Genomic DNA, 72,089 nt, shown 5'->3' with positions numbered 1-72,089 from the left:
GTTTGAATGTTGGTCTGGGGTGTGGGTGTATGCTTGTACGTGTGGGCTTTAGCATTATATTCTTATAATATTAACGTCAGAGAGTTTCAGCACATCTATGAATGTAAAAGTGTGTTTGGCTTTATCCTCATAGTTCTTTCTGTGAAAGTGTTTGTCAGTGTGTGTTCTTAGAAACCTTGGCATTCTCCTCATAGTTGCGTAGTTCCAGTAGCAGGTTCTGCCTCCGCTGACTCAGCTCTCGGATCAGATCCTGCTCCACACTGGAGTCCATCAGGTTCCCCTTCATCTCCTTACTGGCAGGCAGGTAGCCACGCACTGACAACCAGCACACAACACATTGGATGTCACTTACTGAAAACATACACACAAATAAACAATATTCAATAGCTATGGTATTCCACATGTCTTTACCTTCTCCCTCCACAGAGGTACAGATGAGCTGTATCTGTCCATCCATGCGATAGTCCCCTTCCACCACTCCAGCCACAGAGGACGAGAAGTTGTCTTTGAAGATGACTTCACCTGTTCGATCGCTCCGTGCATCAATCTGTAAATGATGGTGAAGTCAAGGGGACTTACAACATTCCTTACACTTGGAGGAAAGGCTGGTGCCAAGTGCCAACCAGTTCCAGACAATGTGACAAAGTGAAGGATTAGAGAACTTTGGAAGACTCTCCTTGATTGGTGCTGTACTCATTAAAAAAAAAATTGGTGCTAAATTGATTAACGACTGACACATCAAGGTGGTTTACCTTTCCATTGGACCAGCCTGTGATGAGTTCTACAACACCGTCAGCGTTAAGGTCAAATGCATGGATGCTCATTGCATGGTTCTTAGACTGCAGGGAGAAGGGGGAACCTTTACTGGCACATCTTTAAACACAAAGCTAGTGCAAATGTAATATGCTTTGTGTAAAGTGACAGGGATGCATTTAGACAGAAAACGACCTAATATTCAGCCAATTCAAAACTTGTAGTACCTTGATTCTCCAGTAGCGGGCAGTGCGGTCATATACACCCACAGTGCCGTTGGCCAGAGCATAACCAAACCTGCTGCCATGCATATGACAGAGGGAGGTAACCGTCTAAATGACACAAAGAGAGAGCAATCAGCACACATCGTCTCTTTGCTGACACACAATGTACTATAAACATCAAGATCATTACACATAATCAAATAGCATTAGAAACAACATGGCCTCATGTAAGATGAGCAATACCTCATTTTCAGGAATCTCAGACACAAGTTCGTCTTCTTTGAATACCCTAATGTCAAAGTCCTCTGATCCGACAAGAAGCTGTAAAGACCAGACAAAAAAAACACAGTATATTACCCATTTTAGGATCTAGTATAGGCCTATCTATTTAGTAACACAACATCTGAAATTGTTGAGTTTTATATTGCAAAGTATTTGCTTTCATCTTTGGATAAAAAATGAAATGCAACACCTCATTTTTTCCATCACCAGTAAAATCACAGAGCACCAATGATCGCACATTATCCCCTGTGACCTGAAAATTAACCCATAGAAACAGACATCAACAGTTATCACTTTTCTATTGCGTAAAAGTATTTTTATTTCAATTTCATTTTTGCACAACAGTTCACATAATCAAGAGAGTAAGAGGAATGCGAGCCATACCGTCCAGAACTGGTCATTCCCCTCATAGTCAAATCCTTGCAAAGCGCAGTTTCCTCCGATGATGGCGAGGGGGGACTCAATGTTCCCTAATTTCCCTAAAACAATAGCATTGGCCCCATCTGTCACCTATAGAGAATATGATGTGAAAAAGGACATTACATCTTCATTTGCAACTTTGTATTCAGTTAATGATTCAGCAGGCAGATAGCTTATGTAATACTGCTGCTACAACAGAATCATAAGGTTGTATTGATATGTTATAACATTGTGTCCAGTCCTTTGTACTGTCCTTGGCTCACCTCTCTGTAGAAGATGTCAGCATTGTCGTGTACGTCATAAGCCAGCAGGTTTGTCTGGGTGCCCACGAGGAGCGTGTCTCCAGTGGTGTTGGGTCCTAGTGTGCCAGCTGTCAGGCAGCTCACAGCCTGGTTGATATTGAGCAGAGAGATGTCCGAATCCTGGGCACTCTGACTCAGACGGTGGGCTGCCTGACGCTGGCCACGTGTGTGAGGGTTATGGATGAACACCTGATGGAAGAGAGAAGATTGAATAACTTCACTGTAGTGCTATACTTCAATGCATACTTCATGCATACATGTAAATGGAGAAACTATCAAAGAGAACTGAGTGAGGCCATACCTTCCCTGCTTGTGTGGCTGCAGTGAGGCATGGGTGGATCCCATCAAACTTGCCCATTGTAACCATGCGAGGGTTGATTTTATGGTTCAGCTTGAGGGTGAATATAGGCACCAACATGGTGGCACAATCCTACAACAATAATAACCAATCATGGTACATATGGTGTGTGTGTGTGTATGTGTTCTGCTGGTTGCTTGTTTTGAGATGAATATGAAATCGAATCATTACTGCTGGAGAAACAAGGATGGTGTATCCCTCTTTCAATCTAGCAGATACTTACAAACTACCCTAATGTTATAAACAGCTTACTCGTCACCCACTGGGTGTCCCGTTACCTAGCAACACTGGGCAGCTTGTCAAAGCTTTTCATCTAGCTAATCCCTGTAGTTTGCTCTCTAGTTAGCTTTGTTCATTGGCTCCTCATTATCTTCAAAAATGGCCAACATTAGATAAACAGATAACTACAAAGATAGCATAGCTATGACCAATTAAAATAATGTTAGTACTCGAGTGCAACATTTCAGTAATTCACTTTTCTAATCATGAAGAAATCCACGACTGGCACAAGACAGTCAGATTGATTGTAACTCATCACAGCTATCTACGTTAACGTTAGCTTACTAGCTAGCATGCTATCCACCATTTCCAGCTGCAACAAGACACGATATTTTTCAACAACATAAAAAGCATTGCATTTTACGCATATGAATGGAACATGTGATAATGTGAGATGATATCTTACCGAAGTCCTCGATGTTTAGCTGTCTTTAACTGTCAATGTTTATGGGTTAGCTAGCTACAAGCATGCTATGCTAACGTCCGAATACAAGGCAACAAGATGCTTTCCCTCTTGCAAATGACGTAACTTGTCACTCAAAACTTCTGAAGTTGCTGAGGGGGTTCGATTAATCTCGCCCGGGCGCTCGTGTAAGCGTGTTTTACACCGCTTGAAAGTTGGTAGCAACCGGGCTGCCTCCCGCACATGAGCCAGGTGCCACGCATAAACACTGAGGGGGTTCGATTAATCTCACCGGGGAGCCCGTGTATGCGTGTTCTGCACCGGATGAACGTTGATTGCGTTCGTTTTGGAACCGTGCCGCGTTCAACGAATCACATAATCGGAAATTTCCGCGTTTCCTAATTCCGATTAGGATATGAACGCAGTGATGTGAACGTGAAGTCAGCTCAAAACAAAGTGATTTAGGAGCACGTGGAGTAAATTTCTTGTTCAAATTCATGATGATTGAAAGTGTTATAGCCTATATGCATATCTAATCTAGGACTACTTGCATGTTTCACATGCAAAAGTGATTGCTTTTGAGCTTTATTCCCAATTAAAACGAGTTAGAAAATTCAAACATTTATTTCATGGGAAAACGATGTTGTAGGCTTCTGAACGATACACCATGATGCCTTGTTGACAAAATGACAGAGCAAGGAGCAGATTACTGTTCGATTTGATAAAGGCGCTCCTCCCTCCCCGCTTTCGCCTGATGACGTGATGGGCCTTCGCCCGGTTCAACCTTGGCCAGCATAAAATAACTCCCTCACTTTATCGCGAGCACAACACTACACAGTACAAAGTGCTTTGAAGTAATCGTTGAATAAACAGGCTTCATTCAATGTTTCAAAAATAAGTAAAAAAAGGTTTTATTTATTTTTACTCCAAAAAATAAGTTCCTCACCGGGAAAAAATGTATTATATTCCATTATATTATATGTTTCTGTATTGACTATGATTCATATTATGGTAAAGTACATGCTTAACTTTAACAAAAGTTAATATATCTTAATTTTATATGATGAAATATGAAATCTTTTTTTATGATAGACTATCCTTGTTGTAGGCCAATGACAGTTCTGGTAACATCACTGTTTTCATTACGGTCGTTTGTAATTAATTGTAGCTGGTACTGTCAGTGACTATTTGTATAACATTGCACAGTGTTTGTGGTATGACACAGCTCAATTACTCAGGCAGGAGATTCTGGAAAAATACTAACACTCAGTCGACGAGCGCAAAGTGATTCATTCTCATTCGAATGTTGCTCACGACCGCTGCCCGTGTGCAAATAAGGGGAGCATGGACATGGAAGGTTTCAACACAGCACCAATGACAGCAAATTCCCCCGGAAAAGTGACAAAATAACAATTGCTCAACTGTTGTGTACCGTGTGCACTGCGCACAATAACGATGACTGTCCAGTCGAAAACCAGTCAACAATGTAGTGATTTATAGCCTAAATCGTCGTTTAAATCTATTTGTCATAAACACTATACATTAAAATTCTTCCCGACAAGTTTACATCTAGAATTACATTTTTCTCATTCTAATCTATAGCCTAGTAGTCCTAGATTAGATATGCCTATAGGCTATAACACTTTAAATCATCATGAATTTGAACAATAAATTTAGTGTGCCTGTAAAATAACAATATCTGGTAACTAAACGTTAACGAAAGTCCAGACCCAGTGGGTTATTTGAAGGCATTCATAAATAAATAAAATTCCTAATAAATCTTAGCATAGTAACATAATGGGTAGCCATATTTGAATGAATCAATTGTCAACATGGTAATTAGGCTATGTAGGCTATTGAAACAATAGGCTACTATTCCCTTGATGGGAATGTTTTCGCAGTAGATAATACACCGTGTGCAAGCTAGCCTATTAATGATCTGTCTGCGTGAACGCGCTACTCTGTTTTGCACACGGCACCTGTCTGCCCCGGACGATATAAAGTCGAAGTCTCGCTAGCTAGAAATTAAAAGCCGACAACACACCACTGACACCCAGCAAAACTACTACGATCCATTCGGATAAAGAAGGGAGCTCAAAAACTGGAAAATGGATCCTTGTGAATGCTCCAAAAGTAAGTTATCATGTACATTGATCAATTTATCAAGAATATAGGCTATGGATACGCCTTAAGCGTATTTATTTCGAAAATCTTAACAGGTTAATAACCAACTACCTAACTCAACTGTTTATTTGTAGCTGGATCTTGCAACTGCGGTGGATCCTGCAAGTGCTCCAACTGCGCATGCACCAGTTGTAAGAAAGCAAGTAAGTGGTTCTGTTCTAAATCCAACTAGTGTTATTAGGCCAATAGTCTTTTTCTTATCGCTGGTGGCACTTTTTAAAGCCCCATGATTAGCCTAATTAACCTCAATTGCCTCATTAGTAGGCTACGCAATAGTCTTTGGTCATCACTAATCGATTATTTTTCGGCCCATCAGGTTGCTGCGACTGCTGTCCCTCCGGCTGCAGCAAGTGTGCCTCAGGCTGCGTGTGCAAGGGCAAGACTTGTGATACCAGCTGTTGTCAGTGAGGCCTGTGTATGACATCACAATGCAGTCCATTCCCTATGACTGAAGTTGTACCATCTTGAGCATAGATTTTGTACATTGTCAAATGTAAGGCAATAAATTGCATCTAACTTATTCAAGTTTCTTTGACTTACTTGGGTTACTGGAGTTGTTGGGCTATGGGACATAAATAAGAGGTCAATCATGTCTGCTCCAAAAAGAGCAATTGCTCGCTTCTGGGAAACCAGTTTTTCATTTTACTAAAATGTTTAAGTTGAGGCGCAAGATCGATCACCTTAACCAGCCAGCACAGCAGGTGGTGTGAGCTGACGACTACAAAGCGCAAGGTCTTGTTGGAAAATGGGGCATGATCGCTGAGTGTTATAGTCCTTGGTGGAACCAGAACTCTTTGACATGAAAAAGCATTGCGGTAGCTATTGCTAAAGAATATCAAGATGCCGCAGCGCTATTCCAAGTGGGATGCACTGAGGGGTTTGTGCTGACTGTGACAGCCAGGTAAATGGTGTCCTTGACTGCAAGAACAAGATGTCAAGTGGCGTATAAGGAGATGTATACCTAAAATACGGAGGGTGAGGTAGGTCGGAAGGGGGTGAGCTTGAGTCAGTTAAATGGGGGAGAGGGTTTGTTAAAGAATTGTAGAAAGTGTGAAATGGAAGTATTGGAGGTGATCTCAGGTCAGGATGTTTTTTTTTGTTGAATAAGTGGACCCTTACCCTTGGGCTGATCTATTTGTGGTTTCAGTGTGGGTGTAAAGCGTTTGGTGCTATGATTTGGTGTGGGTAACCAGAAGTGGTCTTGTGATTGTTTCTGCTGGTCAGAAGGAGCAGGCGCTCCAAATGGGTGCAAGAGATATGAATTGTTTCAAGAAAGGTGCGCCATTGAAAGGAGTGATTACTGGAGTAGCTGTGAAAGTTAACCAACCGAAGGGAAGATTCCCGGTGTTTGGTGCGACGTGAAACGAGTTCTGTTCTTTTGCGTTTTGATATTGAGTCTTTGCCCGACAACATGATGTTAGAATGTTATCCTGTACGAGCTTTTGCGCCGAATACATTACGTTACAGGTGTCAAGCTTATGGGCATGTGGCAGAAGTGTGCTTAAGGGGAGACAAATGTGTAGCATTGGGGAAAGGAGTGGTAGGTGTTAATTGTAGGGGTGGGGAAATGGGGATCRGAAATGTCCGGTGAGAGGCAGGTTGAGGTTTCCAGGGTTAGAGTAGTGCAGAAGTTGTCATATGCTGAGGAAGATGGGTCAAGGGGGAGGGATCCTGAGAGGAGTGGTGTGTAGTAGATCTGTACCAGTACAGAGCGATAGGACAAGTGATGTTTCAGTAAGATTAGATTTATAGCAATGGTTATCAATTGTACTGCAGGGATGGAACATAAGGTGCAGAAAATTGAGGTTGTGGTGGCAGCTGCAGAGGTATTTTGGTGTGCAAGCTCTTGACGTCAGAATTACAGGATGTGTTAAGTGGTAGTGTCCCATCCTTTCAAATCAAATTTTATTGGTCACATACGTGTTTAGCAGATGTTATTGCGGGTGTAACGAAATGCTTGTGCGTCAAGCTCCGACAGGGCAGTAATATCTAACCAGTAAGATCTAACAGTTTCACAACATATACCCAAAATACACGTACATCTAAGGAATGGATTAAGAATATATTTATTGTATTTAACCTTTAACTACGCAAGTCAGTTGAGAACAAGTTTTTATTCACAATGACGGCCTAGGAACAGTGGGRTAACTGTCTTGTTCAGGGGCAGAACGACAGATTTTTACCTCGTCAGCTCGGGGATTCGATCTAGCAATCGTTTGCTAGATCGTTTGCTAGATCCAACTCTCTAAACACTAGGCTACCTGCCGCCCCTATACATATATACGTGCAGTGAAAAAGTATTTGCCCCCTTCCTGATTTCAATTTCTTTTGTACATTTGTCACACTTAAATGTTTCAGATCAAACAAATGTAAATATTACACAAAGATAACCCAAGTAAACACAAAATGCAGTTTAAGTGAATTTATTAAGGGAAAAATGCTATCTGAACCTTCATGGCCCTATGTGAAAAAGTAATTGCCCCCTAAACTTAACTCATTGTGCCACCCTCAGCAGCAACAACTGCAATCAAGCATTTGCGATTACTGGCAATGAGTCTTTCACATCGCTGTGGAGGAATTTTGGCCCACTCTTTGCAGAATTGTTTTAATTCAGCCACATTGGAGGGTTTTTGAGCATGAACCGCCTTTAAGGTCACACCACAGCATCTCAATCAGATTCAAGTCCGGACTTTGACTAGGCCACTCAAACCTTCATTTGTTTTTTTTAAAGCCATTCAGAGGTGGACTTGCTGGCGTGTTGTGGATCATTGTCCTGCTGCAGAACCCAAGTGCGCTTGAGGTCACGAACAGATGGCCGGACTTTCTCCTTCAGGATTTTTTGATAGAGAGCAGAATTCATGGTTCCATCAATCACAGCAAGTCGTCCAGGTCCTGATGCAACAAAGCAGCCCCAGACCATCACACTACCACCACCCTATTTGACTGTTGGTATGTTCTTTTTCTGAAATGCTGTGTTAATGTTACGCCAGATGTAACGAGACGCAAACCTTCCAAAAAGTTAAACTTTTGTCTCGTCAGTCCACAGAATATTTTCCCAAAAGTCTTGGGGATCATCAAGATGTTTTTTGCCAAAAGTGAGACGAGCCTTTGTTCTTTTTGGTCAGCAGTGGTTTTCGCCTTGGAACTCTGCCATGGATGCCATTTTTGCCCAGTCTCTTTCTTATGGTTGAGTCATGAACACTGACCATAAGTGAGGCCTGCCGTTCTTTAGATGTTGTTGTGGGTTCTTTTGTGACCTCTTGGAWGAGTCGTCGCTGCGCTCTTGGGGTAATTTTGGTAGGCCGGCCACTCCTGGGAAGGTTCACCACTGTACCAAATTTTCTCCATTTGTGGATAATGGCTCTCACCGTGGTTCGCTGGAGTCCCAAAGCTTTAGAAATGGCTTTGTAACCCTTTCCAGACTGATAGATGTCAATTATTTGCTTCTCATCTGTTCCTGAATTTCTTTGGATTGCGGCATGATGTCTTGCTTTTTGAGATATTTTGGCCTACTTCACTTTGTCAGACAGGTTCTATTTAAGTGATTATTTGATTCAACAGGTCTGGCAGTAATCAGGCCTGGGTGTGGCTAGGGAAATTGAACTCAGCTTTCCAAAAAATGTGATTAACCACAGTAAATTCATGATTTAACAAGGGGGGAAATTACTTTGTCACATAGGGCCATGATGGTTCGGATAGCTGTTTCCCCTTAAATAAAATTATCACTTAACTGCATTTTGTGTTTACTTGGGTTATCTTTGTGTAATATTAAAATGTTTGATCTGAGACATTTAAGTGTGACGTGCAAAAAAAAAAAAACGAAATCAGGAAGGGGGCAAATACTTTTTCACAGCACTGTATATGTCAGAGCGGCATTGGACTAAGACTCAATGGCATAGTATAGAGTACAGTATATACATATGAGATGGGTGATGCAATATTTACAAACAAGTAAAGTGACTAAGATACCATAGAATAGTATAGAGTACAGTTTACACATGAGATGAGTAATGCAAGATAGGAGACATTATTAAAGTGCCTAGTGTTTAATTAACTTAAAGTGGCTAGTGATTCCTAATCTATGTCTATAGGCAGCAGCCTCTGATGTGCTGGAGATGGCTGTTTAATATACTACAGTGGTGTAGTATAGAATACACTATATACATATGTAACAGCATAGCTTCCCTCCCTCTCCTCGCCCCTACCTGGGCTCGACCCAGGGACCCTCTGCACACAACTGACACCCACYAAGCATCATTACCAATCGCTCCACAAAAGCCGCGGCCCTTGCAGAGCAAGGGGAACAACTACTTCAAGGTCTCAGAGTGACTGATGTCACCGATGGAAACGCTATCAGCGCGCACACCGCTAACTAGCTAGCCATTTTACATAGGTTACACATATGAATTGGGTAATGCAATATGTAAACACAATGTAAAAGTGACTAAGATACTGTATAATAGTGTGGAGTGCAGTTTATACATATGAGATGAGTAATCCTAGATACGGAACATTAAAGTGGCTAGTGATCCATTTCTAAAAGTGATCAGTGATTCCTAATCTGTCTACAGGCAGCCGCCTCTGATGTACTAATGATGGCTGTTTAGCAGTCGGATGGCCTTGAGGAAGAAGCTGTTTTTTACTCTCTCGGTCCCAGCTTTGATGCACCTGTACTGACCTCGCCTTCTGGATGATAGCGGGGTGAACAGGCAATGGCTCGGGTGGTTGATGTCCTTGATGATCTTTTTGGCCTTCCTATGGCATCGGGTGCTGTAGGTGTCCAGGAGGGTGGGAAGTTTGCCCTCAGTGATGCGTTGGGCAGACCGCAGCACCCTCTGGAGAGCTTTGTGGTTATGGGCGGTGCAGTTGCCCTACCAGGCAGTGATACAGCCTGACAGGATGCTCTCAATTGTGCATCTGTAAAAGTTTGTGAGGGTTTTAGGTGTTAAGACAAATTTCTTTAGACTCCTGAGATTTAGCCTTCTTCACCACATGGTCTGTGTGGGTGGACCATTTCAGTTTGTCAGTGATGTGTACGCCGAGGAACTTGAAGCTTCCACCTTCTCCACTGCGGTCCCATCGATGTGGATAGGGTGGTGCTCCCTCTGCTGTTTCCTGAAGTCCATGATCATCTCTTTAGTTTTCTTGATGTTGAGTGAGAGGTTATTTTCCTGGCACCACACTCCCAGAGCCCTCACCTCCTCCCTGTAGGCTGTCTCATCGTTGTTGGTAATCAAGCCTACTACTGTTGTGTCGTCTGCAAACGTGATGATTGTGTTGTAAGCGTCCTTGGCCACACAGTCATGGGGAACAGGGAGTACAGGAGGAGCTGAGCACGCACCCTTGTGGGGCCCCAGTGTTGAGGATCAGCGAAGAGGTGTTTCCTACCTTCACCACCTGGGGGAGACCCGTCAGGAAGTCCAGGACCCAGTTGCACAGGGCGGGGTGCAGACCCAGGGTCTCGAGCTTGATGATGAGCTTGGAGGGTACTATGGTGTTGAATGCTGAGCTATAGTCAATGCTGAGCTATAGTCTTACATAACCCCCTCTTGTTCAGATGGGACAGGGCAGTGTGCAGTGTGGTGGCGATTGCATTGTCTGTGGATCTATTGGGGCGGTAAGCAAATTGAAGTGGGTCTAGGGTGGCAGGTAAGGTGGAGGTGATATGATCCTTGACTAGTCTCTCAAAGCACTTCATGATGATAGAGTTGAGTGCTATGGGGCGATAGTCATTTAGTTCAATTACATTTGCTTTCTTAGGTATAGGGACAATGGTGGCCATCTTGAAGCATGTGGGGACAACAGACTGGGATAGGGAGAGATTGAATATATCTGTGAACACACCAGCCAGCCTGCGCATGCTCTGAGGACGCAGCTAGAGATACCATCAGGGCTGGCAGCCTTGCGAGGGTTAACACACTTAAATGTCTTACGTCGGTCACGGAGAAGTCCTTGATAGCAGGCCGCGTCGGTGGCACTGTATTATCCTCAAAACGAGCGAAGAAGGTGTTCAGCCTGTCCGTGAGCAAGACGGTGTCCGCGACATGGCTGGTTTTCCTTTTATAATCCATGATTGTCTGTAGACCCTGCCACATACGTCTTGTGTCTGAGCCATTGAACTGAGACTCAACTTTGTCCCTATACCGATGTTTAGCCTGCTTGATTGCTTTGCGGAGGGAATAACTATACTGTTTGTATTCTTCCATATTTTATATTTATTTTCTAACCTTTATTTAACTAGGCAAGTCAGTTAAGAACAAATTCTTACTTACAATGACGGCCTAGGAACAGTGGGTTAACTGCCTTGTTCAGGGGCAGAACGACAGATCTTTACCTTGTCAGCTCGGGGATTCGATCTATCAACCTTTCGGTTACTGGCCCAACGCTCTAACCACTAGGCTACCTGCCGCCCCAGTCTTCTTGCCCTGGTTAAATGTGGTGGTTCGCGTTTTCAGTTTTGCGCGAATGCTCCCATCTATCCACGGTTTCTGGGTGGGGTAGGTTTTAATAGTCACAGTGGGTACAACATCTCCTATGCACTTCCTGATAAACTCATTCACAGTATCGGTATATGTGTCAATATTATTTTCTGAAGCTACTCTGAACATATCCCAGTCCACGTGATCAAAACATTCTTGAAGCATGGATTCCGATTGGTCAGACCAGTGTTGAAATAGTCCTCACCACGGGTGCTTCCTGTTTGAGTGTCTGCCTATAGGAGGGGAGGAGCAAGATGGAATCGTGGTCCGATTTGCTGAATGGAGGGCCGTATATGCATTCTGGAAGGTGGTATAGCAATGGTCGAGGGTTCTAGCAGCGCGAGTACAACAATCAATATGTTGATAGAATTTCGGGAGCCTTTTCCTCAAATTTGCTTTGTTAAAATCCCCAGCTACAATAAATGCAGCCTCATGATACAGTGGGGCAAAAAAGTATTTAGTCAGCCACCAATTGTGCAAGTTCTCCCACTTAAAAGATGAGAGAGGCCTGTAATTTTCATCATAGGTACACTTCAACTATGACAGACAAAATGAGAAAGAAAAAAAATCCATAAAATCACATTGTAGGATTTTTAATGAATTTATTTGCAAATTATGGTGGAAAATAAGTATTTGGTCAATAACAAAAGTTTATCTCAATAACTTTGTTATATACCCTTTGTTGACAATGACAGAGGTCAAATGTTTTCTGTAAGTCTTCACAAGGTTTTCACACACTGTTGCTGGTATTTTGGCCAATTCCTCCATGCAGATCTCCTCTAGAGCAGTGATGTTTTGGGGCTGTTGCTGTACTTTTAAATTAACACCAATTTTTTTAAGGACAACAACGACTATTCAACTCACCTCCAAAGATTTTCATAACCGAGGGGTTGAGAATATGAGACTCTTTGGAGACTGGCTAGGCCACTCCAGGACCTTGAAATGCTTCATACGAAGCCACTCCTTCGTTGCCGGGAACGCAGTGTGTTGGATCATTGTCATGCTGAAAGACCCAGCCACGTTTCATCTTCAAATGCCCTTCTGATGGAAGAGAGGTTTTCACTCAAAATCTCACGATACGTGGCCCCATTCATTCTGACCTTTACACGGATCAGTCGTCCTGCGTCCCTATGCAGAAAAACAGCCCCAAAGCAATGATGTTTCCACCCCCATGCTTCACACGTAGGTATGGTGTTCTTTGGATGCAACTCAGCATTCTTTGTCCTCCAAACACGACGAGTTGAGTTTTTACCAAAAAGTTCTATATTTGGTTTCATCTGACCATATGACATTCTCCCAATCTTCTTCTGGATCATCACAAATGCTCTCTAGCAAACTTCAAGACGGGCCTGGACAATGTACTGGCTTAAGCAGGGGGACCGTCTGGCACTGCAGGATTTGAGTCCCTGGCGGCGTAGTGTGTTACTGATGGTAGGCTTTGTTACATTTACATTTAAGTCATTTAGCAGACGCTCTTATCCAGAGCGACTTACAAATTGGTGCATTCACTTACTTTGGTCCCAGCTCTCTGCAGGTCATTCACTAGTTCCCCCGTGTGGTTCTGGGATTTTTGCTCACCGTTCTTGTGATCATTTTGACCCACGGGGTGAGATCTTGCGTGGAGCGCCAGATCGAGGGAAATTATCAGTGGTCTTGTATGTCTTCCATTTCCTAATAATTTCACCCACAGTTTGATTTCTTCAAACCAAGCTGCTTACCTATTGAGATTTAGTCTTCCCAGCCTGGTGCAGGTCTACAAATTTTTGTTTCTGGTGTCTTTGACAGCTCTTTGGTCTGGCCATAGTGGAGTTTGGAGTGTGTGACTGTTTGAGGTTGTGGACAGGTGTCTTAATACTGATAACAAGTTCAAACAGGTGCCATTAATACAGGTAACGAGTGGAGGACAGAGGAGCCTCTTAAAGAAGAAGTTACAGGTCTGTGAGAGCCAGAAATCTTGCTTGTTTGTAGGTGACAAATACTTATTTTCCACCATAATTTGCAAATAAAATTCATAAAAATCCTACAATGTGATTTGTGGATTTTTTTTTTCTCATTTTGTCTGTCATGGTTTGAAGGTACCTATGATGAAAATTACATGGCCTCTCTCATCTTTTTAAGTGGTAGAACTGCACAATTGGTGGCTGACTAAATACTCTTTTTGCCCCACTGTATGTGGTTTGCATAAATGACAGTGAAATTCTTTGAGGGGCCGTTTGTGTGGTATCCGCTGGGAAGTCCCGGAAGGGATGTATTTTATAGGCCACCCCTTACTAGCTTTCCCATAAACGACTTACAGTGCTGCAAACTCCTTTGGTTTTTTCATCTACCTATCATGAAGAAAAGTATTAGTTGAATAGGTATAGACGACAGCAATAGAAAGTCAAGTCATCATCAATACCCACAATAATACCAGGCCCACCCTATCGTGACCAGAATTAAATAATTTGTTACCTGGTGTGGCGCGAGTGTACTGAGAACACCGAACTTGGAGGAACTTATACAGAGTCAAGAACAGGATGATTAATCTCCGGAGAGCATGTTAGCCGTAGACAGCAGAGAGTTATCGATTGTATAACAATACGTCCCTGTGTCTCTCTGAAAAGCAACTCTCACCTTGAGCTCATCAATTTTATTATCCAGAGATTGGACATTAGTGAGTAAAATACTCGGGAGCGGTGGGTGGTGTGCACGCTTCCTAAGTCGGACCAGAAGAACGTCTCGAGTACCTCTTCTCCGCCGGCGTTGTTTTGGGTCAGCCTCTGGAATAAGTTCAATTGTTCTGGGGAGAGCAAACAAAGGATCCACTCCAGGGAAGTCGTAATCCTAGTCGTAATGCTGGAAGTTCTGGTGGGTTATCTTCCTGGCTGTATGTAATGACACAAAACAATTCCTGAGCCAATAACGTAAAAAATAGTACATAAACAAACAAAATACTGCAGAGTTGCAGGGTGTTGGCCTGAAGTAGGACTAAATACATTAATAGTGGGATGGGTTTTTTWAAATATATTTTTTTGTGAGTTTACTGTTAGATCGTAGGGTATTTGTTTATTTGTCATGTAGTTCTTTCAAGCAAAGTATAAGGGATTTATACTCCAGTCTAGTAGGTGGCGGTATTACAACATTTATTGGAACCGCTATTAAACCTCATCGAAGAAGAATAAAACGAGGCCTCATCCAATCAGGCTAGACCTCAGAAGTGCCGGGGTAAAATTTATGTCCGACTGGAAAACAAATGAGATAAGCGCAAAAGAGTGAAAACAACTGTCATAACTACTATTTGTGGAACAAGGGAAAGGCTAATTTGCTATCTAGGATTCATGTAAGTTACCCAGCTAATACGCGTTACAACTAGTTATGAACCTGCCGTTGCATGCCACTAGCTTAGCTATAGTTAGCTTGCTAAAGTGCTAGCTTGCTTTGTACCTGTAAACGAACTGATTCTTAAATGTGTAATTCGTATTAGTGTTGTTAGCTTTGGGACATAATATCGGGAGTCTAATACACAGACTCCCGATGTTGTTGTGGGCAGTCATATCAAAATCAGTTATTCTAGGCTTTCCACGCTAGTTAGCCTAGTTGCTCATCGTGCCAAGGGGGCATGCGCGCGCTGGTTTCGATTCAGCTGTCATTGCGTGGCTGCATGCGTCTTGATCAAATCAAATCAAATCAAATTTTATTAGTCACATACACATGGTTAGCAGATGTTAATGCGAGTGTAGCGAAATGCTTGTGCTTCTAGTTCCGACAATGCAGTAATAACCAATGCAGGTAGTTCGCAGAAAAGTCACAACTAGGTGAAAACCTATGTAGTAGCAACGTCAAGTTATTTACGCCGACATTGTGGACAACAGAGCAAAAGGCTCCAAACAGACAAATGACATTTCACATGATATGGCAGAATAATAAACACTGACCAGTCCACCTCGACAACACATTTAACATGTTATTTACAAAATGTACGTTTCGAAAGATACACACGACGCTCAACCGAACAATCAGGTTACATTTTGCTGTAATACACAATTAATTGGTATTTACAGCATGAAACTAATGACTGCAAAATCGTGTAAATGTTACTTACAAGCCAGAATGTTTAATAAAATTACATTTGAACTTACTCTACCGGTTGTCCGTGGTGTTGGTACTTCAGATGGTCGAAATTTGAGACAAAATGTCCACAGGAAAGTATTGTTTAACCGACTTTTTCAAGCACTGGTACTGCAGTATAAATTTCTGGCACGTGCAAAATCATCATCTTCTATGATATTGGCGATCCCCACAATTTAATGTGCATCCCGCAACCTACTATGCGGGATGGAAACACGAGTCCCCCAAAAACTGAACTACCAAAAAATAAATCCAACAACTTTTCTGTTAAAAATAAATAAAACAGATCTGAATCCTACACAGACTCCAGGGGAACCTGGGAGGGCGGGTTTTCCGCCGCCAGTATCTCTTGCAAGTCTTCCGATGTAAAATCCTTGAGTCCCCAAAACATTTCTGCTGCAGCCACAATAATGTGTCGTTTGTTCGACTTCTTTGAGACTTGTGCTGTATAGTTTGACTGGAAATGAACGCAACAAAATACACTTAAAAAAAAAAAATATATATATTTGTATGATTCCACAACAAAACAACACAGCTAGAGTAAGTACTACGACAAAAGGTAAATCAACACCCCCCCAAAAAATACATTAAAATGGCAAAATACAAATAATGAGTTAAATTGGAATAGTAATAATGCTAATGACTAAATAAGACAAATTACAAGAGATACCAACATATGCACAAAGCAATACAAACAGTACATTACAGAGAGACAATAGCTACATTGATCTTCAAGCTCACATCCACCAACCTCAATGGAAGTGTTTCCATATAGTCCAGGAAGGGTTGCAAAGTGGTTGAATTTATTTCTTAAAGCATAGGTAATCTTCTCCATAGAAATACACCTACTCATTTCAGAGAGCCATCTTGTAATTGGGAGAGGAGAATCCGATTTTCATGTCAATGCAGCACATTTTCTTGCAAGGGTGATTTTCTGTAAATTTGATTTTGAAGTTATTCCTCAAAATTACATTTGTGAAGTTACCCAGAATGCATATTTCAGGGTCAAGTGGGAAAGGGACCTCCATAATAAAGGCCAGGGTGTCACAAACATCATGCCAGAAGACTTGTAATTTAGTACACTGCCAAGTATAATGCAAAAAAAGTGCCTTCTATTTTTCCACATCTAAAACACATTTCTGATATTTCAGGGTTATATCTATGTAACCTCTGAGGTGTCAGAGTTGGTAGAGGAAGTTGAAATGTATAAGTCTAGATTTGATGGTCGCTCACACACTATCTTGGCATAAGTCCGACCATAGACCCTCATCAATTGTAGTATTCAAATTGGATTCCCATCGCTCTCTCGACCTATGTACATCTAGTTTTGGGCATTGTTGCAATAGCAATGAGTACACTCTGGATATAAATATATATGTGTCATTGTTATCATGGAGTAGTTGTTCTATTCTTGATAGGTTTGGTAAAGTCATCTGAGAAAGTTTCTTAACTGTAAATAACAAAATAAATTTATTGGATAACTGGTATTTCTTTTAGTTGCTCAAATCACATAAGTACCCCATTTATATAACAATGTTCTAAATCCGTTATTCCCATCTCATGCTACTGTTGAAACATGTTGCTATCCAAGATCATTAGCAGGAGTCTGTTTTGCCACCGGGGTGTTTTGGGTGACAAGTCTTGTTTCAAACCGAATAACTTATGAATTTCATACCACGATCTTACTAAATTGATGGTACAGGGARTGTCAATATTTGTTGATATAGTCTTGGGGTTCCACTTGTACATAATATTACCCCCAACTAGAGGTCAACCGATTAAGCGGCATGGCCGTTAAATTAGGGCCGATTCAAGTTTTCATAACAATCGGTAATCTTCCTTTTTGGACGGCGATTATGGCCGATTACATTGCAATCCACGAGGAGACTGTGTGGCAGGCTGTCCACCTGTTACGCGAGTGCAGCATCAAAATGACCTTGTGGCTGCAAGGAGCCAAGGTAAGTTGCTAGCTAGCATTAAACTTATCTTCTAAAAAAACAATCAATCTTCACAATCACTAGTGAACTACACATGGTTGATGATATTACTAGGTTAACTAGCTTGTTCTGCGTTGCATATATGACTTAAATGTAATGTAAATGTAATCAATGTGGTGCCTGTTAATTTATCATCGAATCATAGCCTACTTTAACTTGATGATTTAACAAAAGCGCATTTGCGAAAAAAGCACAATCGTTGCAATAATGTACCAAACCATAAACATTAATTCCTTTCTTAAAATCAATACACAATTATGTATTTTTAAACATGCACATGTAGTTAAAAGAAATTCATGTTAGGCAATATTAACTGGTGCAAGCAGAGTCAGGGTATGTGCAGCAGTTTGGGCCACCTGGTTCGTTGCGAGCTGTTGAAAGGCCATTTATTCCTAACAAAGGCCGTAATTAATTTTCCAGAATTTTACATAACTATGACATTACATTGAAGGTTGTGCAATGTTACAGTAATATTTAGACTTAGTGTTGCCACCCGTTCGATAAAATATGGAACGGTTCCGTATTTCACTGAAAGAATAAACGTTTTGTTTTCGAAATGATAGTTTCCGGATTTGACCATATTAATGACCTAAGGCTCGTATTTCTGTGTGATTATTATATTATAATTAAGTATATGATTTGATAGAGCAGTCTGACTGAGCGGTGGTAGGCAGCAGCAGGCTCGTAAGTGTTCATTCAAACAGCAGCTCTTAGCAATGCTGGGATGCACAGCGCTGTTTATGACTTCAAGCCTATCAACTCCCGAAATTAGTCTGGCAATACTAAGGTGCCTWTAAGAACATCCAATAGTCAAAGGTATATGAAATACAAATGGTATAGAGAGAAATAGTCCTATAATTCCTATAATAACTACAACCTAAAACTTCTTACCTGGGAATATTGAAGACTCATGTTAAAAGGAACCACCAGCTTTCATATGTTCTCATGTTCTGAGCAAGGCACTTAAACTTGAGCTCTTTTACATGGCACACATTGCACTTTTACTTTCTTCTCCAACACTGTGTTTTTGCATTATTTAAACCAAATTGAACATGTTTCATTATTTATTTGAGACTAAATGTTTTTTATGTATTATATTAAGTTTAAAAAAGCTGATACCGATAAAATAAAAAATTGAATATATATATWTWTTTTTTTATCGGTATCAGCTTTTTTTGGTCCTCCTTATGAAAAATCATAATCGGTCGACCTCTACTCCCAACCTCTACATTTAAGAGCAAACATTTCCATCTAAGTCGAAGAAGGGGCTGGTTCAGTTTCAAATAGTCATGAAATGAATCTAATTTGCGCTGCCCAGTAATACATCTTGAAATTTGGTAGGCGGAGACCTCCTAGACTATAATCCCACGTTAATTTGTCCAGGCTCATCCTTGGGGTTTTGCTGTTCCATACAAATTGTCTTATGGTCTTGTTAAGGGAGTTAAAGAAACTATTGGGTAGGGATATGGGTAAAGACTGAAATAGGTACATCATTTTAGGCAGAACATTAGTCTTAATACAGCTAATTCTCCCAAATAATGTGAGAGTCAGATCTATCCATCTATTCAAGTCATCCACCACCTTCTGAACCAAGACAGAGTAGTTAAGTTTGTACAAATTTCTTAATCAGCTTCTTGATATGCTACACCTGTCAGGTGGATGGATTAAATTGGCAAAGGAGATTGCGCAACAACTCTAAATGCAATCGTGCGTTAAACAGTTTTGTAAAATAGCCATTTTTATTTCTCAACTGGTAATTGAACTGCACATCCCATTCAACTTTCAAGTGCATAGGCAACAAGCTATCAGTGTGTCACCCACCACTATACATTGCGAGCTGGAGGCATTATGTATTTTGAAACCTGAATGTTTTCTTTCATATTATGAGCCATCTTACCTTGCTTCAAAGTAGCCTTTAGGCAAAATCCTACCATGGAAACTTGGAGGCAATTCTTCAAAGGCGGTACATGAGTTTCAAGTTTGGGGAGACATACAATTTATCCTACCATTCTGCGTGCCAGTTGATTTTCATATGCATATTTTTGTGGAACAGTTTCATATTGTTTTTGTTTCTCAATCATTTTCACATGGTTAATTATAAAAATCCTTTTTCATATTATGAAAATCTAAAAGTTAAAGTCAACTAATATGAGATCACCAGCCTCTGCCATATGGAAACATTGATACACTGATCCATTGGCGGCTAAAGAAATAAGCTCAAGGAACTCATAGCGTATAGGCCAATGCAGCAGTAGGCCTATAACTTCCATTGTTCTGTCACACCGTGGATTGTTTATTATAGAGGTGGATTGTTGGAAAGTTTTTCAAATAGTTGTGAGAAACTTTAGTTTTAATATATTGTCATTCACAATAGATGTTAAAAATTAACACTTTCCTGCATTTCTGCACAGCAGGCCAAGGTACTTCTATGCTTGCTCAGGCGCGTGCACTCCCTCAACATTATCAGAACTCGCTCGACATCAGGACAGAGAAAKAATGAATGTGCAAGAATTGGCGGGAGACAGCTGAGCGATTCTGGAGAGAGACTCACCTATTTTGCCACACCTCCCCTTGTCTCAACATTTTACTCAAGACACATCTTCACACATGTTAGAGGCTTTTCACTGACAGTCGCAACTCAATCAGCTAGGCCTATTGCCACGCACCCTGCCCAAATTGCGGGCTTCCCAAATAAGCATAGGCCTACGAGCTTGTGATTTGAAACAATCCACATACATTTTTTATAGAAGTTAATGATCCTCGATTTCTCTGTGGCTAAGTCATGCTTTCTGGTGAAGTATTTTGAAATATTTTATTTATTTCCGTATAGACAGGAGTAACTTATATAATGTTGACATTCATTTCCATTTACTTCCSTATTGGACCCACCATTATGCCCTTTCTCTCCTGTTCTATTGGTGCTCATATCAACTTTCTTTCATTGTCCAGAACCCAAAGGCACAATCCTGGTTGTTGCATCTTTAGAATCCCCCTCTTTCTAACAGATTTTCATCTCTGTCACGTATGAAACCGCTATCAGGTGTGCAGGTTTAGAATGGTGTTTTCCTGCGAATTGCATTTTGGTAAATGTTTGAAAATGACCTGTTATTGGCTGCTTCATTACATGAGTTGCAGATTTATTACCATAGTCAAAATGTGATTCATGTCATTCTGAGCACCATGGATGGACGCCCTAATGGGTTATGCACACAATGCATATGCTTACATTTCTCAAGGGGCCAGTAAATTAAAATCTTCCTGGTCACGTTGTCCAGGGCCACATTTTCCCAATGGAAACCCTGGTACAGGCGCTCTAAAAAGTTGGATTAACAATAATTTCCTGTGGATATTTTGTCTCAAATTCAAAGCAGCTGAAGGACAAACCGCACAGACAAGCGGTAGAGTAAGTTCAAGTGTAATTTAATTAAAAATTCTGTGTTGTAAGGAACATTTACATGATTTTGCAGGCATTAGTTTCAGGCTGTTTTAGCTCTCAAACTCTAGGCGGCATTCTGCCGCCTTCCTACAGTTTTCAMCCATTAGCTTAGCCCACGACGACCTCATGTGAACTACAATCCCGACGCTGTGTTTTAACGTTTATAAAACGTCAATAATCATCGCTTGCGATACAGCTTTCGAAACATTTAAAAAAAATATATATATATATATTTTTTTTAAATTAACCAGGTCAGCCAGTTGRGAGCAAGTTCTCATTTACAACTGCGACCTGGCCAAGATAAAAGCAAAGCAGTGCGACACAAACAACACAGAGTTACACATGGGATAAACAAACGTACAATCAATAACACAATAGAAAAATCTATATGCAGTGTTTGCAAATGTAGTAACATTAGGGAGGTAAGGCAATAAATAGGCCACAGTGGCGAAATAATTTGAATTTAGCATGAACACTGGAGTGATAGATGTGCAGAAGATGAATGTGCAAGTAGAGATACTGGGGTGCAAAGGAGCAAAAAAACAATATGGGGATGAGGTAGTTGGGTGGACTATTTACAGATGGGCTGTGTACAGGTGCAATGATCGGTAAGCTGCTCTGACAGCTGATGCTTAAAGTTAGTGAGGGAGATATAGAACTCAAGCTTCAGTGATTTTTGCAATTCGTTCCAGTCATTGGCAGCAAAGAACTGGAAGGAACGGCAGCCAAAGGGGGAATAGGCTTTGGGGGTGACCAGTGAAATATACCGCTGGAGCGCGTGCTACGGGTGGGTGCTGCTATGGTGACCAGTGAGCTGAGATAAGGCGGGGCTTTATCTAGCAAAGACTTATAGATGACCTGGAGCCAGTGGGTTTGGTGACGAATATGAAGCGAGGGCCAGCCAACGAGAGCATACAGGTCGCAGTGGTGGGTAGTATATGGGGCTTTGGTGACAAAACGGATGGCACTGTGATAGACTACATCCAATTTGCTGAGTAGAGTGTTGGAGGCTATTTTATAAATGACATCACCTAAGTCAAGGATCGATAGGATGGTCAGTTTTACGAGGGTATGTTTGGCAGCATGAGTGAAGGATGCTTTGTTGCGTATGGCCCTTTTATCAATGAGAGAAAGAATCCTTCAAATAAAAAAAATACACTTACTGTAGCAGTTTTGCACCAATCCATACCGCTATTGAGCATCCATCTGACGAAACTACACTTCCTGAGTTCCGCTTACACAGAGGTGTTTGGAGCATACAAGATGGCTAATTATCACCTCTTGTAACATGGAGATATGTCCGTGTGGGAACACTAACCTATCAAGGGGTATATCAATTTAACTTTTATTTTTTATAATTTCTCGTTATATGACAGATAAGGTCCTTATGCTTCCAAAACTGTACCACAAGTGACGTGTGTTAATGTTCAGATTTGAGCGTAGGGGCTCTTAACAAAACTCCCCCGTACAGAACACGTCTTCGTCCACGATCTTTTGTGTAATGTAATGGAACTAAGAGTCATGATCAAGGGCTCAGGCTTTATATACCAATGAATTGTGTATCTAAATTTGCTGCAACCACCATCCAATCGACAATAACAATACATGCACTGACATTACGTACTGTGCATTCGGAAAGTATTCTTTCCACATTTTGTTACGTTACAGCCTTATTCTCAAATTGATGGGGGAAAAAAATATTTAATCAATCTACACACACTACCTCATAACGACAAAGCAAAAACCGGTTTTAAAAAATGTTTGCAAATGTATATAAAAAAAWAAAAAAWWTCTATTTACATAACCTTTACTCAGTACTTTGTCGAAGCACCTTTGGCAGCAAGTACAGCCTCGAGTCTTCTTGGGTATGATGCTACAGGTTTAGCATACCTGTATTTGGGGAGTGTCTCCCATTCTTCTCTGCAGATCCTCTCAAGCTCTCAGGTTGGATGGGGAGCATTGCTGTGCAGCTATTTTCAGGTGTCTCCAGAGATTTTAGATTGGGTTCAAGTCCGGGCTCTGGCTGGGGCACTCAAGGACATTCGGAGACTTGTCCCGAAGCCACTCCCGTGTTGTCTTGGCTGTGTGCTTAGGGTCATTGTCCTGTTGGAAGGTGAACCTTCGCCCCAGTCTGAGGTCCTGAGCGCTCTGGAGCAGATTTTCATCTCTGTACTTTGCTCTATTCATCTTTCCCTCGATCCTGACTCCCAGTCCCTAGCGCTGAAAAACATCCCCACAGCATGATGCTGCCACCAATATGCTTCATCGTAGTGATTGTGTTAGGTTTCCTCCAGACATGATGCTTGGCATTCAGGCCAAAGAGTTCAATCATGGTTTCATCAGACCAGAGAATCTTGTTTCTCATGGTCTGTGAGTCCTTTAGGTACCTTTTGGCAAACTACAAGCAGGCTGTCATGTGCTTTTWACTGAGGAGTGGCTTCCGTCTAGCCACTTTACCATAAAGGCTTGATTGGTGAAGTACTGAAGAGATGGTTGTCCTTCTGAAAGGTTCTCCCACCTCCTCAGAGGAAATCTGGAGCTCTGTCAGAGTGACCATTGGGTTCTTGGTCACCTCCCTGACCAAGGCCCTTCTCCCCCAATTGCTCAGTTTGGCCGGGGGGGGCAAGCTTTAGAAAGAGTCTTGGTGGTTCCAAACTTATTCCATTTAAGAATGATGGAAGCCACTGTTTTTGGGGACCTTCAATGCTGCAGGAAATGTTTTGTTACCCTTCCCCAGATCTGTGCCTCGACACAGTCCTGTCTCGGAGCTCTACGGACAATTCCTTTGACCTCATGGCTTGGTTTTTGCTCTGACATGCACTTTCAACTGTGGGACCTTATATAGACAGGTGTGTGCCTTTCCAAATCATGTCCAATCAATTGAATTTACCACAGGTGGACTCCAAGTTGTAGAAACATCTCAAGGATGAACACTGTAAAACCAATGCACCTGAGCTCAATTTTTAGTCTCATAGCAAAGGTGCTGAATAGTTATGTGAATAATGTATTTCTGTTTTTTATTTTGAAAACATATGCAAAAATGTCTAAAAACCTGTTTTCACTTTGTCATCATGGGGAATTGTGTGTAGATTTTTTAGGAACATTTTTTATTTAGTCCATTTTAGAATAAGGCTGTAACGTAACATAATGTGGAAAAAGTCTAGGAGTCTGAATACTTTCCGACTGCACTGTAACACACTATCATGTGACTCAATCTGATACAGCCATAAAGACTGCATGTAATTTAATCCAGAGTAGTCATTGGTTTTTAACCCAGCCATTCTGTCCCTTAACTTCTAGTGGTTGCCATGGAAGCGGAGGGCTTTGGAGAGCTCCTGCAGCAGGCGGAGCAGCTTGCAGCGGAGACTGAGGCTGTGTCTGAGCTTCCCCATGTTGAGAGGAACCTTCAGGAGATCCAGCAGGCTGGAGAGCGGCTACGTTCCCGCACCTTAACCCGAACGTCGCAAGACGCTGCTGATGTTAAAGCGTATGTTCTCTCTTGTGTATCAGTCAGTCACAGATATACATTTTATTTTAGAGATGACCCACACATTGATATCACATGTGAAGTGTAGGCCAGTTCCCTTTTCTAGTAATATCTCATTATTTCCCCTGTAATGAATGAGGCTGATGGTAGTAAGATGTTGAAGTCATCTGCACAAAAGCTCATCATTATGATTGGTTATTTTTCAGATGACAATACATCTGACTGCGTTTGGACTACTTGAAATTACGTGATCTTGTCACTATTGCGTGTGAAATAGAGGACAGATATGTTTCATCAGTATTTGTACTCTTGGACACCCAGTTTATTGGAGTTGTTCTGTTATGGGAGATGTCTTTAAGAATGTATTTATGATGGCAGGTTAATGCTGCTCCCCACATTTCACTGGCATATGAAACGCAGTGTAGCTCTTATGTTCTGCATTGCAGTGAACTTACTTCATGCTCCTCATGCCCTCTAGAGCAGTGGTTTCCAAACTTTTTATAGTCCTGTACCCCTTTAAACATTCAACCTCCAGCTGCGTACCCCCTCTAGCACCAGAGTCAGCTCACTCTCAAATTTTGTTTTTTTGCCATCATTGTAAGCCTGTCACTCACACACACACTATACGATACATTTATTAAACATAAGAATGAGTTTGAGTATTTGTCACAACCTGGCTCGTGGTAAGTGACAAAGAGCTCTTCTAGGACCAGGGCACAAGTAATAATAATCAATAATTTAGCTATTTTATTTAGCCATCTTACATATAAAAACGTATTTGTTCATCAAAAATTGTTAATAACTCACCACAGGTTAATGAGATGGGTGTGCTTGAAAGGATGCACATAACTCTGCAATGTTGGGTTTTATTGGAGAGAGTCTCTGTCTTAAATCCTTTTCCACACACAGTCTGTGCCTGTATTTAGTTTTCATGCTAGTGAGGGCCGAGAATCCACTCTCACATAGGTARGTGGTTGCAAAGGGCATCAGTGTCTTAACAGCGCAATTTGCCAAGGCAGGATACTCTGAGAGCAGCCCTATCCAGAAATCTGACAATGGCTTCTGATTTAAATACAATTTTCACAGAACCGCTTGTTGCAATTTCGATGAGTGTCTCTAGTTCAGGTATCGGTAAGTGGACTGGAGGCAAGGCATGAAAGGGATAACGAATCCAGTTGTTTGTGTCATCCGTTTTGGGAAAGTACCTGCGTAATTGCTCACCCAACTCACTCATGTGCTTCCCTATATCACATTTGACATTGTCCGTAAGCTTGAGTTCATTTGCACACAAAAAAATCATACAATGATGGAAAGACCTGTGTGTTGTCTTTGTTAATGCAGACAGAGAGGAGCTCCAACTTCTTAATCATAGCCTCAATTTTGTCCCGCACACTGAATATAGTTGTGGAGTCCCTGTAATCCTAGATTCAGATAATTCAGGCGAGGAAAAAACATCACCCAGATATGCCAGTCGTGTGAGAAACTCGTCATCATGCAAGCGGTTAGACAAGTTAAAATTAAAGAACACTTTAAGCTCGTCTCTCAATTTAAAAAACCTGTCAATACTTTGCCCCTTGATAACCATCGCACTTCTGTATGTTGTAAAAGTGTTACATGGTCTCTGCCCATATCATTGCATAGTGCAGAAAATACATGAGAGTTCCAGGGCCTTGCTTTAACAAAGTTAACCATTTTCACTGTAGTGTCCAAAACGTCTTTCAAGCTGTCAGGCATTCCTTTGGCAGCAAGAGCCTCTTGGTGGATGCTGCAGTGTACCCATGTGGTGTTGGGAGCAACTGCTTGCACGCACGTTACCACTCCACTATGTCTCCCTGTCATGGCTTTTGCACCATCAGTACAGATACAAACATGAGTAGCAGCTATGTTTGGCTACACACGGACCGTTAGTGGAATTCCCTCGAGAGAGTAACGGTCAATGTGATTGGATGTTAATTATTTGACTAGGCTACCTGTATTTGACTTAGTGTTGTTATTTTGCTGAACATCTAGATGGTTTAATTTTATTTTTGGCAGTGAAACGAGGCTACTCAGGCAAAGAAAAAACCTCACCCACATCTATAGCCCCGTTGGAAAATATAAATGAACTGTTTGAAAATGTGAAGAAAAAGAAAAAGAAAAAATGAATTACTAAAAATAAAATGTGAAAAAAATCCCATTTTTATTTGGCGTACCCCAGTTTGGGAATACCTGCTCTAGAGGATACTATACTAAACAAACACAATCTACTCTTCCTCTGTTCCCTGTAGCTCTATCCTCCTGGGTTCCAGAGGCCTGGACATATTCCACATCTCCCAGCGTCTGGAGAGCCTGAGTGCTGCCACGACCTTTGAACCTCTGGAGCCAGTGAAAGACACTGACATCCAGGTATTCATTTCAGACTGTCTCTACGAGTGTGGGGCTGCTTTTACATCCACACCTGTTCTCTGGTATGTCACAAGCTTCTCTTCTGCGTTTTTCAGAGGCAAAGGCAGCCGGGCAAGTGATGGTAATGAATGTTTTTGAGTTGGTAATGATGCTTTAGTCAAACGGGCAGTTTCATATCTGGTTCTGTTAATGTCACAGCTGAGGTTAACTGTGTAATGATTTTTGTATGCTAATAGGAAACAAGCTGACGGATTCTGTTGGAGGATCATTGCAGTTTCTTATTGTTGGAAGTATTAGAAATGTTGTGTGTCTAGGAAAAGATGTCTGATGTGGATAGTGTCCAAATCTTTACTCATCATTCTGTATATCAAACCCACTGCCTGAAGTGCTGAGAGTTTGCAATTCAAACGCATGCACAAAGTTAACCCAACGTCCTTTGATTGGATTTGAACTGTCTTTGGTAGATGTCTATGTGATTTACATTTGGGGGTATTGAACTGTCTTTGGTACAGTTGAAGTCGAAAGTTTACATACACCTTAGCCAAATACATTTAAACTCAGTTTTTCACAATTCCTGACATTTAATCCTAGTAACAATTCCCTGTCTTAGGTCAGGTATGTATCCCCACTTCATTTGAAGAATGTGAAATGTCAGAATAATAGTAGAGAGAATGATTTATTTCAGCTTTTATTTCTTTCATCACATTCCCAGTGGGTCAGAAGTTTACATACGCTCAATTAGTATTTGGTAGCATTGCCTTTAAACTGTAACTTGGGTCACACGTTTCGGGTAGCCTTCCACAAGCTTCCCACAATAAATTGGGTGAATTTTGGCCCATTCCTCCTGACAGAGCTAGTGTAACTGAGTCAGGTTTATAGGCCTCCTTGCTCGCACACGCTTTTTCAGGTTTGCCCACATATTTTCTATATGATTGAGGTCAGGGCTTTGTGATGGCCACTCCAATAACCTTGACTTTGTTGTCCTTTGTGACGTAGAAGTCCGTCACTTGGCGCGGGCAGCATTTGGTTCTTTAACGCACGCAACACATTCATCACTCCTCTCCTGGTCCCGTTATAAGATAAGTTAACAATGTGGGTCGACACACAAATTAACTTCTGTCTTAGTACATACATTTCACACTTGTCAATGTTCATATTTAAGATATACAATATTATATTACTTATCAATGTGTGGATGAGCGCGTTGTTTGTTCTGTTCCTCTGTCTCTCCATTCTCGGTAGCTTCCGGTATGCTGGAAAAGACCCGAGCTAAGGAATTGGGCTGAGCTTTATAGTGCCTGTCCCAAATGGCTCATTAATGTAAATGGGTATTGAAAGAGACTGTCAGTAGTGATGTAATGTTGTAAATGTTATGTTGTGATATTGTTTAAAAAACGTGTTGCAATGTATATCCTTTAGTATGTGTAGTTAATGGAAAATGTAGGTTTGACTAGATAATTAAGTAGTAATTAGTGTAATTGTTCTGAGGGGAGGGGCTAGCCCTACAAAAGGAGCCTCAATTTCAGTTCATGAGAGAGGCATTTTGGATCGAAGCTGTGGATGGCAGGCAGTTGTTTTAAGCTGTCCCATAAGGTAGACGTTTGATGGCAGTACTGTTTGTTCTTGTTCCAGAATCACTTTGTAAATAAACACCTTTGCACAGAAGAACTTTTGCGGCTCCGCCATCTTTTTATTTTGATAAGAGGTTAGGTTTTCCAGTTTAGCCTTCTGGCATTACTCTACGTGACATATGGTGGCAGGTCCAGGAATCTAGCCAGCAGCCTTTTGGTGATCTTTTGGTCAGGAACCTAGCCAGCCTATGGGCCAAGAGCCTGTGAGCCATGAACCTGTTGGAGAGCAGTCTGTGGGGCCAAGAACCTGTTAGTGAGCAGCCTGTGGGCCAGGATCCGGTTGGAAAGACTGTTGGACAGGAACCTAGCAAGTTTTTTGGCGGGCTTTTGGATCTAGAAACTAGCGAGCTTGTTATAAAGCCTGTGGGCCGGGAACCTAGCGTAGAGCCTGTGGGCCGGGAACCTAGCGAGCATGTTTGTGGGCCGGGATCCGGTTGGAGAGACTGTTGACAGGAACCTATGCAGCCTGTTGGCGGGCTTTGGGCTATGAAGCTGTTGGAGAGCAGCCTGTGGGCCAGGAACCTAGCGAGGTTTGGGCCAAGTATCTAGCGACCCGTTGGAGGCAGCCTGTGGGACCAGGACTTTCGTGGAGAGCCTGTCGGTCAAGCGCCTGGAGAGCCTGTGGGCCGGGAAACTAGCGAGCAGCCTGTGGGTTGGGAACCTAGTGAGCTGTGGGATGGGCAGCATTGTTTTAAGCTGTCCCATAAGGTAGACGTTTGATGGCAGTACTGTTGTTCTTGTTCCGGAATCACTTTGTAAATAAACACCTTTGCCACAGAAGAACTTTTGCGGCTCCGCCATCTTTTATTTTGATAGAGGTTAGGTTTTCCAGTTTAGCCTCTGGCATACTCTACGTGACATATGGTGGCAGCGGTGGATGGCGCACCGCGAATCAGTGAATTCCAACAAGAGAGGTAAAGGAATGCGTAGAGGATTGCGTTCTAGCAGCAGCATCAACTGTCAAGAAAGGTACCTGAAGTTGAACCGGGGTGGATACCATGGAATCGTCTTTGGCTGAAGAAGAGGTCAAGTATGAAAAACTAAGAGCCCGACCAAGGGGCCAAACACAACCAGAACCGGGTGAGCTACCGGGTTGAACCAGCAGATACAGCCATAAAAGACCAGCTGACTGAAGGAGCAGTTGGGGGACCAGAACCACACCCAACCATGGTAGCCCTTTTCCAGCAACTTTTCACCTGCCTTGAGAGGAGGGGACGAAGAACTCAAGCAGGAGTCCGGGGCATACGCCAATCTATCCTCACAGCTCCTCACCAAGTTGGAACTCGTCAGTGAGAGCCCAATATTGGGTCTGCCAACACCAGGACGACAAAGGCTCGACGCAGCAGGGACTTCAACTCCACAGCAGGCTCCCCAAGCAGTATGAGGCCAGCACCAGGAGACCAGTCCGCAGTGTTAACGTCCATCTTCCAGCATTCCTGAGGAAGGAGCCAAAGATGCCCTCATACCAGCAGGGTGGAGGACATTGAAAACTACCTGCTGAGGTTTGAGCGATGGCTAAGACGTGGCAGTGGCCGGAGGTAGAGTGGGCCTGCGGCTTGTCCCATTGCTCACGGGCAGGCTTAGAGGTTACACAGCAATGGATGAGGGGCTGTCCAACGTCTACAAGGCTTGAAGGAAGCGCTGCTGGTGAAGTTCGACATATCACCGGAGACCTACCGTCAACGCTTCAGAGCTGCATCGACGCCATCGGTGAGTCGCTGACAGAGACGTACCACCGCCTCAAGGGTCTTTACCGACGAGGGTTCGACCGGAGGAGAAGACACAAGACGAAATCGGTGAGGTCATCATCCTCGAGCAACTCTACAAGTTCTACCACACGACATTCGAACCTGGGTCCGAAGAGCACGAGCCCAAGGACGGGCTTATGGCGGCAAGTTTGCACTGCAGTACCTTAATGCACGTAAAGGGGACCCACCACGACCTGCAGCACCCGCTCCAAGGAGTCTCAGAGACACAAGGGACATCAGGGATGCCAGAGATGGTGGAGGTAACTCTGGGGGTTATGTGTCTGGGAGGAGGGAGGTAAGGGATCATGCAGTTCGCTCTGATGGGAGGGTCTGACGCTGTTTTTACTGCCGGCAGCAGGGGCACAAAGCTTTCAATGTGTCCGCTACGTAAATCCAAGCTCTCAGGTTACTGTTATGTTCCAGAGAGGGGGATGGTGTTCAGAATAGACAGACTCGGAAGGTTCAGGCTTGGTACCTGAAAAGTGAATGGTAAAAGTCTTACTGCAATGATTGACACCGGCAGTTCCCTGTCGTTGATCAGAAAAGTAATGTACCTGGTAATGACATTGATTATGGTCATCAGACACTGATCCAATGTGTCCATGGTGACCAGTCACAGCAGCCCACAGCTGAGCTCACAGTTGAGATTCAGGGTCAGAAATACCTCCTCAAAGTTGGGGTAATGGAGAAGCTACCTTTGAGATGATTTTGGGGGAGGATGTGCTGTACTCTCTGATCTGTTGGGAGTGTGGGGGGTCAGCTAATATGAGCAGTCAGTTTGCCAGTCTGATGTTCAGGTGTCATGTTCAGTTGTCCACTCGTGCCAGGCCAAAGCTGGTTACACAACCTCTGCCTGACTTGTGTGTAGTCTGTGCGAGGGGAACCAAAGGGCCAGAAAGTCAACGCCGCCAGCGGCGTCTTGAGAAGTATGTGGGAACCCCTGTACCTGTTGCTGATGTGTCTGGGTTAGAGGTGCAATGGGATGTTCCACAAAAATTTGCTACACTGCAGAAGTCTGACGCAACCTTAAAATGTTTGTTTGACAAGGCCTTAGCTGGGGACAGTCAATCTTCATGTGGGGGGATTTACACGGTAGACAACCACATACTCTACCTTGGGTCAGAGGCAGATAGCAGGAAGTTGGTGGMYCCATCTACCTGTAGACCACTTGTTCTCAACCTTGCACATACAGTTCCATGGGCAGGTCATCTAGGGCAACATAAGACCTATCTTAGGCTAGGCTCCCGTTTCTTTTGGCCCTCCATGTATACTGATGTACAAACATACTGCAAATCATGCCCCACGTGCCAGAAAACCAGTGCTGTCCGTAGGTCTGACCGGGCTCCTCTATGTTCACTGCCAGTTATCTSTACCCCATTCAAGAGAATTGCAATGGACATTGTTGGACCCTTGGAGAATAGTAGCGCAGGTTACAAGTATATATTGGTGATCTGTGACTATGCCACCCGGTTCCCAGAAGCCTTCCCACTCCGTTCCATAACCACTCCAAAAATAATCAGTGCTCTTGTTCAGCTCTTCTCTCGTGTAGGAATCCCAGATGAAATCCTGACGGACCAAGGGACAAACTTCACCTCGCGACTGATGGTTCAACTCCACCYACAGCTGGGCATTAAAGGCTTGAGGACRACTCCCTACCATCCCCAAACGGATGGGCTRGTAGAGAGATTCAATCAAACGCTCAAGAACATGCTGAGGAAGTTTGTGGCTGACACTGGTAAAGACTGGGATAAGTGGTTACCCTTTCTGCTTTTTGCTTACAGGGAGGCGCCTCAGGCATTGACAGGTTTCTCGCCATTCGAACTCCTCTATGATTGGCCTGTGCAGGGACCACTGGACCTGCTGAAGAAGTGCTGGGAAGGTCCCCCAGTAGCTACCTCAGGACAGGGGATTGTCCAGTATGTCCTCCAGATGCGAGACAGGTTGGAGCGGTACCGAGAGGAAGTTAGGGCAAACCTTCAGCAAGCCCAGAAGGCCCAGAAGAGAGGTTATGACCAGCACGCTCCCCGCAGAGAGTTTGAGCCAGGACAGAAAGTCCTGCTCCTCCTTCCCTCGTCTACCAGCAAGCTCCTTGCGCAATGGCACGGACCYTACCTAATCGGGAGGAAGATGYGCCCGGTGACCTACGAGGTGCTGCACCCCGACAAGGGTAAGAAGAAGCAAACCTATCGTGAACCTTCTCAAGGCCTGGGAAGAGAAAGAGGAACTCTCCAAGGGAAAGTCCTTTCTGGTCCGCAGAGTAGAAGAAGAGGATGAGTCGGATGGGGTCACAGAGGCATGGAAAGAACGAGCAGAAGTCATACTGGCTCACCTGGAAGAAGACAAGCAAGATGAACTGAAGCAGCTGTTTGGCAAGTATCCAGCCCMCTTCAGTCAGAGACCAGGAAGAACCAAAGTCCTATAACACGTCATTCGTTTGAAGCCTGGCCAGAACCCTGTCCGCCAGCATCCTTACCGTGTGCCTGAGAGGCTGGTAGTAGCCCTCAAGGAAGAGGTCCACACCATGATAGAAATGGATGTTGTCGAGCCATCTTCAAGTGAATGGAGCAGCCCTATTGTCATTGTCCCAAAGAAGGATGGCTCTTTGCGCGTCTGCATGGACTCCCGTAAGGTGAATGCTATCTCCCAGTTTGATGCCTATCCCATGCCCCGCATTGGCAGGTGCCCCTGGATGAACAATCCAAGGCCTACACTGCATTCCGGACGCCGATGGGCCTGTTCCAGTTCAAGGTCATGCCGTTTGGCCTTCATGGGGCCCCTGCGACTTTCCAGAGGCTGATGGACAAGGTCCTCCAGGACTGTGACGATTACTGTGCTGCTTACTTGGACGACGTGGTGATCTACAGCCACTCCTGGGAGGAGCACATACAGCATCTTAGCAGAGTCCTGGGGAAGATCCATGATYCAGGCCTCACGCTTAACCTCCTGAAGTGTGAGTGGGCGAAACAGGAGACAAAGTACCTGGGTTACCAGCTGGGTAAGGGTGAAGTTCGGCCTCAGGTGGACAAAGTGGAGTCCATCAGGAACAGCCCTCAACCCAGAACCAAGACACAGGTGAAGTCCTTCCTAGGTCTGGCAGGGTGGTACCGGAGATTCATTCCGCAGTTTTCGACCATCGCTGTCCCTCTGACCAACCTCACTTCAAAGGTGGCCAGCAACCCTGTGAAGTGGACTGAGGAGTGTGAGGAAGCCTTCATGATACTGAAAAAACGACTGTGCTCATTCCCTGTTCTCCAGACCCCTGATTTTCGGAAGAGGTTTCTCGTGCAGGTGGACGCTTCGGCTGTGGGAATTGGAGCTGTACTGGCCCAAGGGGAGCCAGGAGAAGAGCTTCCTGTGCTGTACCTGAGTCGGAAGCTGTTGCCKAGGGAAACKAGGTATTCTACAATCGAGAAGGAGTGCCTGGCTATAAAGTGGGCCCTAGATAGCCTCCATTACTACCTTCTTGGGAGGGAATTTGACCTGCACACGGACCACAGAGCACTGACCTGGATCCAGACCATGAAGGACCGGAATTCTCGTGTGACCAGGTGGTATCTGGAGCTCCAGCCCTTCAGGTTCTGTGTCCGTCACAAGGCAGGAAAAGAGAACGTCACGGCGGACTACCTATCAAGGCTCCCGAACCTGGTCGCTTCAGGAGAGGAGGAAAGTAATGTGACGTAGAAGTCCGTCACTGGCCGCGGGCAGCATTTGGTTCTTTAAATCACGCACACATTCATCACTCCTCCCTGCTCCGTTATAAGATAAGTTAACAAAGGCATTTTGGATCGAGCTGTGGATGGGGTAGCATTGTTTTTAGCTGTCCCATAAGGTAGACGTTTGATGGCAGTACTGTTGTTTTTGTTCCGGAATCACTTTGTAAATAAACACCTTTGCACAGAAGAACTTTTGCGGCTCCGCCATCTTTTTATTTTGATAGAGGTTAGGTTTTCCAGTTTAGCCTTCTGGCATACTCTACGTGACATATTGCCACAACTTTGGAAGTATGCTTGGGGTCATTGTCCATTTGGAAGACCCATTTGTGACCAAGCTTTAACTTCCTGACTGATGTCTTGAGATATTGCTTCAAAATATCCACATAATTTTCTTTCCTCATGAGGCCATCTATTTTGTGAAGTGCACCAGTCCCTCCTGCAGCAAAGCACCCCCTCAACATGATGCTGCCACCCACATGCTTCACGGTTGGGATGGTGTTCTTTGACTTGCAAGCCTTCCCATATTTCCTCCAAATATAACGATGGTCATTATGGCCAAACAGTTCTATTTTTGTTTCATCAGACCAGAGGACATTTCTCCAAAAATTACGATCTTTGTCCCCACGTGCAGTTGCAGACCGTAGTCTGGCTTTTMTTATGGTGGTTTTGGAGCAGTGGCTTCTTCCTTTCTGAGCGGCCTTTCAGGTTATGTCGATATAGGACTCGTTTTACTGTGGATATAGATACTTTTGTACCHGTTTCCTCCAGCATCTTCACAAGGTCCTTTGCTGTTGTTCTGGGATTGATTTGCAATTTTTGCACCAAAGTATGTTCATCTCTAGGAGACAGAACGTGTCTCCTTCCTGAGTGGTATGACGGCTGCGTGGTCCCATGGTGTTTATACTTGCATACTATTGTTTGTACAGATGAAGGTGGTACCTTCAGGCGTTTGGAAATTGCTCCCAAGGATGAACCAGACTTGTGGAGGTCTTGGCTGATTTCTTTTGATTTTCCCATGATGTCAAGCAAGAGGCACTGAGTTTGAAGGTATGCCTTGAAATGCATCCACAGGTACACCTACAATTGACTCAAATTATGTCAATTAGCCTATCAGAAGCTTCTAAAGCAATGACATCATTTTCTGGAATTTTCCAAGCTGTTTAAAGGCACAGTCAATTTAGCGTATGTAAACTGCTGACCCACTGGAATTGTGATTCAGTGAAATAATCTGTCTATAAACAATTGTTGGAAAAAATACTTGTGTCATGCACAAAGTAGATGTCCTAACTGACTTGCCAAAACTATAGTTTGTTAAAACTTCTTAGGGATAGTCCCCTTTTTTTCAATTCTCGCCTAAATGACACCCAAATCTAACTGCCTGTAGCTCAGGCCCTGAAGCAAGGATATGCATATTCTTGGTACCATTTAAAAGGAAACACTTTGAAGTTTATGTGAATTGAATGTAGGAGAATATAACACAATAGATCTGGTAGAAGAAAATACAAAGAAATAACCAACTGTTTTTTTACCACCATCTTTGAAATGCAAGGGAAAGGCCACTGTTATAGCCATCACTCTGGTTGTAATTCCGATAGTGTCCACAAGATGGCAGCAGTGTGCGCGCAAAGTTTCAGATGGATAACTTGGAGTATGAGTGATCCCCAAGACTGTTAGTGTGAAGTCCCCAGGTACATTTGGCAAATTTTGAAAATGACATTCATATCCCATTTTTCTGCAAGAATATTGTCAAATCTGTATACTTGGACTTTGATTTAGCTTTTCAAGTATTAGTAGCCATATTATTAGTTCAACATTTGCAAAACAACCAGTTTTCATAACTTCATAACTCTGAATATCCTTATAATTTTTGTCCAAAATGAAAAGGCATGCTGTCGGACAAGGTTAGTACCTACATTTTACGACATATACATGGTTTCCGGGATACTCCCGGGAAGCCCAGCTCATTGGCTATCTAGCTAGCTTTGTTTGACCCAGATTGGTGCTTATTTGACAAAGATACATTAGTTCAAGTGATGGCCGCCCGCGTCATTGGTGTGCCATGAAGGTGATGCTCTCTGACCAAATATGGTGTTCTATAGGATATACTACACCCCTAATGAAATGGTGAAGTCTTGTTACCTTCTAGGATCTCTGAGGAATAGATACGAACGTGATTTGACTCGTTCAAACAACGTTTAGGGTGAGATTTCACAGATTATTTTCTTTGTATTTCCACTCGTTCAATTTGCAAAATCGATCGTGTGTGCTATATGGACCTTTTTAGGATATGAAAAATGATTTTATCTAACAAAACGACACTTCATGTTATCTCTGGGACSCTTTGGATGATAACTCAGAGCAAGATTTCAGAATGTAAGTTCACATTTCACCTTCAGAGGTGAATTTATCAAACCTATTGTGTTCAAAAAAGTGTTTTGTTGTTAGGCGCTCTCCTCAAACAATAGCATGGCATTTCTTTGCAGTAATAGCTACTGTAAATTGGACAGTGCAGTTATATTAACAAAAATGTAAGCTTTCAGGTGATATAAYACACAGATATAAGATGTGCCGACGTTTGTTGTTTCTCTAAAATCTGCTATCTTGATATAACGCACTGCATGATTTACAACTGTCCCGTTGACGGAATGCCGATCCTTATTTAACAAGACATTTGTGGAGTGGTTGAAAGACAAGTTTTAATGACTCCAACCTATGTGTATGTAAACTTCTGACTTCAACTGTAGATGTCTATGTGATTTGCATTTGGGGGTTATTGAACTGTCTTTGGTAGATAGATAGTTATTGCTTTCTGAACTTCTGCTCTTAGCTCTGACTCCTATAGAGATGTGTAAAATAAAAAAATAAAAAAAAATAAAAAAGGTTACGTGGACAAATTTGTGGATATTTTCATAATAATCAGGGATCAGAAACAACCATACGCTGAGTATACAACATATTAAGAACACCTGCTCTTTCCCTGACTTAGCTTTCACCTGATCAGTCTATGATTCCTTATTGATGGCATCTGTTAAATCCACTCCAATCAGTGTAAAATAAGGATTTTGAAGCATTGAGACATGGATTGTGCATGTGTGCCATTCAGAGGGTGAATAGGCAACACAAAAGATTGAAGTGCCTTTGAACGGCGTATGACAGGCGCACTGGTTTGCACAAGTTTTGTGTCAAGAACTGCAACGCTGCTGGGTTTTTCACGCTCAACAGTTTCCTGTCTGTATCACGAATACATACGGGAACCTGCATCCCTGTATAACGCTATTGACACCTTGTATAGTCGTGGCCAAAAGTTTTGAGAATTACACAAATGTTAATTTTCACGAAGTCTGCTGCCTCAGTTTGTATGATGGCAATTTGCATATACTCCAGAATGTTATGAAGAGTGATCAGATGAATTGCAATTAATTGCAAAGACCCTCTTTGCCATGCAAATGAACTGAATCCCCCAAAAACATTTCCACTGCATTTCAGCCCTGACACAAAAGGACCAGCTGACATCATGTCACTGATTCTCTCGTTAACACAGGTGTGAGTGTTGACGAGGACAAGACTGGAGATCACTCTGTCATGCTGATTGAGTAAGAATAACAGACTGGAAGCTTCAAGAGGAGGGTGGTGCTTGGAATCATTGTTCTTCCTCTGTCAACCATGGTTACCTGCAAGGAAACYCGTGCCGTCATCATTGCTTTGCACAAAAAGGGCTTCACAGGCAAGGATATTGCTGCCAGTAAGATTGCACTTAAATCAACCATTTATCGGATCATCAAGAACTTCAAGGAGAGCTGTTCAATTGTTGTGAAGAAGGCTTCAGGGCGCCCATGAAAGTCCAGCAAGCGCCAGGACCGTCTCCTAAAGTTGATTCAGCTGCGGGATCAGGGCACCACCAGTACAGCATCTGCACGCACAGTGAGGCGAAGACTTTTGGAGGATGGCCTGGTGTCAAGAAGGGCAGCAAAGAAGCCATTTCTCTCCAGGAAAAACATCAGGGACAGACTGATATTCTGCAAAAGGTACAGGGATTGGACTGTTGAGGACTGGGGTGAAGTCATTTTCTCTGATGAATCCCCTTTCCGATTGTTTGGGGCATCCGTAAAAAAGCTTGTCCGGAGAAGACGAGGTGAGCGCTACCATCAGTCCTGTGTCATGCCAACAGTAAAGCATCKTGAGACCATTCATGTGTGGGGTTGCTTCTCAGCCAAGGGAGTGGGCTCACTCACAATTTTGCCTAATAACACAGCCATGAATAAAGAATGGTACCAACACATCCTCCAAGAGCAACTTCTCCCAACCATCAAGGAACAGTTTGGTGACGAACAATGCCTTTTCCAGCATGATGGAGCACCTTGGCAAAAGTGATAACTAAGTGGCTCGGGGAATAAAACATCYATATTTTGGGTCCATGGCCAGGAAACTCCCCAGACCTTAATCCCATTGAGAACTTGTGGTCAATCCTCAAGACAAACAAAAACCCACAAACTCCAAGCATTGATTATGCAAGAATGGGCTGCCATCAGTCAGGATGTGGCCCAGAAGTTAATTGACAGCATGCCAGGGAAGATTGCAGAGGTCTTGAAAAAGAAGGGTCAACACTGCAAGTATTGACTCTTTGCATCAACTTCATGTAATTGTCAATAAAAGCCTTTGACACTTATGAAATGCTTGTAATTATATTTCGGTATTCCATAGTAACATCTGACAAAAATATCTAAAGACACTGAGGCAGCAGACTTTGTGAAAATTAATATTTGTCATTCTCAAAACTTTTGGCCACAACTATAGAGTCCATGCCCCGACGAATATTGCAACTCAATATTAGGAATGTGTTCCTAATGTTTGGTATACTTGTATTTTTACTAGCTATGGAATAACCCATTGATGATCAAGTGGCGCTGTAATCTGTTCAGAACCTAAATGGATACATGCCATATTATAGTGGGTTTCAAACTAGGGCTAGGAATTGCCGGGGACCTCACAATACGATATTATCGTATTGCGATTCAATGCTGTGACGAGACGGCCTTGAGAACATTTGTTTTGATCAGTCATGGAAATAAAAGTGATGAAAACAAATTGGCTCCATATTTCAAAAGAAGTTGGAGAACAAGCTATGAATAGTGCTGAGCGATTAACTGTTTTTTTTTTTTTTTTTAAGAACTCATTGACCAACATCCGTTCAATTATTTGAATTCCATTTTGTGAGGTTTTTTTCTGTGCGCTCATGAGTTTCTGTGAGTTTCTCTAGAGATAAATCATATCCAGCCCAAACTGTGCGAGATACTAGGGAGTTGTAGTTTCCAACTGGACAATATTCTAGATAGTTTAGCTCATAAAACGTGGTAATTGATTACAATGACCATAATCCATTGCACATCTACTTGTCCGGTCTGTTTCTTTTACACCTGCTATGGAAGAGAGAAGAATGTGTGATTGTGAGGGGATATAGAGAGCAGCTGTTTCTTCCCGAGGTATCTCTACCTGAAAATACATGATCTAAGTGATTGATAGTTGGTATTCAGCAGTCATAAAAGTATTCCTTATTTACTTTAAAGAACTACAAAATAGTGATTTGTCAGACAGCATAGGCAGCAGCTCTGTTGAGATGAGAAGACTTGGAATTAAATGTTAAAATAATCAAATAATATACACCTGACATTTTTTATTAAAGTAAGGTGAATAAATTGTTATTGAACCTTTATTTAACTAGGCAAGTCACTACTAAGCAGTAATTGGCAGTTACAACCATCATGGGACTTTTTTTTATTAATAGTTTTATTCTGTGTTACAGCATTCAACCCACATAATGCATAGTGCAAATAATCGAAACCGGAATCGAAAACCGTGATAACAAATCTAACCGAAACTGAACCCCCCCCTGAAAAAGCACTAATTGCTCATCACTAGCTATGAAGTTTTGATGCAGTTACAGCCAACTAGCGCAAAAATAATATTACAATATTGTCAAAACGATACGATGTATCATCAAAAATAATATCCCAACATGTAACTGTATCGATTTTATTTCTTCCCCATCACTATTCCAAACCCTGTCCAGTGTCCACTTGTGATCTGTGGCTGTTTTAGAAAAGGCAATATGCAGGCATTTTATTTGTTTTTCTTTTGTGTCTATACACTGGCTTTTCCCCATCCTCCATGTGTGCTGATGAATTGCAGCTGGGATGATGTTCCCTGGGTTTTTATGCAAGTCAATGAAATGTGAAATGCCTGCTAATCAGTTAATGGTAGCCCTTACTTTCTGCCAATTGTTACATCAACGGATGATGTTTCTGCAAATCTGAAGCCATTTAGTGGGAACAGTCTGAACTGTCTCAGATGAGGAAGGGAAACGGGAAGAACCTCCAGTCAATGTGCAGTATGTTGAAAAAGAAGATTAGCAGCATTACTATACAGTTATTCCATTGTGTTAGTAGTCACATGTAAAAGCACACGAGAAAATGATGAGGCTTGAAGACAGACTACCATCCTCTGGCCACACCCAGACCGTCAAACGTTAACACACAATGTTCTCTTTTGRTCTTAATTGGTTTGACCCTACAATATTCATTTTAGCAGTGGTAATACTATTGTTGCTGTATCAAATGCATTGATTAGCCTATTCTAGAAGAGGGTGTCATCCACACCATCAGGAAATGATTATACAAATTAGGCCTATGATAGGGTTGTGGGGGATGGGAAGGCTGCAGATAGTCAGTGAATGACTGGGGTGTTATATTTCTGTATTGATCGCCTCATTTTCTGATGACCCCAGTGCTCCCTCTCCCACTCATAATCCCCAACTTTACATGTGGTGGGCTGGCCGGATGGAGCCTTGGTTTTACTGGAAGTGCACTTAGCCCTGTTGCAGGATTTAACAAGGCCTTTTTAGCTGGACTCAGTTGAGTGCGTGGGCCAGACATAGTGGGAAGTGGCTGGCCTTCTACTGTTCTGTCTGTTTATCCTCCCCCTCCACTGTGCATACCTTTGCATTCCTGTCCATTTTTTTACATGACAGTTTTCATAGGCAATTAATGGAATATTTATTTAGAGAAACTGTGTGACCTTGCTGTATAAAGCCAGTATTACTCTCACATTACTGGTGTCTCGTGTTAACCTTACGGGCAGGGAGCATCTGTAGAGTTGAGTCAAGCTACAATAAAAAGCTATTGAAGATCTATCATCAAACTGTTGGACAATGAAATTCACTTTTCTTCAAATATCCTATGTTACAAACTGTGTGCTTTGATTGCTAAGTCATCTTTTATAACTAGTCTATGGATTGCCACCCTTTTCAGCTATTTATTAGTCACGACATTTAGGCTAGGCCAGGAGATGATACTTGTATGTGGTAGCCTATGTGCAGTCAGTGGAACTGAATGGTATTTTCCCTATTGTCTGCACTGCATTCATAGCTTAGTCTTTTCAGTAGCCTAGGCACTGGTAATAATATTGTGTGGTATTCTTTACATTGAGTGTGATTGCACTTTGTAGTACTGTATGTTCAAGTGCTCAAAGGGAAGCTTAAGAAGACAAAGGAAATGCTGGATGCTGATGAGGCGTAGCCGCTCTTATCTCTATGTGGGCGGCTCACAGAGAGGAACTGGGGTGTGAATGATGTCTGTAGTATATTTGGGTGGTAATGCATATGATTTCCCGCATTTACATTTAAGGTATGTATATATTTTTTTTGTTTTTGTTTTTTTACATTTGTTATATTTGTATGTGTTGAGGCATGGCTCACATCAGTGAGGATGGAGATAAAGAAGGAATGAGAGTGAGAAAGGGGTAATAGAAATATCCAAGGGAAAGATAGAGAAAATGGACGGAATTAAACTGAAATGAAGATCGAATAGAGGCGAGAAAGACATGGAAAGAGTGCTGGATCATAGTCGAATGATAAAATGGCGAAAAGGAGAAGTGTCTTTCTCTCTTTCCCAGTTTTTCAATTCCATATTTTGCTTTCTCTCCCTCCCCCTCTTTCTCTCCCTCCCCCATCTTTCTCTGAGAGCAGCTATAGTGATGGCATGTATTCTCTGGACAGTCTGATAAGCGCAGCTGCTGCTACAGCAGACTTTGGTTAAATAGCTTCACATGTGCAGCATGTCTGGTCTGTGCAGCTGTGTACTCTGTATGCCCCCCTGAGAAGCCACTGCACCCTTCTCATTAACTAAACATGACTCCTTAAGAGGATTATTAGCCCAATTTCTGGACAGGATGTCGGAAGCCATCAGCAGAGGGGAGAAAAACCATTACCATAATTGCATTGCGCTAGGGGAGGAGGAAAAGGGGAAGGATGCATAGATGTTTTTAAAAAAAGGAAGAAATGAGTGGCACTGAGAGAAGAGGACGGTAGGGATGCTGGAAAGAAGCAGGCGGCAGGGGAGGATCTGCTGATAGAGAGAGGAAGGCCTGTGAGGTTGAGCAATTACTCCTCCTTGATCCCCCCCCTGCGTCTGAGGGCTGACTTGGTATAGTCCTCCAACAATAAAACAGCCTACAGTAACCCTTCATGTGGCACATCTCTGGGTTCACACCGGTGGCCCACATTGGGTGAGGAAGGTGCAGCGTCTGCGATGCGGGCCTGTCAGAGGATGGTCCGAAAACGCCCCAGAATGGCGCCGGCTCAGTTCTTCAGATGGAGACAGGGCAGTGTGTTTAGTGTCAGGCATAGGTCTGTCTACGCCTGGCTAACTGCACCTCTCCTCTCTCTCTCTCCCTGCCTGGCAGGCTGAGCCACAGCATGAGTGAGTATTGCCTCCACACACAGACACTCTGCGTTTGTACATCTGCTCTGTCTCTGTCACGATCTGTCTGTCACCTTGTCACCTTCTCTTTCCTCTATCTCACTCTGTCACTATCTCTGTTTGTGACTATGAAGATGGTGATGATGGTGGAGGTGGTGGTGGTCAGTTATATGAATGCTTATTCTCCACACAGGAAGTGGTGGCATAAGGGTGGGGTTTCACCTCCCCTGCTCCGCTCATTGTCAGAGTAAATGAAGATGCAGGTTTTCAGCTACTGACCCATCACACTTTTTTCTTTCTATCTCTGTGGAACTGCTGAGCATCAGTACATTACATGCAGAACTAAGCGAAAAGGATGAAACATAGAATTTAACATGTAAATCCAGATGCTAGAGAATTGATTTTAAGATGTTCTAGAATGCTTTCTGTGTGTGATGTTGTAACTATGTACAGACACAGTAAAATCATTATCATTTGTGAACCTTTAGACTGCTCGTTTGACTAAGCCCTGGGAAGAATTGTATGTATGTGCGCATGTATGTATGTGACACGAATCAGCACCGTGATATGGCCCATGTGTTACATGTACATTTATTCCTATACTGTCCTTTTTTTCTTGAGTTCTACTTTAGTGAACTATAGTGAATGTTTTCTGTTCTTGCAAAATTGTATGCAGTAAATACGCCACACAAATTGAGGGACAATGCAATTATGTAGGAGAAGGTTCTCGAGTCAGACCAGCTGGCTATATATGTTACATACTGCACATGTGTATTTGGCTGGATATATGCCATGAATAAAAGATCCAGGGAGTTTACAGCTTCTTTGTCCATTACTCAGGGAGTTTAGAACCTAAATATGAAATGATAGCCTAAAGTGTACGGTTTTTAAATAAAAAAATGCGGATAAGTTCCCCCTCCCTTTTGACCCTTCACTTTCTGGAAACCATAGAATGAAACGCATAGCCTAATCTTGGTACTCTGTTATATTCTTCCACATAATGCCAGTTCACTAGGAAATGTATACATTTATTCAGATGTATTCTCTGTGTGTCTTGCTGTGTTTGGAGACATGACCTGAGCTCTCCTGGTATATAAATAGCTCCATTGTCAGSTCTTAGGGTGCAAACTGGGTAGAACCTGTTTCGTTTGGAGAGCAGAATCTCCTGAGGGGGGCGCTCCTTTCTCTCTGGCACAGACGATGGGAGGACCGAGCACAATGACTGAGCAAGAAATGTAATTGGCAAGATATAGCAGGAAATCTTCCTTTGAATAGAGGATAGGTACTGCTCTTATTGCTTGCGATACTGAAAAGCCTCAGCTTCCCCCTCCTTTCGCGCTCTCCGCACTGTTCATTTACACTTGTCATTTGACGGTTGGCTGCTGAAGTAATAAGTCAATGATAATTTATAGCTGTCAGTCAAGATGCGGACTGCTGCCACTCTGATGTCTGGTCTGGTGATGTGATGGATTGGACAGACTGGGGCGAGGGTTTGAGCCTGTGGGGAAGGTTTGAGCCTGTGGCGAAGGGGGAGGGGCTGAGGCAGGGTGAGGTGGGGAGGGCTGGACGGGATGCTGCGCGGTCCGTCCTAGAGATGACAGGCGCCGAGACAGTCTGCAGGAAAAGGCCCATTATCTGAGAGAAGGGGATAGACTACTATATATATCATACTGACACCTGGAAAATACGAAATCCATTAGGCTTCGGTTTGCTCTTTTCTTTTTTTTGCCAGTTCTACCGTTTATTTACATTTTTTACATATTTCTATAGTATCTCCTAATGCTGGGCGAGGAAGTGTAAATGTGTGCCATTGTGATTTGCAGGCCTTAATCGCAGACTAAAGTATGACATTACCCTTTTCAGCTTTAAAAATGTCTTGTCTGCATTAAAGGGAATTCCACTCGAAAAGGCATGAGATTGTCTATCGGTTATTCCTCTGAATCAGACTTATGGAATATGGAAGGCAACGATAGGCTAAATTATCAGATTTTTWATGCAAATAAATGTCCTCACATTGTAAAAGGGTGTGGCTGGCATTTAGCCTAGTTTAAAGCCAGTGTCCACTATCACAGAGAATGGGCGTAGTGAGAGTGACATCCATTGTGCTGACTATCAGGGTATCTGTGTCATTGTGGCAGGCCTGTCACCACTGTGGTACCATTCATTCATGGGCTGGAATTTGGTTTCTTAACGATCCGCGATGGCTCTATGGACGATTCAGCACCACCATTTTTCATATAGTAGGCTATATCTTATTCTTAGCTTCTAACCCCACCCTGGTTTAGATGCATTGACCCCTCAACCACCGCCCTCTTTTACATTGCTGTGTGTCTGGGTGGGTGAGTTTTATTCCCCCCACCCCTCCCTCCCCTCTCGGGCTGGCTGGCTGCCTGGTGGCAACGTACAGCTCCACTACGAGGGCGGTTCTGCKTGTTCTGGGCACAACATTTTTCTCTTTCTCTTCGGACATCGGAAGGAGTGGAGGCTGATGTTTCTCTGTGCGTGCCAAAGTGTACATTAATTAGCTTACTCTATGTGAGATGGTGAGCACAGTCTACGTGCACCTACACAGCTGTGCAAATTTGCTCATGAATTAAACCCATGATTAACATGACAAAACAAGATGTCAATTTGAGTTCCTTGTATGTAGGAATTGCAATAGTGATGTCATTTTTTATTTTGGTACTGAAATGTAGGCTTGCTATATCACCATTTTGACCCCTTAAGGAAGTGAGACAGCAGACAGACGAACATTTTAGTCTCTTCAAGATGCATKCATCCGTCTCTTGTATATCATGTTAGCCAGTTGAATGTAGATGCTGATGAATCTCAGCCCACTGTGGAGTTTGTTCCCTAAGGTAGGAAATTGAAGATGGGATGATATGAGGACAAAGGGCCAGGTGCGGTGCGTCTAATCGACTGGTGCTCATCATCAGTCAGGGTTCGTTGAATTAGCTGTAAAATGCCTTGAGATGCGCTCTGGGTTTGTGGGGATGGGATGGAGCATGAAAATGGCTTAACGCTTGACAAGATACGTAACAGGAGTTATTTTTGAGTGGTTAGAATGTCAGGTCAGGAGGAGGCTTCTACGGCTACTAAGAACATGAAGTTGCTATGCCCTGATTGCTGGCCTCCCATTTTTAGCACAGCGTTCATGATGATAGTTCTTCTCCTTAGTTAGCCCTTGCAGATAGCATTTTGCAGGAGACCTGACTGTGTGGTCAAGTGGAATGTTGGTTAAAGCCATTCTAACCTCCAGCATTTCTGTCTTTCCAGGGCTTTCTGAAGAATGAGAGGGACAATGCGCTGCTCTCTGCAATCGAGGAGTCACGTCGCAGGGTAAGTGGCACTCTCTTGGCTGACTGGTTTGCCATGACCACACCCTCTCTGCACCCCATGTTCACATCTAATAATCCCATTTGGCTTTAACATACCTGGGGCCTCATTTATCAATATTGCGTTGAAACTATTCTAAAATAGTACTTACGGAAGGAAATTAGATTGTTCGTACACAGAAAAAGTGTGATTTGTCAAACAATCCTATGAGCATCATACGCACACTGGTAGGAGATCCATTGATAAATACCAATTGTTTGCAGCCTCAGTGCTGGTGCACAACCTAGGCTATTAGCATTTCGAAACGTCCCTAATTAACCATAGACAATCATCCCTTTAAAGCCTGTGGGAATATACAACGCTGTACCATGAACTGGCCTACAACGGCGCAACCCAAAAAAGCTAAGGGAAAAAAAGAACTTTTCCGAGACTGAAATAGAGGTGCTAGTGTCAGAGATTGAATACAACCAAAATGTTTTATTTTACTCGCCCAGTTGTGGTTTGACCAGTAAAATTTAATACAGCTACGAAGAGAGAACTGTCCTAATGGTCCTAAGTTGCTTTAGCAATGGCAATATACTTCAAATGAGTAGGCAACACTCACCAATAAGCCATTCATCCTCAACAGCACGAAGGCGTATAGACCAGCATTGCTGTTTTGCAAAATGAACGAGTCGTGCGTTCCACCTGGCCAACACATTCAGCAACATTTTATTGCGTATCACGTGACCTGCACATTGAGTGGAAGCCTTTTCTGTTCACATAGTTTTAACTCATTTTGGGATGGCGCTTTTATGGCGATGTGGGTGCCGTCTCTTGCGCCGTTCGTATTTGGGAACCCATTGGTGGCGAAGAAACCCCTGTTGTGCTGTGGTTTATGGAAATTGTATGTTTCAATTTGTATGTTATTGCATACAAAACATTGGTTCATCAAGGGATGTGAGATGCCGATGGGCAAGCTCTTGCTGAAAAGTGCCGGTTGCCAAAAACCTGAGGGTAGATAGCACTTTGATGTTCACCGGACTAGCCTTTGTAAATGGGTTTTAAATCCTCGTGTGGCTCAGTTGGTAGAGCATGGCGCTTGCAACGCCAGGGTTGTGGGTTCATTCCCCACGGGGGGACCAGGATGAATATGTATGAACTTTCCAATTTGTAAGTCGCTCTGGATAAGAGCGTCTGCTAAATGACTTAAATGTAAATGTAAATGTAAGATTGGTTTTGGGAAACGATATCTGATGAGCCAATCTGTCGTTTCTGCAAAAATAGTCCTACCTGTTTCTAAAAACGCTCACTCTGCGAAATGCAGCGTGTGCTAAATCTTCCAACCGAGCAAAATCAGCCATCTCTCATTCCATTTCCCATTATCTCCGTCTTTTATAGTATTTCAGAAATAGTTTAAAATTCACATGTGCCACTAATTTAACAAATTACTGTACTTTATAGGGATTATTATTGTAACAAATGCATTGATATGGTCACAATGAAAATACAATTAACTCTCACATATATTTTCCACATCCTACGCTTGACAAGCAGTTCCCTTATTCCACCACTGGTCATGGCTATGTGTAAATTTATGCACCAGCTCAAGCAAACATTCATATTGATAAATCTCACACTTTGCTAAGGTTTCCCTCCATGGCATCTTGACATACCAAATGTTCTCCTGAATAGGCTATAGTTGCAATCTGTCTCGCACTTTTTAATAAAACGAATAAACCCATACCCTGTGTTGTCAATCATGACTTGCTCACCTTGTACCAATATAAACCCTTTGCCTATTATCTTTCTTAAATGGTTTCCTCTGCATGAGTTCAGACCAGGTTTAATTAGGAACAGTTCTAATTATCATCCACTGTCCCGGTGGGATTGAGATAGATAAGGTCTCTGGATTCTAATCGGTTCTTGGCTAAATCTGGACCAGCCATAAATGCAGACCCACTTTAGTGTCACAATCCCATCCCTCCACACACCCAGGCATCACAGGGCGTGAGCCACTTTGAAGAGCCTGCATAGTCCCAGATCTCACTTTTACTGTGTGGGGCCTCAGGATACCTGCATGGGTGATTGGAGGTGTTTATTGTGCACAGATAAAGAGCCTTCAGAAAGTATTCATACCCCTTGACTTATTGCACATTTTGTTGTGTTACAGCCTGAATAAAAACTATTTTGTTGTTTTTTCTCATTCATCTATACCCAATACCCCATAATGACAAAGTGAAAACATGTTTTTAGAAATGTTTGCACATTTATTGCAAATTAAATACAGAAATATCTCATTTACATAAGTATTCACACTCCTGAGTCAATACATGTTAGAATCACATTTGGCAGCGATTACAGCTGTGAGTTTTTTTGGATAAGTCTCTAAAGCGTTGCACACCTGGATTGGACAATATTTGCACATTATTCTTAAAACAATTCTTCAAGCTCTGTCAAGTTGGTTGTTGATCATTGCTAGACAGCAAAGTCTTTTCATAGATTTTCATGCTGATTTAATTCAAAACTGTGACTAGGCCACTCAAGAACATTTGTCTTGGAAAGCAACTCAAGTGTATATTTGGCCTTGTTGTAGGTTAATGACCTGCTGAAAGGTGAACTTGGAAAGCAGAACCAGGTTTTCCTCTAGGATTTTGCCTGTGCTTAGCTCTATTCCAATTCTTTTTATCCTAAAAAACTCCCTAGTCCTTGCCGATGACAGGCATATCCATAACATGATGCAGCCACCACCATGCTTGAAAATATGAAGTGGTACTCAGTGATATGTTGTTGGATTTTCCCCAAACATAACGCTTTGTATTCAGGACATAAAGTGAATTTCTTTGCCACATATTTGTAGTTTTACTTTAGTGCCTTATTGCAAACAGGATGCGTGTTTTGGAATATTTTTATTCTGTACAGGCTTCCTTCTTTTCACTCTGTCATTTAGGTTACTTTTGTGGAGTAACTACAATGTTGTTGATCCATCCTCAGATGATACTTTAGCCTAATTTGCTACATAGGTCATCTGCCTTTTTTTCAATTATTTTCCATTGGACAAAAGATTTAACCCACATGTTGGCCTAGTTTTTTTTTGCCAAACTAACAATGTCTTACTGTATGTAAATTATTTTATTTGATTTCAACTAACTTATGTTTTAATTCAATTAAGGCTGTGATTGGAGAAAACTAACTGTTTTAAGTCACCATTGGCCTCTTGGTGAAATCGCTGAGCGGTTTCCTTCCTCTCCGGCAACTGAGTTAGGACGCCTGTATCTTTGTAGTGACTGGGTGTATTGATACACCATCCAAAGTGTAATTAATACCTTTGAAATGCTCAAGGGATATTCAATTTCTGCTTCTTTTTTTTACCCATCTGCCAATATGTGCCACCCTTTGCGAGGCATTGGAAAACCTCCCTGGCCTTTGGTTGAATCTGGGTTTGAAATTCACTGCTTGACCGAGGGACCTTAGAATTGTACGTATGTGTGGGGTACAGAGATGAGGTAGTCATTTAAAAAATATTGTTAAACACAATTGCACATAGTGAATCCATGCAACTTATTATGTGACTTGTTAGGCACGTATTTAGGCTTGCCATAACAAAAGGGTTGAATACTTATTGACTCAAGACATTTCAGCTTTTCATWATTTTTTAATTTGCAATGATATCTAAAAACATAATTCCACTTTGACATTATGGATGGGGTATTGTGTGTAGGCCAGTCGCACACAATCTCAATTTAACACATTTTAAATTCAGGTTGTAACACAACAAAATGTGGAAGAAATCGAGGGGTGTGAATACTTTCTGAAGGAACTGTATCTCCCATGGCGAGAGTTTTTGCAGCGTTGGCTATTTTAAATAAATKATGTGCTTTGTAACCCATTTATGCAGCCTATCCTGGTTCTCTCAATTATTTCAAATTGGTCTGTCCAAATTAAATTTGTTCTCTCTCTCTCTTCGTACTTACGTGTTCTCTGTTCTTGTTCTCTGTCAGACGTTCCTCCTGGCAGAGGAGTACCACCGTGAGTCCATGCTGGTTCAGTGGGAGCAGGTGAAGCAGAGAGTACTGCACACCTTGCTGGGAGCAGGGGAAGATGCTCTGGATTTCAGCCAAGACGTAGAGGTCAGTGTCTCCATCTGATGTTTATCATTGTCCGATAAACCCTATGAACTCCAGTGCATAAAGCACACATCCAGATATAATCTATATACATATAATATATGACTTGACCACATTGAGATAAATAACGCACTCATCAAAAATGTTTACTGACCCAGATGGATGTTGCAGAATTCTATAGGCCCCTCCCATTTGCGAGAATTTTCCTTAAATATTTTCTTTTTCAAAACATAAATGGCAAGCACTCCTGTTTTTAATAATGGATAATGATCCAGCACATTCAGTTGGGGTCTCCCACAATGTTATCAGTCTTTACCAAAGCAATGTTTGTTTTATGTTACTTTGTTTAGATAACCTTCAGGGCTCCAGATATTTAGCACAGTAGGAAAACTGCTGTGGTATTTACAATTTCCTAACTGTAGTTCTTACACATTGTCCTGTGGAGTGTGTGTGTGTGTTAGAGTTGATTTGGAGGGATTTGTCTTTCCCTGTGCTTATTGAATTATTAACCAACAGTTACATTTTAAATTTGTGACCTGCTGTTCACTCTCTATGCCAGAAACACACTACCTACTGTGTTCAGTTGTTGCTGTCTATACTCTCTTCTCTTATAATGCCATGTCTCATACAGGGGCATTTATACTTCCCTAACATGGAATATACATTTATTACTGCCCTATACATGGAATATACATTTATACTGCCTATACATGGAATATACACTTATAACTGCCCTATACATGGAATATACATTTATACTGCCCTATACATGGAATATACATTTATACTGCCCTATACATGTGAATGTACATTTATTACTGCCCTATACATGGAATGTACATTTATACTGCCCTATACATGGAATATACATTTATACTGCCTTATACATGGATATACATTTATACTGCCCTATACATGGATGTACATTTTATACTGCCCTATATATGGAATGTACATTTATACTGCCCTATACATGGAATGTACATTATACTCCCTATACATGGATTACATTTATACTGCCCTTACATGGAATGTACATTTATACTGCCCTATACATGGAATGTACATTTATACTGCCCTATACATGGGAATGTACATTATATACTGCCCTATACATGGAATGTAACTTTATACTGCCCTATACAGGAATGCTACATTTTATACTGCCCTATACATGGAATGTACATTTATACTGCCCTATACATGGAATGTACATTTATACTGCCCTATACATGGAATATACATTGTATGGGTGTGTCCCTTTTGTTCTTAAGAATACATGGTTGATCTGGATAAATGTTTATGCGTGTACGTGCGTGCATTTTATAATGCGCGTGCATTCAACCGTGAGCTTTGTTCACAATGGCTTTCACGCTATGTAGTCACGACTACAATTATGAGCAACAAAGATTGAGGCTATAACCCTTCGTTTCTCTCGCCATCACATAACTACACACTTTTAGTCACAATTTTTTAGGTTTACCCTGTCCTCTCAGGGCAGCTTTCTATTTGACYTTCAGTGAAATGACTTGTCATGTATCGTCTCCCTGTCTGTTTGTGTTGCAGCCCAGCTTTGTGAGTGACGCAGGGACTCCTGGGCGGAGTGCTCTTGACAGCGTGGAGGTAGCCTATGGACGACAGGTTAGTAATTTGGCCTGACGCTGATTGCAGTGCAGCACCACTTAACGTGAGATACCTACAGTACATAGCAAAAAAAGGGAAGTGCAGTCTGCAATTAGTATCACTTAAAATGTTCAAAGATGTGAATCACCAAACCCGTTCTCTCTCATGTATTTTATAAATTTCCCTATGTGACGATATTAGACTTTAATAGGCTGTAATACATCCAGTCAGCCTGGGGCTAAGTGCCCTGGAACCTTGTGGGCTGAAATGGATGCACAGCCTCAGTCAGGATGCAGCTGCACTGTAGTGCACTTCACTTCATAGTTATGGGGTCCTGCTAAACAAGGCAGCAATAGATCAAAGAATTGATTAGCTGGCAGAGCCAGGGCATGCTGGGTAATTTCTCTGCTCCACTGCACGGGGGTCGGACAGCCTGTCTCTGTATCGTCCTCCCCAGTCACTCGATAAACACTGGAGTTTTAGTCCACTGGTTAAAGAGGACAGAATGTGTCGCCATATTGCCTGCGGTGTCATCATGCTGCTCTTTATGATCTTCTTTGATGACCTCCTGAACGTTTTCATCCTTTTTGTCCTGTTTTTCATCATCCATCACTTCTCTATGCGGTCATAGTGTTCCCTGGGGACGACTGGGACCGGGGCGCGGATCAGGGCCCCCTGGTCTTAGTGCTGAAACGGACAGCATTCAGTCTGTCAGTACCTGTCTGTCCTCTGACCCATCTGTAAGTGTTTCTCTGCTTTTGTTCCGCCTCAGATCTACGTCTTCAATGAGAAGATAGTGAACGGACACGTCCAGCCCAACCTGGGAGACCTCTGTGCCTCAGTGGTAGACAGCCTGGATGACAAGGTTAGCTTCACGGAACCATTCCACATTCCTTTGTCTCTGTCTACGATTGTCTTCCGCTGGGTTGGTAAATTCTCCAATGGCCAGTTGTGGACATTTTGGATAACGAGTGTGTATATCTGAATGAGTATATATGTTTGTCTCTACAGAACGTGTCAGATATGTGGCTGATGGTGAAGCAGATGACAGACGTGCTGCTGGTCCCAGCCAAAGACACGCTGAAGAGCCGCACGTCCGTGGACATGAAGATGGCTTTCGTCACGCAGGCCCTGCAGTTCCTGGAGAACAGGTCAGGGGGGAGAGCCGTAGAATTAGAATGAGAACACTCCCTAAATGTATTGCAAAATACACATGTAGTTACCCCTCCACTAACGTTTCTCTTTGTCTTCCCTCTACGGCAGCTACAAGAACTACACCATGGTGACGGTGTTTGGGAACCTGCATCAGGCCCAGCTGGGCGGAGTCCCTGGCACCTATCAGCTTGTGTGCAGCTTCCTCAACATCAAACTACCAGGGCCTCTGCCAGGCATGCAGGTACTACTGCCCCACGCACTGCAGCACATTCTGCTAGAAACAACATTAGCACTGTGCCCAGCCTTACTTACTAGTCCAGCCTTCCCTGGACTATTCCAGTTGGCGTTTTTACTAAGTGTGGTGTAGAGACATGCAGGTTAACTCTGCTGTGTGTGTGTTTATAATAGGATGGTGAGGTGGAGGGTCACCCAGTCTGGGCTCTGATCTACTACTGCCTGCGCTGTGGGGACCTGGGGGCTGCCATGCAGGTGGTGAACCGGGCTCAGCACCAGCTGGGAGACTTCAAGACCTGGTTCCAGGAATATATGAACAGCCCTGACAGACGGTAGGAACCTCACACATAATGTACCTCCGCTGTGTTAGTAAACTGTTCTAGGCTGATTAGCTTTCCATTTCACTTTCTCCTGGAATTTGATGTGCTGTAACAATATGGCTCAGAACACCAAAGCACCCGTGTGATTTCTTTGCTCATATGAATCGGATCTAATCTCCTTAGTACTCATTTTCTCTCCATCTCTTTCTGTCTACTGCTCTCTGTCTGACCTGTGCTGTGTCCTCTCCTCAGCTTGGCCCCTGCCACAGAGAACAAGCTGCGTCTCCACTACCGCAAAGTGCTGAGGAACAGCGCTGACCCCTACAAGAGGGCCGTCTACTGCCTCATTGGGAAGTGTGACATCGCAGACAACCATGGAGAGGTGGCCGACAAAACCGAGGACTACCTGTGGCTCAAGGTGCTTGCCTGATGACCAGTCTGTAGAGTCAGGATATTAATATTTTACCACTGTACATGATACGTAGCGCTAGTTGGGGAGAATCAGGTCAAATAGGTTTGCCTATTGTAAATGAACCCTCACATTAACGTAGACCTGTCCCTTCCTCCATGCCCACAGCTCAACCAGGTGTGCTTCGATGACGACGGCAGCAATGCTCCTCAGGACAGACTGACACTGGCSCAGCTACAGAAACAGCTTCTAGAGGACTATGGTGAGTTCAGAACACTTCTGGGTACATGACAGCCAGACTACTAATTTGAACAAAAATAGACCTTCAATACTAATTCTGTTCTAAGAGAGAATACTGTCTAGGACTGGAGGACTCTATTAAAGTAGAGTTGTGTAATATCACCACTTCTCAGTCCCCCCTGGGAACTGCTCTGCTCAGATAAAGGAGTGCTTCACTGTTCACTCTTAAGACTTAAACTTTTCTTAAGTTTTATCAGACATAAGGAGGCAAAGTTCTCCCACCTGGAGGATGAATCATGGCTTGTTATCTCGCTCATTTCCACACAGTGCAATAAAAGGTGACTGTGACTCATAGATAAGCTTGCTGCCTTTCAAAATGGCTGATGTATTCATGTTTACTTCCTACTTGGTTGAACATGAACTTTACTGAGAGGGATTAATGCAAGTTGATGACTAAGTAGTAGAAGTGGAATAGTTTTGGTTTGTTTGTAATTGTTTAGAATCTTTGTAATGCGGCGCAAATACATTTCTGACTTTATTAATATATATTCAATTAGCATGTTCTATTCCCTTTCCCATGATGTGAATGTGATCCTAATGATTTAGAGTTTATTTCTGTTCCTTATCTGCAGGAGAGTCCCACTTCTCAGCCATCCAGCAACCGTTCCTGTACTTCCAGGTGCTGTTCCTCACGGCCCAGTTTGAGGCTGCGGTGGCCTTCCTGTTCCGGGTGGAGCGTCTACGCAGTCATGCTGTTCACGTGGCTCTGGTTCTCTACGAGCTAGGGCTGCTGCTCAAGTCATCTGGACAGAGCGCACAACTGTGTACGTCAGGCTACGTGTTTGACTTCCTCTACATTTGCATAATTTATAGTCTCACACTTGTATCTCACACTTGTTTCTTGTAGTTTTGAAGCTGATGGCTACTGATAAGTGAATGTTTTTCMACGTTTCAGTGAGTCAGGAGGCTGGGGACCCCCCTATGGTCCGACGGCTCAACTTCATCCGTCTCCTCATGCTCTACACACGCAAGTTTGAGTCCACAGACCCCCGGGAAGCTCTACAGTACTTCTACTTCCTACGGTTCGTTAAGTTACATTGCAGCCATCCTAAGAGATGCTGCTGTCAGTTGGAGAGACCTCTCCACCACTCCACTGTGTGTCAATAACACTTGGAGGCATGGCGGTATAAAGGGAAAATGAAGTCTTTGTTAGGGGATTTCTGGGTGATTGAAGAGATGAGGCCTCATGAATAAGCCAGTGGGCCATGAATCCAGTTCACCATGAATAATACAGAGGCTTTCACACATGCCCTTGGTTGGGTCATTTACTCTTTCTATTGGGGTTAAGAGAATTAAGCGTTTTGATTAGAGCCTTCAGACCTCTATTGTTAATTAAAAGCTGTAATGTGTATCAAATAGTTTTGTTTGAATATCAAATATGTGATTGTCTATCCTCTCTTCCTTTTGGGTACAGGAATGAAAAAAACAGCCAAGGAGAGAACATGTTTTTGTGCTGTGTTAGCGAGCTGGTGATTGAGAGTCGAGAGTTTGACATGCTTCTGGGAAGACTGGAAAAAGATGGCAGCAGGAAGGTAATGGTCACACCTTTGTTCTTACTCATGATAAATGTATGTTTTAAGAGAAGACTCTCAGTTCAAACCCCTCTTTAAATGTTATTCACTTCATTGTGCATAATGATCCATTTTGTGAAAGCAATCATGGTGCTGCTGATTTTTTCCATTGTGCTCGCGGCACCCGGGAATGTGTATTCGGGCTGTTCAAAGAGTTGACTGTGCCTTGTGCTTCTCCCCCAGCCTGGAGTGATTGATAAATTTGCCGGAGACACGCGAGCCATTATCACAAAAGTGGCGCTGGAGGCAGAGAACAAGGGCCTTTTTGAGGAAGCAGTCAAACTGTATGAGCTGGCCAAGGTGAGCAGGGCTTTGGGTGGCAAACGTTGGGGTCAAGCAGTGTCAGTGGGTTTACTCTAGGTGAAGGAATGGGCCGAGTTGATAGAGACGAAGAGTAGAAAAAAATGAAATGTCTCCTCACATTTCTCTATTTTCCTCCTCTGATCTGTAGAATCCAGACAAGGTCCTAGAGCTGATGAACAGGCTGCTGAGTCCTGTTATTGCCCAAGTGGGCTCCACCCAGTCCAATAAGGAGAGACTGAAGAACACTGCTGTTGCCATCGCTGAGCGGTAACATCCTGGCATCATCTACATTCTGCATTACCACTGAAATTAGAACTTGTTTGACATTGCATCTTATAGGCTTACTGAAAGCAATTGTGTTAGAAAAGATGAGTGGACCATTGAGGCTAAGTTCTCTAACTTCAGTGTGTGGTCTTGTTCTCTGTTTCAGGTACCGGACCCACGGTGTCGCTGGAGAGAAGTCTGTGGACAGCACCTTCTACCTGCTGCTGGACCTCATGACCTTCTTTGATGAGTACCATGTTGGTCACATAGACCAGGCCTACGATGTGAGTCTGACACCCAGGGCTTCCTGCCTGATGGCTTACAATGCTGTTTATTCAGATGGAACTGATAGTAGTTATGATGACCTCTTCTTTAACTGTCCCTAACTTCTCCCCTGTATCTCTCTCTCTATTTATGTCAGGTTATGGAGAGACTGAAGCTGGTTCCTCTGAGTCAGAACAGTGTGGAGGAGAGGGTCGCTGCATTCCGTAATTTCAGTGATGAGGTGAGATACTGCACTCTAATTACACTCAGTATGCAGCACCACACATCCAAAGTCTACATGTAATCTTTTATCCTTAAAAAAAWATATATTGATTACATGCTCAGTAAACAACAGGTGTGGAGTAGCAATGAAATTGTTATTTATTGACCCTTCCCAACAATGCAGCGAGGAAGAAAACAGAGAAATTATAGAAAAGTAAAACAAATAATAGATACAAATGCTATATACAGTACCGAGTCYTTGTGCAGGGATATGAGGTAATTGGTGGAGATATGTACATATAATTAGGAATAAACGTGACAGATAGTAAATGGTAGTATCAGCGTATGTGATAAGTCAAAGTTAGTACAAAAGGGTCAATGCAGATAGTCCGGGTAGCTATTTGGTTAACTATTTAACAAACTATTTAGCAGTCTCATAGCTTGTGGGTAGAAGCTTTTCAGGGTCCTCCTGTTGGTTCCAGACGTAGTGCATCTTGACTGCTTGCCGTGCAGTAGCAGAGGGAACAGTTTATGACATGGGTGGCTGGAGTCTTTGAGCATTTGCAGGGCCTTCCTCTGACATCGCCTGCTATAGAGGTTCCGGACAGCATGGAGCTCGGCTCCAGTGATGTACTGGGCCGTAAGCACTGCCCTCTGTAGCACTTTGGATGCCAAGCAGTTGCCATACTAAGCGGTGATGCAGCCAGTCAAGATGCTCTCAATGTTGCAGATGTAGAACTTTTTGAGGACAACGGCCTGTTTGAGGAAGCATAAAACTAAATGAGCTGGCCAAGGTGAGCAGGGCTCTGGGTTGCAAAGGTCCCTGTCTTACCTGCATTGTCCTTTGCATGTTGTTCCAGGTCAGGCATAATTTGTCGGAGGTTCTCCTGGCCACCATGAACATCCTGTTCATGCAGTACAAACGTCTGAAGGGTGCCACAGCAGGAACCCCTGGTCGACCACAAAGATCCATGGAGGACAGAGACTCGGTGAGGAGATGGTGACCTCTCAGGGCAATACTGGCCATGGGATAAAAATGGAGGGACTTTATTAAGTCATTGAGGGACTTTTGGGGGCTATGTGTTGTGATGGACTGGGCAGTAGAGACATGCCTCTGCTCTATTATATGTTATTTCATTGAATAATGAGTCCTGCACCATCTTGTTTTGACACAGGGTTGATTTCACTGTCAACTCTAAGATGTTAACATGCCCTTTTGGCATTTTCTGTGTTTGTCAACAGCAACTGCGCAGCCAGGCTCGAGCACTGATCACGTTTGCTGGGATTATCCCATACCGCATGGCAGGCGACACCAATGCCCGGCTGGTGCAGATGGAGGTCCTAATGAACTGACTCCAAAATACCCCAAAGCCCCAGCCATACCCATCCTTCTCATCAACTGTCTGATTTTTTTTGGTGCATTTTTCCCATTTCTTTGTCTTTATGTTGCTCCATATTTGTATTTTTTCATAAATTGAAATAAAATGTCAGTTCAATTTAATTTCTTATGCATTAATTTCATTATAAACCCATTATTTGATTCATTTTAATTTAGTTTGGCAGTTTGCTTATTGTTTTTTCCATTCTTATCCATCATGGATGGTCATCTATAAAATGATTAGTGGTATGAGTACTACCTGGATTTCAAGAAAACACTGAAAGAAATATTTTTACTCTTAGATTAATTTGAAATTATTGATTTTAAAATTAATTGTGGCTTTTGATATTATTTTATGGTAAAAGGGATAGTTAACATTTTTGGCAATGAAGCCCCCCCCCCCCCAGAGTCAGATGAACTCATGGTGCTCAAACTGCAGGCAGAGACATAAAAATCGTATCCATGAGTATAGGAAATGTATGCACTCACTGTAAATCGTTCTGGATAAGAGCATCTGCTGAATGACTAAAATGTCAAATCTGACTGGGTAAGTAGAAAAAAGGGCTTGGTTGCCAAAATGTCAAACTATCCCTGAGACATGGCTGACTATAGTCAAGAAGCAACAGGGAATTGCGAATCATTGCACTAGCCATAATCCAGTGGTCCAGGAGGAACAAAAGCTTGCAAAAAGTTTTAATTCAAGTATTCACAAGATGTGTGTTCTACATTAAAATCCACCTCAACAGGTGATTTTTKAAAAATATTTTGAGAAATCATTGATAATGAGATTTTGTGGGTGCTAGAACGAAAATTCAACATCCACTGTATACTCTTCGTTGATGGAACGGCACACAGAGACAAAATGTATCCCTGCTGGTGGCTTTCTATTAGGAATTACATGATAATGATATGTCTCTTTGCTACTAGTCATACTGGATTGATTGCCTTAGAAAGGCCAATATGTTTCTTTGGATAACATTATTTTTTTATGACTGATAATATCACAGCAGCTGAAGAAATGACAGTGTAGGTAATAACTGAATTGAAAGAACATTGTGATGGGCTTTGTCATGTTTGACGCTGCTGCACTTATTGACAGATGGTTAGAAGGGAAGGAAATGCCCTGAGAGAACACAGAAGGGAGTCTTTGCTTCACTTGGCTGCACTAGATTGTTGAAGCTGTTCCCTCTCAAACTTAACCCATTGTCACCACAGGGGACTTGTGTTCATTATGGAGAGAATCAAACTTGACTGTGCATGCTCTTTTACTGTAGTGCTTTAACTTTTCACTCACAGCCATTCCCATCATCATTGGATCTGTGCTGGAGTTAGTTACCACCTCGGACTATGATCCTCTTTCCTTTGTTATTGAGACGGTGCTTTTACTTTGCACCACATCACAACCTGCTCTAGTGAAGATCAGTCTCTGTGTGGAGAAGACATGGACTGGGAGCTCCCTCTGCCACGGTTTATCCATTCTAAGGTGTGTGTGCTGCAGCTGGTGTTGTGAATCAGGCCGATGCCACACACCCGCTATAACCCGGCTATTTCACAACACCAGGGTGGCACTGCACCACTGCCAACGAGACGCCAAGGGCAAGCAACAAGCAGCTTTGAGGAGCCGAAGATCAAATTACCTACTAGAGTACCTACAGTTCATTTGATGAAATGTCTGCTGTGATTTTGATTTCAATGACATGTACAAGTATTTGATTCAATGTGTTTTTACTTAATTTTGTGTCAGATTTAGCAATACAATTATGCCCCAATGAGGCAAAAACACTATACTTTGGGAGATTCCAGGAGGAGTTTGATCATTTGTTAAAAATATATGTTTTCAGGATATAATTAATTTTAAAAGTTATATTTTGGAGCAAATGCAGTCAGGGGGATCAAGAGTTTTGAATAGTGAGGTTTCTGTACCAGGACTTCTGCAGTGTCTGCAGTGTCAGCTGTATTGTAGTATGCTCAACTGTGCAAGTTAATGAGAAACTCGATGAAAGGACTGCTGGCACAACATCCCACTGTGCACACCTTTGTTGAATCAACGTTGTTTCAATGTCATTTGTCAACGTATTGTGACGTGGGAAATACATTGGATTTGAAAAAAGTCATCAACCAGTACCTGTGTATTGGGTGAACAATCCGTGTAGTTTTTGGCCAATTAATATTTCCTATTAGATGACAAGATAAAAAACGAGTAAAGGGTTGTTCCTCATTTATTTTATTTGAATCCGAAATCAAACAACACATAAACGGTTTGTTTTGTGTTTTTTGTTGTCTAAAGGAAATGTTAAATAAAGATAAATYGAATAATGATTTGATTATTCAAATGTCTTTTTAATGGTCGGTTCTGGTTCAACCCATGCACTGTATGTTTTGGCAAATTGGTGTCTTCCTGACAACACAGAAAATTATAAATGGGTCTTTCTTTGTTTTATGCAGATATAATGGCTATTTATATATATAAAAAAATGTTTCTCATTCCAATGATTTGATTATTGACTGTCACTGTAGTGGGTCATGTGACCAGTCCTGAGTCCAAAATTGGCCTAGGTCAGTGAAACAATTACTTCCACAACTTTTACAACCCTAACGACTAACATGTAACCTACATAATTGTGGATAGGCGCTATAACATGCCACCGATCACCACAAGCTTCAGTGCCTACGAACTTAGACAACGTGACCACAAGGGCAGTCAGCCACGGTGCAGTGAAATTCGTGCGTCTTGACCAATGATCTATACAGTGGTCATGACCCATGGAGATTCAGTTTTTAGTTTTGCCTATGTCAGGATCTGGCCATTTGTGATGAGCATAATAACGACATCAATAATAAGGTATGAAATAAACTCTGACCACGGACCTATAGTGATTTGAAACTCCAATGAGCAACCGTGCGGAAAGATCAGGGCCCGGTTTCACAAAATCATATTGGTTCATCGCTAGAATGGTTCTCACGATTAACTAAGCCTTAAAATGCTTTTGGCAAACCAAGCCCTGTGCCCCGTTTTCCAGAGCCAACGTATAGCGTTAAAATCTTCGTTAGAACCATCTTACGATGTATCTTTAGCAGCCGAGGTGTTTCCCTGAGCCTTCGTTAGTAACGTGGCTCTTAAAACCCTTGCACACCTACAACCACTTATAGAGCAGCCAAAGTGCACGGTTAGGCTGAATCTTGTCAGTACAAATTTGAACCACCCGGAACACTATAAACGCCAAGCCATTGTCAGAGGAACAACAATAATACAGCATATGGCTGCTATTCAGCAGATTGTTGCTCTCCGAGATAACCGGCGATGCCGGTTGGTGTATTTCAATAAGCTTATTCTCAACAAACTGAGCCCATTGCAGTCTCAATGATGGGGCAGAAATACAGGGTCCCACGAGACGAGATACTCAGACTGCTCGACCTTGTTTCTCCTTCAAGCAGGTAGAGTTTTCTCCAGGTCCTTCGTGATGGACACGTCATCATAACATTAAAAAAAATAAACAAGATGTGTGCAATAGAGGTTTAGTTACTGTATATATACTGAACAAAAATATAAATGCAACATTCTTTAATACAGTTCATATAACTGGGAATGCAGATATGCATCTGTTGGTCACAGATACATAAAAAAAAGGTAGGGGCATGGATCAGAAAAAACYTCAGTATCTGGTGTGACCACCATTTGCATGACCTTTGCATAGCGTTGATCAGGCTGTTGATTGTGGCCTGTGGAATGTTGTCCCACTTCAATGGCTGTGTGAAGTTGCTGAATATTGGCGGAACTAGAACACACTGTCGTACACGTCAATCCAGAGCATCCCAAACATGCTCAATGGGTGACATGTCTGGTGAGAATACAGGCCATGGAAGAACTGGGACATTTTCAGATTCCAGGAATTGTGTACAGATACTTGCAACATGGGGCAGTGCATTATCATGCTGAAATATGAGGTGATGGCTGCGGCTGAATGGCATGACAATGGGGCTCAGGATCTCGTCACGGTATCTCTATACATTCAAATTGTCATTGAGCAAATGCAATTGTGTTCGTTGTCCGTAGCTTATGCCTGCCCATACCATAACCCCACCGCCACCATGAGGCACTCTGTTCACAACGTTGACATCAGCAAACAGCTTGCCCACACAATGCCATACACGTGGTCTGCGGTTGTGATGCCGGTTGGACATACTGTCAAATTCTCTAAAATTATGTTGGAGGTGGCTTTTGGTAGAGGAATTAACATTCAGTTCTCTGGCAACAGCTCTGGTGAACACTCCTGCAGTTTGCATGCCAATTGCACGCTCCCTCAAAATTTTAGATATCTGTGGCATTGTGCTGTGTGACAAAACTGCACATTTTAAAGTGAGCTTTTACTGTCCCCCGCACAAGGTGTACCTGTGTAATGATCATGCTGTCTAGTCAGCTTCTTGATATCCAACACCTATCAGGTGGATGGATTATCTTGGCAAAGGAGAAATGCTCACTAACTAGGATGTAAACAAATTTATGCAGAACATTTGAGAGAATGGAACATTTCTGGGATCTTTAATTTCAACTCATGAAACATGGGACCAACTCTTTACATGGTACAATTGAATAGGCCAAAAGCATAGCCAATCCATTCAGTGAAATGAATGATTGAGGCTGGACTCAAATGCTACATTGATTTAGGGCGTATGCCCGCTGAAGACAAGTCACATAGGCCTACTGGCTATGTCATCGCTGGATGGGCTAAATAATGTAAAGCTATTTTGTGACAATGTATTTTTGTTGCAAATTGCTATAGGCCTATACTTAAACAAAATTGCATTGAAACAAATTCATCGATCCAATGATTTACCATCCGTAAGCTATAGGACAAGGTGCAGCTATATGGTTTGATGCGGTTTCGTGGACWTCCCCACTGATAACCGGTAATCCCTTGTTAAATCGGAACAGCCTCAGCTCATATATTTAGGCATATACTAAGCTCCTATATGTCCGCACGTGATGACATTCATAGGCTAATGCTTATATGTGGAGGCGTTGCCTGAACAAAAGTGTGCACAATAGGCTCGCTAATAACCAATTTGTTTATCATCTCAGGCACTGGCCTCTAATTGACACAGCTGTTTTACCTGTATTCTGACAGGTTCAGGATCCTGGACAGCGTTGATTAAAAAAACGTAAGTGCTGAGAGTTCAGGATGAGAGGCAACGGGTGAGACTATTATAGAATCTTCATTCAAAAGATCTAAAAGGTATTCTGGCTCTCTTACATGTGGAACCTATTTCCTGACTTCTCGTAGTCTGGGGGAAGATTTAAATTGCGTCCTCTCTACCTTGTCTCCTCAAAACCCATWAAAAAAAAATATATATATATWTWTTTTTTTTACCTTTATTTAACTAGGCAAGTCACCAATTTGAGGAGAAAGGCATAGGTCCCTCCCCTCTGACCTTCTCCAATGGGTTTTGAGAAGGAGGCGAGGAGATAGGACACGATGAGTGTGAAAATGAGATCTTCCCTGGACGGCTCCATCAGACTCATCTTTCCCTGCTTTCGCTGTTGCCATGCACACAGTGGGCTTCACAGAGACTGTGCAAGCACTAAGGAAAGTCAGTGTGTAATTACATAGGCGTTTACCCACATCCCTTATAGTCAACCTTTTAAATTGAGTTACATTTTTTAACTGTACTCTTGTTTGTCCCCCAAACTTCCCACATCAGGAGAGTGGTTCCAGCATAGTGGACCCCATCATTGGCATCTGCATCATTGGAGTGATCACTGTCACATGTCTGCTGGCCATGTCATTGGCTGGGATGGAATGGGAGTCCAAGGTCAATTTAACCTGCCACTAGGAAGCAATATTTCTAAATAAACTACAGTATATGCCTGGTGTCAAGATGCAGGAGAAATAGAGAGGTGAGGTGTAATTGAAATMAACTTCAATTTTATTATTTAAGTATTTAAGTTGTTTGAGGTATTTTTTGTGAGCCTCTGAATATGTATTGTGGTGCATTGTGTTTGAAGTGAGTGTTCATTAATAAGCCTGATTAATACAGCATCTGAATTGAACATCCCATCTCCCTTTCATGTAAATCTCTCTCGGACAAGGTGACTTTTATCAATATATTCGGCTCTATTTTGTGAACGCTGCGTGTAACACATCCGGTGTCAGGATAAATAAAATGCAAGGTCTGCTAACTTTCTTTAATTATGTTTAATTACCGCAAACAATGAATGGCAAATGCAATTTTCGTATATACGGGTTCGCTGTTTCACCGCGCAGGATGAACAGAGAACTGGCAAGAAGTACGTAAACAGCTGTTCTTATACCGTGATGACGTCGTTTCAACGCGTCTGTTGGCCTATCACAGTAGGGGCTTGGTTTAGACTCTGCCCCCCTTTGCTGGCCCCTTGGCGCGTTCCTTTGTCCACCTCTGGTTGCTGGGTAGATTAGCTCCGTCTTGGGTCTGTCGATTCTACACTAAAACAGTTCCTAATATGGTATTGTCCAGTATTCTAACCTCCTCGTTGGTCTAGAGAGATGCACCCCTCCCCTCTRCAGACTGTCCACAACTTTTATGGCCTGTGTTGGTCAGTCCTTTCACCTACACACCCACACCCCTCTGTATAGTTTGTGTATGTGTGTAACAAAACAATATTCCTCTTCAACCAATATGCTAACAGGCTATTATGCTTAAACATAAATCCTAACAATTTACTCTCAGATTCGAAAATGCTAATCAGCATCAAAGTATGCATCGTGCAAGACTAAAAATCCCTGCAAACTCCTGCACGTAATCTCTAGCTGGCACCTTTGCTAAACGGTACATTTTTAAGAAATGTACCCCATTTATTAATTACTACATTTAGCTAACATTAGATAATTAATTCAGAGATTCTTACCTTTGCCTAGATTCGTCAGTTTCGTCCAGATCCAGATGAAAATCAGCTTCCCCAAACTTGAAACTCACACGCAGCCTGTGCTGAGGACCTAATGCGAACAATGTCCGCATTTTCTTACTGAATCAACTAAATAAAAATGTCTCACTTTGTATTTAAACTTCTTATTCCCTCTCTTCTTGCCTCCCTCCTCTCATACCTCAGTGTCTAGTTGTCAGTGTTCTGCCCAGTACGCCTGCACTGGTCGACATTGTTGGAACCTTTACCAAGAATCTAAGCCTGATGATGTGTATGAATGTTGTCACTGAGTTATCATATTAAATCATTGTACAGAGATTGACATCTAGGGTTGTCCTATTGCCCGGGGAAAGTGACCTGAACAGTTGCACAAGTTGAGCCTGCTCTGAGGTTGTCCCATTGGGCAGGTGATTTTTTTCTTATTGATAACAACCAAAATGCAAAGAATGTTAGTCACTGTTCTTCTGATTCCTCCCCTGTATGTAGGTGAAAATATCCACTTAACATTTTCAGGCAAGTGATAACAATCTTCGGTCAACCAAAAAATACTCCCGACATGACTAATGGCCAAGTGCCTTTCAGATCTTAAAGGTGCAAAATGCAGAAATCGCTCCACCATTTCCTGGATGTTAAAATTCTAATAGTTCACCTAATTTCAGTTTATGTGACAAAACCAGAAATTTATAAMGTAGAGAATCATTGTACCATCTAAACCAGTGAAATATGTTTTCAATAACCAAAAATATTGTATTTTCAGCCAGTAAATAGTGAACATAGAACAGATCTACCGCTTCTTAGACTTGCGTTCAATGAGAATGACAGATCTACATTACATTTTACATTTAAGTCATTTAGCAGACGCTCTTATCCAGAGCGACTTACAATCTATAACTCACATATGTGTTGGGCCGCCCAAAAAGTTACGTATTGAAGGTTAAACTAATAATATATGCCACTAAGCAGATGCTTTTATCCAAAGCGACTTAGTCATGCATGCATACATTTTTATGTATGGGTGGCTTTAGCAAGAATCAAACCCACAACGCTTGGCATCGCAAGCACCACGCTCTACCGACTTTTATTTTTTTATTTCACCTTTATTTAACCAGGTAAGCTAGTTGAGAACAAGTTCTCATTTACAACTGCGAGCTGGCCAAGATAAAGCAAAGCAGTGCGACACAAACAACACAGAGTTACACATGGAATAAACAAGCATACAGTCAATAACACAATAGGGGGGGGGGGGAAATAAAGTCTATATACAGTGTGTGCAAATGGCGTGAGGAGGTAAGGCAATAAATAGGCCATAGTAGCGAAGTAGCTGAGCCACACATGTCAATCCCTGATTGTGCATGAGCTATTTTTTGTATTCTATGCCATAAACCTCTCTCTCTGTTACCCTGCTGTGCCAAAAGGGAGGGCCTTCTCCCTCAGCTGTGGACGCTGCCAGTAGCAACAGTCATGTGACGGATCAAATCCTTGTATCAAGGTGTGGTGGCAGATGACCTGCACACTGTGTTTCAGATGCTGCTCCAGGTAGGCCAACTTCCAAGCCTCATCTCCATCACCACAGTAGTGAGATCTAGTAGAACAATGGTCTAGATCCAGTTCATCATGTGGTTCCATACTGCAGGATTTAATCCATGTGTTATAATTTATTCCCCCAGGGTGCAGGTTTTGTCAGATATCCTCCTGATGGGGTTCAAAAGGAACTGGCATAAAATCAAATCAAAAATCAAATTATATTGGTCACATAGACATGGTTAGCAGATGTTAATGCGAGTGTAGTGAAATGCTTGTGTTTCTAGTTCCGACCATGCAGTAATATCTAACAAGTAATCTAACAATTTCACAACATGTCAGGACCCGGTTACGAACTCGGGTCTCCGGTGTGAGAAACAGTCACTTAGCAAACTGAGACACTAATAGTCGGCAGAACCCAGAAGATGAGGCAGACACAGCAGTACTTGAGACGGTGTTTTAATAAAGTAAAAAGGAAAGTTCGTCAGGCAAAAATATAAATCCACAACATCAAAAGTAATTCCAAGAGAAAAAGGTAATCCTCCAAGTCAAAAGGTAAATCCACAAGGTGGTAGGTACAGCAGGAAAAAGCCTCAAAAGATAATCAAAAATAAATAAACGAGAAGGAAAAACAGAGTACCACAAGAGAGTCCAACTGGAGCAACAAATGTTCACAGCATCGCTAGGGCTGGGTGCTAACATTCAAACACAGAGCAAAGAACTGAGGAAAACTAAGGGTTTAAATACATACAAGGGAAACGAGGCACAGGTGCAAATAATAACTGGAAACAAGGGAAAACAAAAGGGTCAAAAAAGCACAATGGGGGCATCTAGTGGCCAAAACCGGAACAATCTTGGCCAAATCCTGACACAACAACTACCTTATATACACAAGTGTAAAGGAATGAATAAGAATATGTACATATAAATATATGGATGAGCGATGGCCTAACGGCATAGGCAAGATGCAGTAGATGGTATAGAATACAGTATATACATATGAGATGCGTAATGTAGGGTATGTAAACATTATATAAAGTGGCATTGTTTAAAGTGACTAGTGATACATTTATTACATCAAAAAAGTGGAAAGTGGCTAGAGATTTGAGTCAGTATGTTAGCAGCAGCCACTCAATGTTAGTGATGGCTGATGCACCTGTGCTGACCTCGCCTTCTGGATGATTGCGGGGTGAACAGGCAGTGGCTCGGGTGGTTGTTGTCCTTGATTATCTTTTTTGCCTTCCTGTGACATCGGGTGGTGTAGGTGTCCTGGAGAGCAGGTAGTTTGCACCCGGTGATGCGTTGTGCAGACCTCACTACCCTCTGGAGAGCCTTGTGGTTGTGGGCGGAGCAGTTGCCGTACCAGGCGGTGATACAGCCCGACAGGATGCTCTCGATTGGGCATCTGTAAAAGTTTGTGAGTGTTTTTGGTGACAAGCCAAATTTCTTCAGCCTCCTGAGGTTGAAGAGGCGCTGTTGCGCCTTCTTCACCACGCTGTCTGTGTGGGAGGACCATTTCAGGTTGTCCGTGATGTGTATGCCGAGGAACTTAAAACTTTCCACCTTCTCCACTGCTGTCCCGTTGATGTGTATAGGGGCTGCTCCCTCTACTGTTTCCTGAAGTCCACGATCATCTCCTTTGTTTTGTTGACGTTGAGTGTGATGTTATTTTCCTGACACCACACTCCGAGGGCCCTCACCTCCCCCCTGTAGGCCGTCTCGTTGTTGTTGGTAATCAAGCCTACCACTGTAGTGTCGTCTGCAAACTTGATGATTGAGTTGGGAGGACAGAGCAGACCATCCTGCATTGACAACTACATTGGCATTCTACAGTGAGTGAATCACTGTCAAATCAGAAAGAWGAGTTCCTTATGGATGTGTTAGTGAGAATGAAGTTTAATGTGTCTTTGTGGCTGTGTTTCAGTGACTCATTTGACCTGCAGTATGAAGTGTGTGGGCTGCGGATGAGGGAGTTAACCCTGGGTTTGAGGCAAGCCCAGAAACGGGTGTCAACACCTGTGTGCACACCTGCAAATTTTTTATTTATGTATGATAACATTCAGAGTATACAGTTTGTGGTCTATGACGTTCATTCTTTTTTTAATAGTATTGACAGAGGGATGTTGTCTTGGTTACAGTAGACCCTGATGCCATGGTGACTGAGCCTCAGCCTCAGCCTCATACTGTGTGTTAGTCCAAGCAGGGGGAAAATACCATTGATGTGTACTGGCTGTTCGATGATGGAGGTGAGTTTATTGTTGTGAATTGGATTGTGCCCATGCACAAATCTCAAAATGTACAACATAATCAGACTGATAATGTGTGGTCATAAATCATACAATGTTGTTAAATGTCAAGTACCACAAGTCAGAGAGATAACATAGGATAGAATTATGTCACGGTCATATCAGGCATATCTAGTGGTCAATGTTATGTGTGAAAGGTAAAAGTTAAGGCTGTTGAGACGTTGTTAATTCCCTACCTGCTCACACGTAATAAGCGCTGGGCAAGGTGCAAGGTACTTGTCTTTGTGGGCGGAGACATCCTAGCGAAGGGAGGAGCAAAGGAAAGAGTGAGTGTACCATGTTTAGGGTCATACTGGGCGGTAGAGACATTATGTAATGTTGTCAGAATAGCCCTTTGCCTTTCCCCTTCTTTGAATAGTTAAACTGAGCATGTCCTTTGTGTCCCATTTATAGTCATGGCCCTCATCGGCAAGTTCTGCCTTGGTTTCCATGACGTCAAAGTGCTGCCTGATATCAATGGACGACCACAACATGAACAGTATGGTTCCCTGTCACTCACTCTCTACTCTATGATTGTGTCTTATTCAGCACTGTATTGTCTTATTCTTATGTAAGGGTTCAGTTGATAACATTTGAACATCTTGGCCATGTTCTGTTAATCTCCACCCGGCACGGCCAGAAGAGGACTGGCCACCCCTCATAGCCTGGTTCCTCTCTAAGTTTCTTCCTAGGTTCTGGCCTTTCTAGGGAGTTTTTCCTAGCCACGTGCTTCTACACCTGCATTGCTTGCTGTTTGGGGTTTTAGGCTGGGCTTCTGTACAGCGCTTTGATATATCAGCTGATGTAAGAAGGGGTTTATAAATACATTTGATTGAGTTGCACAGTGATTAAACCCTATGAATTTAATCTACATCGATTTACAATTTATGCAGGTCAGTGCTCTGTTGAGACACTTCCATCTGCCTCGCTGACAGTGCGAGGAGGTTTGAGGATCTGATATGGACCTACAAGCTGAACACCGACCAGAAGGATGGGCATGCAAATGAAGCAGGACTGTCCCTGGGTGGTGTCTGGTGAGGAGATGGAGAGAAATAAGATCATTAACTGGGATTCGAGGGCCCAAAGGGCAAGCCCACTCTATTGCCAAAATGTCAATTGTAGCATAGCTAGATGTAGAATACATGTTTTGGAATTTTGACAGTATCATTGTTCTCTGCTTACTGTACCTCCATATATGTGTTTTTGCTCCAGACCCTTCAACAGATTCGTCTGAACGAGGTTCTCCAAGATTACTCAAGGGATGCAGCCATGATTGTTGTGTACATATTTTGTATTTACAAAACAGATGTTTTTATTGCATTCATTGACTTCAACCCACCCCATCCCATTACAAAGCCCATAAAGGTGAGAGGGATATTGGAGTGATAACTGAGCTATGTTCTCTTATTGACAGAGCTATAAAAATAGAGTCACACACTCCATATATAAACTCCTAGTAATTTATTGGGTAAATCACCAACGTTTCAGCATCACTGTGCCTTCAAGGTAATGTCATGAATGCATAAACCAGGTTATGTAGACAAACAGTGCAACCAATGACAATAGTGAGGGGTGTGTCATAATTATTAAGTTAATAAGAATGAATTGAGTGAAACTGTTAAAACAAATGTGTTTATAGCATATTGAATATATTAGGCTATTGTTATCATATGGAAACATAATTAAATATTGTACATAATATTAGCATCAACATACATTGTTTAATTCAATTTCACATAAATATTTAATTGTTTCCTATTTCATGAAAACATTTTGTTACATGTAATCTTTTGGTTCAACCATAATGCATAATAAGCATCATCAACAGGGGGAACATATTAGGTGTACGCTGATAAGCTGTAGAAAGAATATATCAATTTATAAGACCGGTTCATTAAAGAGAGAATTGTTCATAAGAAGGACCTGAGATCAAAGTCAATATTCAGACCACTAGGGGGCAATGTTTTTAGATAGGATATCCAGTAAGCCTCCCTTTGTAGTAGTAGGATCTCAATGTTACCTCTCCTTGATAGAGTAACATGCTCAATGCCTGTCTATTTGAGGGAGGATATAGGATGGTTAGCTTCAACAAAGTGAGCTGCTAATGGATTATCAATGTTCTTACCTGTGATTGAGCTGCGGTGTTCAGCTATGCGTTGTTTTAATTATCTTTTTGTTTGTCCTACGTATACTTTCCCACATGAACAGGTAATGAGATTGATTACMCTCTTGGTCTTGCATTAGATGATACCCCTAACTGGAAGTTTTCAAACTGTTTGTGGTTGTCTGAAGAAGGATGTTTTTATAATGTGTTGCACTGTGCGCATGAGCCACATTTGTAGTTCCCATTTGGAGTGGGTGTCAAGAGTGGGCTTATTGACAGAACCATGCCCGTGGGAAGGAGAGGGCACGTGACTTGCACCCACTTAATGGTGAGGGGAAACCAAGAGCATATGCTCACCTTCTAATGTCAGTGATCCCTGTTCTAAATATGTTTAATGAAATCACCCAATAACCAAGGAAAATAGTATTGTTATAGCGCTGGTGATAATATATCTGATTTTCTCTGGTAGAAGTGCTCTGGTCATGACAATTCACTTCTTTCATTATCATCAGCAGACTCCTTAGCCATCTGTGAAATATGTGATTACATTTAACGTCATCATCAGTAGCAGAAGCATTGTTGTCATTATCATCACTATGCAATAGAATATAACCTTTTGTTGATGGTATGCTTGACGATAGACTGTTTTGAAGTGTAACACCAGTGTGTATTTGTAATTGTCAGTAAAAAAAATCCAGGGCTTTTATAAAAATGTTGACTTGTAAACAAAGATTAAAGTGATAACTAGGCTTCTTGTATTGCGTAATCCCTTGAAAGAACACCTATATCATAATGCTCGTTTCAATGTTCATTCTAAGAAGCCTAACTTTCAAAATATAGTTATTTTTGGTTCAA

At 42.5% G+C, this 72,089-nt stretch overlaps 3 protein-coding genes and 1 pseudogene across 8 annotated transcripts in view; 3 read left to right on the top strand and 1 right to left on the bottom strand.

Moving 5' to 3' along the window:
• LOC111952991 (BBSome complex member BBS2) overlaps positions 1–3,150 on the bottom strand; it is a 5,920-nt gene extending 2,770 nt beyond the window's left edge. For 2 of the 3 annotated variants that reach the window (XM_023972040.2, XM_023972041.2), the window contains exons 1-10: positions 3,025–3,150; positions 2,283–2,411; positions 1,943–2,170; positions 1,644–1,769; positions 1,450–1,512; positions 1,221–1,298; positions 981–1,085; positions 753–839; positions 412–547; positions 176–315 (exon numbers count right to left, since the gene is read on the bottom strand). In XM_023972040.2, the coding sequence (XP_023827808.1) occupies positions 176–315; positions 412–547; positions 753–839; positions 981–1,085; positions 1,221–1,298; positions 1,450–1,512; positions 1,644–1,769; positions 1,943–2,170; positions 2,283–2,399 (1,080 nt within the window). In that variant the 5' untranslated portion in view covers positions 2,400–2,411; positions 3,025–3,150. The remainder of the gene's footprint in view (positions 1–175; positions 316–411; positions 548–752; positions 840–980; positions 1,086–1,220; positions 1,299–1,449; positions 1,513–1,643; positions 1,770–1,942; positions 2,171–2,282; positions 2,412–3,024) is intronic. The other variant, XM_023972043.2, reaches the window with a different exon arrangement.
• Positions 3,151–5,039: 1,889 nt separating this feature from the next.
• mt2 (metallothionein 2) lies at positions 5,040–5,725 on the top strand. Its single transcript, XM_023972044.2, has 3 exons — positions 5,040–5,154; positions 5,280–5,348; positions 5,522–5,725. Exons 1-3 carry the CDS (start codon positions 5,130–5,132, stop codon positions 5,611–5,613), a joined length of 186 nt encoding a protein of 61 aa, XP_023827812.1. The 5' UTR covers positions 5,040–5,129; the 3' UTR covers positions 5,614–5,725.
• Positions 5,726–14,836: 9,111 nt separating this feature from the next.
• On the top strand, positions 14,837–58,549 carry LOC111952990 (nuclear pore complex protein Nup93). Of its 4 annotated transcripts, none has more exons than XM_023972038.2 (21): positions 14,837–15,003; positions 24,525–24,711; positions 26,979–27,096; positions 46,218–46,280; positions 50,258–50,386; positions 51,950–52,024; positions 52,779–52,871; positions 53,018–53,157; positions 53,270–53,402; positions 53,570–53,727; positions 53,968–54,133; positions 54,293–54,386; positions 54,997–55,188; positions 55,320–55,446; positions 55,839–55,956; positions 56,179–56,295; positions 56,447–56,565; positions 56,729–56,846; positions 56,984–57,067; positions 57,909–58,037; positions 58,291–58,549. In XM_023972038.2, exons 2-21 carry the CDS (start codon positions 24,533–24,535, stop codon positions 58,399–58,401), a joined length of 2,463 nt encoding a protein of 820 aa, XP_023827806.1. In that variant the 5' UTR covers positions 14,837–15,003; positions 24,525–24,532; the 3' UTR covers positions 58,402–58,549. The 4 variants fall into 4 exon arrangements, with proteins under 4 accessions (XP_023827806.1, XP_070291292.1, XP_023827807.1 ...); XM_070435191.1 differs by lacking the exon at positions 14,837–15,003 and adding an exon at positions 17,280–17,749; XM_023972039.2 differs by lacking the exons at positions 14,837–15,003; positions 24,525–24,711; positions 26,979–27,096 and adding an exon at positions 42,923–42,941.
• A 10,448-nt stretch (positions 58,550–68,997) lies between these two features.
• Positions 68,998–70,558, top strand: LOC111952731 (solute carrier family 12 member 3-like; annotated as a pseudogene).
• The last annotated feature ends 1,531 nt before the right edge of the window (positions 70,559–72,089 follow it).

This window comes from Salvelinus sp. IW2-2015, linkage group LG26 (genome assembly GCF_002910315.2).
Source record: "Salvelinus sp. IW2-2015 linkage group LG26, ASM291031v2, whole genome shotgun sequence".
Lineage (NCBI taxonomy): Eukaryota > Metazoa > Chordata > Actinopteri > Salmoniformes > Salmonidae > Salvelinus > Salvelinus sp. IW2-2015.
This window is presented reverse-complemented; position numbering and strand designations above follow the sequence as displayed.

What these genes read in the sequence shown, in the direction of transcription:
- mt2 (XM_023972044.2), top strand. Translation starts at nt 5,130, where the DNA reads ATGGATCCTTGTGAATGCTCCAAAA. An exon ending in TCCTTGTGAATGCTCCAAAA is followed by an intron (nt 5,155 to 5,279) that starts GTAAGTTATCAT and finishes GTTTATTTGTAG; the next exon opens with CTGGATCTTGCAACTGCGGT. An exon ending in CACCAGTTGTAAGAAAGCAA is followed by an intron (nt 5,349 to 5,521) that starts GTAAGTGGTTCT and finishes TCGGCCCATCAG; the next exon opens with GTTGCTGCGACTGCTGTCCC.